Consider the following 50,850-nt stretch of genomic DNA (forward strand, 5'->3'; position numbering starts at 1 on the left):
TAGCTGTGATATGTGCAGCCCCTTTTCTCATCCGTCCCTGTTGCTCATTACCTTCTACTTTGCCTTGACAAAGAATGCCCAAAGGTCCTGACCTTATGCTTTCACCCCTGGTTTGAACAAAGCTCAGCTTTGTGCCAGCTCTGCAGGCCCACTACAACCCTGCTGTCCAGTCCCATGCACTGCCAAAGCCCCTCCAGTCACTGCCCCAGCCCCCAGTTTACCCTTTATGGCCCGTATCCACTCAGCTGTGACTAACTGACTCTCCCCCCTATGTGCCGTGTTTCATAATGAAATCATTCAGTCATGTGCAGGAAGTTCCCTGCACTTTGTAACCGTGAAAGAATGCCAGTTATGTCTCACACATGGCAGGCCCACAGGGAAAGGGGCATTTTATGATAGTCACCTGGTTTCGGACAACACCCAATTTTACTTTTTTGTCCAAAGCTTTCATACTTTATTTCCTGCAAATCAGTCTGGGGTAAAAAAAGCAACAGTTTCATAATGATGACTTTCTGTTATTCTAGTGAGAGTAAAAGCATTAAGTGTTAGAGGAATAGTTCAACATTTTGGGAAATATGCTTATTTGCTCTCTTGACAAGTTAGATAAGATGATCAATACCAATCTTGAGTCTTTCTGATCAATACAAGGCTACAGGCAGCTGCCAAAATGTTGCATTGTGCCTTTAAAATGCTGCAATGTGAATAACTTTCTTTTAATATGACCTACTGATAATCCTGACTGGAAGTGGGAACTCAGCCAATTTTGACAACGTTATATGTACACAGCTGGGACTCCTGCCTGAGAAGTGTCTTTGTGTGTTTGTGTGTCCATGGAGATGATCCTCCCTCGGCTCCTCTGGAATGTTTGCAATGTGCACAAAAGAAAAAGATCAGCTTGAGTACCTGGGGTCTGTACTCGGGCCTGCTATGAGCCCCTGGCTTAGTATGGCTATCTGAGCCTGTGATGCCACAGAAAACAAGCACATCTGGGAGGAACCACACAACAACTGGCCTGATTAAGGGCATAACTAACTGCCATATCCTGCATAATCACCTCCTGCACTGGTGCCACATGATAGAACAAGCCACACTCATTAGACCATGTCACAGAGTTATGTGCATGAAGATGGTGTGGCCTCTGGGTGAAAAAAAGGGGGACTTGAAGGAATCTGTGTGGTGATCTGAAATAAGCCAGGCGGAGAGAGTGAGGGAGGAACATATGTGAACAGTTAAAAGAGTGATTCAACATCCTCTTTGATATCCAGCATTAGTGTGATTACAGCTGGCATGGTCCCTGGTTAAAAATGGCTTAGTTGTGCAAAGGAATGCCCCCCTCCCCCCAAAAAATGATTAAGGAAAATTAAACTTTCATCTTTCATTTAGCTAACAAATGAAGTTGACAGTGATGTTAACATTGAAGACAGATGTGTGGTAGCGAGGGCGGGATGTGGGTGAGATACAGAGGGGGGTGGTAAAGGAGGACAGATTGTGAGTTCGGTTCCAACCTGACGACCTCCATTCAGCATTGGGTTTAATCCCCTTGGTGTCCGCAGCTTTCCATAAATCTCTTTGCGGCGTTCGGCATTAACAGACATGCTTAGAGTGCGGTGCCCAGCTGCAACCCCCGCCCCCCTCTGAAACACACATGTTCACATACTAACCCAACACCAGGCACATTAACATGACCTGCTTTCCCCAATACAGCAGTCAGTGCACATATTGATCCCCGAGTCCCTATTAGAGCTGCAGCTGGCACTTGGAAAAAGCCTCCAGTTACACCTGCTTAAACCTCTGCTTCTTCTCTGCCACTTATGCAGTGACCTAGCAGGGAGAAACATAAATCACTGATACTGACACACGTGCTGTAAGCCATGAAATGAAGTGCGAGTATAAATCGAGCCGCTATTTGAACAAGATGCACTCACCCCACTCTGTGGAAATGTGCTAACAGTGGCGTGCCCTGGAGTTGGCCATACATAAAAAAAAAAGAGTTGTAAAAGAAACCAGATGAGGTGCAGAACAGTGAGAGGCTGGAAAGAATTAGGCCTTCAAAAGTTTGATCATTGACTTTCCCTCTGATGTGCTCGTAAGTCTAGAACAAGAAATGAGACAGAGCTGCGCCCAGAGTGGAACTAACAAGGAGAGGATGCTTCCAACGGGGTCAAATTAAAGAAAGATGTGGTCATGCTAAGTGAAAGCATACAGCATAATAATGCAGCTGACCTTCAGGCATTATATATACCGTACTTTTTCTCTTGAATACCTTTCACAGTAACAAATTCAACCTTTCAAAAACTGTAAACAAGGCTCTACTTTGAGAGCGGAGCCCTCATTAATTGTGAACTTGGCCTCTTAGCAGCACATACGCCCACAAAAGGGACTTTTTAGCTCAACATATTGAACTAATAAACCATCCAGCCATAGCCGCAGGTTGACCATTTAACATTACGAGAGTCACAAATATTCTGTCATCTGTCTTTTGTGAAAGGCAGGAAGTTTTGATATAGTTGGGGAACAGTAAAACCCTTTTTCAGAGGATGTCAAATGATGTCAGTTGTCTCCTTCACTTTATCATTTCATTCTGGGCGAGATTATAAAGGGGATTAGAGATTCCTGTTGTAGCGTGCCAGTGGCTGACAGAATGGCTCATGGGAAACAGTGTGCCAGTACAAGATATTTCCACGGCACAATGAGAGCACTGTAATGGGCAAGTACTTACACAGAGGCAGAAGGTATCGAGGCAGACTAGATAAATATTTGATGCGCTCTAATAAGGCAGTTAAGCACAGACCGCATACAAGACAAATTCACACACAGTCTGACAAACAGTTAAATTAAATTACAGTGTATTTATCAAAAAGGACAAGAGATTGTTTGGAATGTTACAATGCACATTAAATTAGTGGAGCATCAAATTTTCCAAAACAGGTTGGCAGACAATATTTACAATGTACTTACAACATGTACAATGAGTATGACAACACCTGTGACTTTAAGGCTGAATATGCAATCCAAACACAATTACAGGAGTGCAGGTGCTGCTGTGACAATGTACTGTGCAAACGATTTTCTATTAAAAAAAATAACAATAAAGCGAGCCAGATGTCAACAGAAATACAGTATTCAAGAATCAATTTACGTTAAGGCTTAGGAGTTTATCATTAGGATTGTAAAACACAAGGCAAAAATCCAAATGCACATGAAGGGCTGTGTTATGATACTCTTTAAACACAAATGTAGCCTACTCTTTACATTGAATGCTATTTGGGTGCGCAAGAGTGAAGTAAGACGGGATAGGGTGGCCTTAATCATCCCTCTCTGTGAGGCATACAGTGGGAATCTCAGCAGGGAGCTTATAAACATGTGTCAAATGTACTTATTTATAAAGTAGGCAACACATTCTATTCACAAGAGGTAGTTCAGCTGGATATTCAAGACAGTTTTGTGTTATGCGCATCAGTTTAGCACTGGTGGACCAAGCGCCTTCACAGAGCTCATTACACCGTGCAGACAACAAATCCATCACCTGTGCGTGCTGAATGTTCACAGCTGGCTGTACCTCCCTTTGCAATGCAAAATGTGTTTGTATAATCTGTCTATCCTGTCCTGGAGAACCCCAGCGTGCTCGTCTGAGAGAAATCCTAATTCCAGAGACAAAGGCTCGCTGTCTCTGTAGAGCTCCAGCAGCCTTTTCCTAGCGTCTCTGCGCCTGTGCAGTTCAGCCACGCGCTGCATGGTCCTTTTTCTGAACACGCACACGGAGCTCAGCACTGTCTTGTGATATTTCTCCCACATGTTTAACACCCGAAACCCGTGCACGAGTCCGGCCTCGTTGTCTATGAACACAAGGTCACCGCGGGGGGTTTTCAAGAGGTTGTTGGTGTCCCTCTCCATTACGCGCGGATCCCACTGCAGGCTGAACAGATTGCTGACGAGTCTGTCGAAGTTTGCGGTCAGGTAGTCGAATATGATCAGGTCGGTCCACTGCATTAGCTCCAGCAGCTCCGCCGTCGTCTTGTTCCGGAGCTCCCCAAGCACAGGATGCAGCCCGCCGCTCTCCTGTCTGAGCGGCGCAGGTGTGATCACCCCGGTCAGGTTAGAGACCCACTCCGTGAGAGACACCACGGCACGATCGCTCCACTGTAAACCACCTATCCGTGTCCTCACAGCCGCCCATTGTTCACTGTCACTGTTCAGCTGGGACAGTATTAGAGGAGGCAGGTTCGTGATGCCTAGCAAGCTGGCAAGGTAATATGTCAAAGTTTCCCCTTGCACCTGATCCGCGTTTATCCCGTAACGCACACAGGCTTTGGTCCCATCTGCAAAAGTGGCGAGCTGATTAGATATCCTGCCGCATCCGGACTCCAGCTTCACTATCCGGTATGTTCTGGCCCTCTCTTGCCAAGCCCGAGCATATTCCTCCGTGAAGCTCTGGGGGAGGAGATCCTCCAGCCATTCACTCCAAAATACCCCATCCTCCACCGGGGAGCCTAACTTGACCGGGCCCTCCCGCAGCGCTGACCTCTTGTTATCCCCATTCACATGGTAATCTCGGTTTCCTGCGGGAGCAGTTTGATCAGTGAGGTTGCGAGCCTCAAGTCTGCCCCCCAAGTGCGGTCTTTGTGGCGGTGGTACAGCGAGCAGTGCCCGGAAAGTTTTGGCGGAGAGGTCCACTGGGAGACCTTGGTGAAAAGACCCCCCGAGCGGCAACGAGAACCCCCGTTTGTGTCGCTCCAAACGGCTCTCCAGTGCGCTCCAGACGTAGAAAACACTTGCGAGGGCGCACAGGAAAAGAAGAGCGAACAAGTTTGCTGAAACAGCCCTCATGGTGAAGACAACGCGTTCCCCCTTCCGGAGACCCACGGAGCTCCGGCAGGTTTTAAAATATGACAGTAAGGATGAATTTTCTTCAACCCACGGCCGAGCTGGAGCGGCTGTGAGCCGTGCGCCCCCCGTGTCCCGTACACTCGCCAAGCCTCCTCAGCTCACAGGCGGACTGTTTGAGATCACAGGAAGAACAGGGTCTCCGAAACAGTGTGAATCTCATCTCCCGTCCTGTTCAGAATGCCTTGTAACATCCCTCCTCTGCGGGAAACAGAGCATTTCGGATCAACACAGCGGAAATCCTCTACTGAACGTCCTCCATTATAACCCACTGGCGTCAAAGGTGCTTTCTTTTCTGCCCGTGTGCACCTCTCCGTTTCTCATCCTCCCGTCTCTCTCCACCGGGCGCTGGGTGAGTTTGATTTGTGGCGGTGTCGGCTCGCTGAAAGACACATAGGCAGTGAAACACGTGACTCCAGTCCCGAGGTGGTGGGCGGTTCGTGGGAAGGAGGGTTCAGAGAGGAGCAAGTGCACCGCACCGCGTTTTCGTGTGTGTATGTGTGATGTGAGAGGATTGTGTGGTATTGGCAAAGGCAGCCATTGTGAATATTGACACCTCGGGCTGAAATACTTTGGAAATAATGCCACAGTTTCAAACAAATTATATTTCGTGCATGTGTAAGCCGAAAATGGCCCGTTCGTGCCAGTGAGGCAAAGTCAGGCAAGGATTAATGCCTGAATCCAGTTTGCCCAAATTTGTGCAAAAACATTCACCCACCTTTTTATTCTGTTTCTAATTAACGATCACTGTGAGGTCATTGTGGTTCACAGAAATCACTTTGAAGCATCAGCACCTTTCCTTTTTATTATTTTTGGCTCTGTGCTCCATGACATTGGATTTGAAATTAAAGTATAACTGATGGATTAAAGTGCTGACTTTCAGCTTTCAGGTCGTTTGAGGGTGTTCACATCCATACTGGGCGAACACTGAAGGGCTCATTGTTCTTTTCACACCCTCAGTTTTAGGACAATGATGCAAAACATACAGAGAAGGCAACCATTTATGCCCTAATAATGGAATGTTCTAGGCTAGCCAAGTTAGTCACCTGACATCTATCCAACTGATCATATGATTCCCATCTGATAACCAGCCCCAAGGCAAAAAGCATCTGAAATAAGCAAGAAGTAAAGACAGCTGCAGTAATGGGCTGGGGAAGGGTGTCTGTGCATGGTAGACCTCTCACTGAATGGAAATAAATGGAACCAAATATTAAATATCAAATTGGATGACTTGAGGTTTATTTTAGAATAGCAGCACTACCATTTCATGGTCATTGTTTCTTTTAAAAGCTAATGTGCTAATGTACATTAGCCAAAAAAAACAAAACGTGTGACTGTTAAGACTTACAGACAGCACAGTAACATGTTCAGAATTTCAGAATCAGAATCAGAATCAGAATCAGAATACTTTATTGATCCCCGGGGGGAAATTCTTTCGTTCCAATGCTCCGTGCACAGTAGAAACAAGCCATAAAGATGAATAAAGTAGAAATAAAATAAAGTAAAGACTCAAATAAAATACAATTAAAATAAATCTAAGTAGCTAATAAATAGCCAACAAAATACAGTACAAATAAATAATAAACAATCAAGTAAACAATCTGAAGTGGGTGTGAAAATACAATCTGAGATATATACACTGTACAATTAGGTTGTTATGGCAAATGAAATGAAATGAGAACAGATATTTATCTTTTGTTTTGTTTTGTTTTGAAGTAGTCAAGAGTCCGATAATTAAAGAGATGAGTTGTACAGTTTAATGGCCACAGGTAAGAATGACCTCCTGTGGCGCTCAGTGGTGCATTTAGGAGCAATCAGTCTCTGGCTGAAGGTGCTCCTCTGTTCAGCCAGAGTGTTGTGGAGAGGGTGAGAGCCATGCTGCAGTATCGCCCGCACCTTCGACAGCATCCTCCTGTCTGACACTGCAGCCAAGGTGTCCAGCTCCACCCCCACAATGTCACTGGCCTTTCTGATCAGTTTATTGAGTCTGTTGGCATCTGCAACCTTCAGTCTGCTGCCCCAGCACACTACAGCAAACATAAAAGCACTAGCCACCACAGACTCATAAAACATCCTCAGCATGGTCCGACAGATGTTGAAGGAGCGGAGCCTCCTCAGAAAATAGAGGCGGCTCTGTCCCTTCTTGTAAAGGACTTCAGTGTTCTTAGTCCAGTCCAGTTTATTGTCAATGAACACCCCCAGATATTTGTAGTGTTCTACAATGTCCACGTTATGCCCCCGGATGGAAACTGGGGTCACTGGTGTCTTTGTCCTCCTCAGATCCACCACCAGCTCTTTGGTTTTTGCTGTGTTGAGCTGCAGGTGGTTCAGCTCACACCATGTGACAAAGTTGTCAACCACAGCCCTGTATTCAGCCTCCTCACCCTTACTGATACATCCCACTACAGCAGAGTTTGCAGCAAACCCCACAGTCAACAAAATATATTTTTAAGCCTCAACGAATAGTTTTAGACATTTCAAATAATCTACAACATATGACATGATTTATCCATGCAGAACAATCAATTGAGCATGTTGTCATATTGTCCAAAGACTTTTTCTTCCATGTTTTGTATATATCTCCAAATATATTCAAAATTAGCCTTAAAAAACTTAACCCAAGGTCCAACTATTTTTTTTTTTACAGAGTTTTCCACATTTCACTGTCTTCAGCAGCAAATGGAGTTTATCCACACATAAAATTCCTTGTGTTGAATAGTTCACACTCCTGTTTTGTATTCTTAAAAACATCATTATTGTTTCAACAATTTTCAAGTATTTGAACATTTTCCCACAAACACCCGGGGCACAATAATGTCATCTCCTGCTTGTTTTGTACTCGTCCAAGTCGTTTTGTTAAACCAATTGTAACATGCACACAAACTCCTTTATACACATCTCCCTCATTATTCCTCATTAGCACAACACCTCCCCCCTCGCTCTTTACCATTCGTCTCATGTTTTCACACTCTGCATCTTGAACCTTAGTTTGCTAATCAAATTAATTGGGTCATTTTTATAGCAACATGCTGGCATGCTAAATTGCCTGCGTCGAAAAGACATTTGCAGACAAGAATACTCAATTACACCCAGTGAACTAAAGGTCTCCTAATGTATGCTTTAAACGCCTGGAGCACTGAAGTTGTTATCTTCATGCTGATAATTATGTTTTTTTTTATAGCCTAAAGGGAGACGTACTGAACTACACAAACCCCTCCCACACTATCTTTTAATGTCTAATAACATTCAGGAATAGACAGGAAACGCCTTGTCGTAGACTGGCAGGTGAAGTTATTCTCATTTGGTCGTATGTTTCATGTAGCCCTCACTTCTGCTTTGCCATGTTGGATTTTCTTTTTTTTGACATCAGTGGAATGATTTGTTCAATTTCCAGCCTGTGTTTGATTCTGCAATGCAGATTGACAGCAGTTGTGCTGCAGAGGGAACAAAAAATCCCTGGGTTGCGCACGAGTAGAGAAGCACTTACAAGTCCTAGAATCTCAAGAATTGGCTTGTGTAGCGGTGCATGGCTGAACATGTTTCTCGAACATGGTAGACAAAAGAGTGGGTCCTTGTGGAGGTGGTTGTTTTTCCATCTGGTTTTAAAAGCTGCTAAAAACAAATTAGCCACTTTGTCTTTGTCCCAGAAATGCAGAATGTTAGGGATACTAAACAGACTTACTGTACAAACAAATATAGATTGATTTAGAAAGGATACTTTAGAGTATTCTAAGTTTGTATTCATGTGTCCAGTACATCAGTGCGGCATGTTATCTCTCTACTTGCTTCCCTTCACTTTCACTTTAAAGCTGAGTAACGACAAGGCTTCCAAGGTCTAGACATAGGAAATGAAGAAGGCTTAAGTGCATTGCTGGAATTCTGTCTGATGTGTGTTGCTTTTTAGGAGTGTGGAGTGACTGTATTTACTGCCTCAGTCTGCTGCAGCAGCACACGGCTCTCAGTGTCGCCTTCCCCGAGCAGAAGTGCGGGCATGTTCACATATCAAACCTATCTGTTTCTTGCCATGTGTTATCTGCAGGTCAGTGAACCTCTGAGCCCCCTCCCTACTCCTGCCGCATTCCTCCCATCCGCTTTCCTCGTAAATCCCACAGCAGTCCCAGGAGGGCCGTAGCGCAGGGAAAGCCTTTCCCCAGCAGTCATGGCTGTCCGTGGTCAAGCGCTGCAGTGACATAAGAGAGCCCAGACCGTCCGTCATTCTGTCTGCAGCGTCACACTACACCCATCACCGGCCTGTCTGACCATGCCGCAGCTGTGATACGCTCTCGGGCTCTCTGTGTGGTGCCTGTCTCCCTGTGCAGATGGACAGAGGGACTCAAAGGAGACTTAAAGGGATGGGAGACCGAGGAGGAGAAAGTGCAGTGGGCTTCTGTCACTTCACTTGTAGTCTAAGGGTTAGTTCACGCTAAGCAATAACTCATAGGTCCCTTGACACTTTGCAGCACTCTGTTTCCTGGACTGAATAATGAATGTGCAGGGCTTCCATTAGCGTTGAAAGCTCCGATTATTTCACAGGGCCTGACAATTACTCACGCTCAGGGATTCAGGGCCGGGGGGATGGGGTTGGGAGTGATCCATGGGGATGAATTCATCATCTCATGATGAAGATATCTTTTGTGTTCTTTGGACATGTGTGTGCTTGTATGTCTAGTGTGGAGCAGATAATAAGAAGGAGGTATTCTATTTGGTATTCTAGTGAAGAATATGTAGGCACACTGAACTGTCAATAACTGCTTTGAATCCAGAAGCTGGGATAAAGCCACCTGTTCAAGAAGGGCAACATGTGATTCTCTCTAGTCAGAAAGCTACAATTTGTCCGCTGTAAACTTGCAGTCGGGGTTGTACCACTACAATAAATACTCCAGAGACAGATGAGACATTTCTTTTAACTAACCGTGACAGACACAATCTCGTCAGCACTTATCTCAGTACTTATCTGAAGTAACCCTTTGGAGTAGTGCACAAATTGCACACGGTGGACTTTACTGTCAACACACTATACTTTATTGGTTTCTTTTAGCCGGCAGGTGTTGCTGGTGTTGAGTGTGAGGGTTTTTTCGTGGTTTAATTCTCTACCATAGTGTTTCTAGGATGATGCCGTTATTAAAAAGCAACTGCAGTGGCCCTCATCATCTAGACAGAAACCGGGGTTTCAGAGGCAGAAACAAGCAGCCTCTGCAGAATCAAACCGAAGCTGTTGCTACAATGAGAGATCCACTGCACTGCTGGGACCTGAGCATGGCACACAGCCACCAAACTGCTTCCCCTTTTCCACTAGTCACTGTGGTTTCATTAGCCTGCCTTTGCCAATTTCCTGATACGCAGGCTCAATGTTTTTTTAGCAATGACTAGGCTGGTTTCTATTTGCTAATGAATGAGATATTGTTAATGAATGCTGCATTATTTTCTCAGCCTTGTAGGAAAAAGCTGGATGCTCCGTTTATCGATGCACTGTACTCACCATCTCCATCTGGTTTAAATTCAGCAGAAGTTGAAGAGGAGGGGGAGTTGAACCAGCAGAGGAGTGGGCGATTGATATTCAGTGCTACACAAGGGAGACCCTCTAAGCGAAATCAGGGAGGGGAGGAAGGAGATGTACTGTCGAGCCACTCGATTAAAGAATCAGTGTCCAATCTCCTGGATTACACCCTCTGACCTGCCATGCCAAATCCCCTATTAAATAAGTCAAGAATTGAATTCTTTTTACTTTCCTTTCTGCTAACTGGGTTATTGACTCAAGTGTGCTCAGTGCTTTGTGGCGAGGCTCGCCTTTAAATTGGCTAAAGGGAGAGCTTAAGAACATCTGATCATTATTAGGAAAGTCATGACATTCAAATCCTTGGTGTATTTCTTTTTTTTTCTTCAGATGCAGCGCGCTGTGTGATATGGTTTCACCCCGGCTCCCGCGCGGTTCGCACGGTCAGTTAAGATTAGATATGGTGGTTGAATGTCCTCCTAATGTTTCAGCAAAACATTTAGCAGCTTCAAGTTTAATGGGCGAACAACGTGAAGTGTTTGCTCTCATCATATCACATTGGAATGAATCTCCCGTATGTGTGAGGGAGGGGTGTTGCGGTTTACAAGAGTCTTCATTTTTAACTCCTCCCCGACCACTCAAACCAAACCAGTTATGAAAAACCTTCTGCTTTTTTGGCATATGGCAGGAGCTTACACTGAGAGTAGAGGGAATTCAGTCTCATTCTTTTGAATAAATGTATGGAGATGTGCATAAGAGTGCAATTTATATGGACAAAACCATTATGCTAAACTGCCTTGGGGGCATTTTTACTCTGTAGATCAAAAAACTAGTGATCAGAATAAAGTCCATATTTCATTTCGCTAATTTTATAGTCTGAGTTTACTTTAATTGGCCTGTGCAGTTCTGTATAAATACTGATATGCCATATGGGGCATAGCCTACTGTAAACATATGCCAGTCGACTAGAAACTGTAGTGCCAGTGTTCTTCTTTGGGCTTTTATTTGGATCTGACACTTCAAAGCTTGAAATGCAAGCTGGACAGTAGTTGAAAAATAAATGCAGGCAGAAAGGAGCTCACAGTTTGACAAATGAGGCAGTGGTGATTACAAAAAGGTACAGATACGTTGATACTAAAGTATCCTATAATAGGTAGACATATCCATATATAGTACACCAGTTTAAAAACACTTGATTACTTCTTAGCATTAGCCCCTTTCCCACTGTGTGTTTGTTACAGGGCTGTTGCACCTTTATTATGCCCCGCCATCTGTGTGAAAGGTGCGCAGACAAAATGGGCAGACATATCTGTTATGCCTCTGAGCCAGGAGCAGAGGTAGTCACAGCACCAAACCGACATCTGTGTAACTGGCGGTTACATCAAAAAGTGACAAAGCAGCATTCAGAGTATCCTAAGTTATTGATAACATTGAGTGTAATAGTCCACCTTCCCTTCCACTCTCTCTTTTCTCTGCCTGTGTGTGGGTGCTGCAGTCCATCTCTGTCGTTCTCTCTTCTGTCACTTGTGCTACTATAATATATACATATATATATATACATATATAAAGTTGGTAGTTTGGGGGCCCAGTCAGACAGGCTAGAGGCCAAAGCCTCTTTTGCCTCTGGAATGCCGTCATTCTGGGTGTAATCACAACTGGGGCGTCATTAAGGCACTTGTTTCTGTGTTAAGTAACAAAAAGCCGCCACTGCGATGTTCTTGCAGTGCAGCACTGTTGTGGAATCTCCAGGTGAAAGGGGCTATAGAAAACATTTTTGCACCTGACAACATCTTATTAACAGATTTCTTTCTCCCTGTCGCCCTCTCTTTTTCCAGCTCCTCAACAGTAGCAATAATGGTGTTTGGAGGATTAACAGAGAGAAAAAGCCAGAATCCTGGACACAAGAATGACCCTTTGGCATTTTGACCTCTACCTACCCACGAGGCCGGTAGTGTTGACAGGACTCTGGTGGGGGATGGATAAACAAACAAGCCACATGGAAAAGAACTCCAGGCAACTGCTGCAAGTAAGACAAAAAAAACCCGGAAAACCTTACCCAGAACTCCCTCAGTCTCTCACTCCAAATTAGCATGCAATATACAGTTTGAGTTCAACAAATCTTGTTAAATATAAAGATAGTGCAACTTGATTTGTAGAACTTTGTGGTCTCTGCGCAGTGTGTCTAAATCAGGAATAATCCCTTTACTCTTATCTTTTAATCTTTGTTCATTTCTCTGAACTGTGCTGCATAAATAACAACATCCTGCTTGTCTTTCTGAGCCTACAATCAGCACAGTAAGATAGGCTTTACCACCATTTCAAATCCCAGAGAGGAGGCTCAACACTGGCCATTCCATATTGGCTTTATTTCACTAGAAATCAGAGCGAAAGCTTGATCATTTATGTCTGTGGCCTTTTGGAACAAGCCTTTTCCACAGGCCTTGATGTTGAATGTATTTTACTTGTCTATGCTTCACTGGTGCCTGGAATCTCTAATGTGGCAGATAGACTCTCGCCACTGATAGATTTGTGTCCCTCGGGACAGGTTTGTATCACTGTTGGCTGTCAGTGCATACATTATGCCGTTTAAGCAAGAATGATCACTGTTATTAACAACAAAGCAGGTCCAATTGAATAATTTAATGTAGTGGGTAGAGGCAGTGGCTCATTCTGTGGAGTGGAGAATTGATCAGACAGCCAGCCCTCACCCAGCTGTGGGAATATAAATAATAATTTCAGATCTGAGCGATAAGCTATGGTGCCCTGTTCCGGTCCGCTTACTACTCACATTCCTCTCACACTGAGATTCTCGCTGTGGGCATCTTTATTCCACTTTGCTGCTTGCAATGGCAAATCAATATGTTGCGAACAATTGGATGTACTTCATGTGAAATCCTAGAAAGTGATGTGCTGTAGTACAGGGCTCTTTTTTTTTTCTTTTCACCTCGGCTTGTGCAGGTTTTTGTGACTCGCTTGCAGAAGATAAAAGACATATCGTCTCTTCCACATCAGGCCTGCTTATAAGTCCTCAAGGTCTACTTTAGATTCATCTCATGCCTCCCTAGAAAGATATAACATGGATTTGTAGGCTCTTACTCCCTCTAGAGGGAGTGAGGATAGAGAACAGAGGATCAACAACATGCCTCCTTCCATAAACACTCCCACTCATTTAAATTATATACCTTTGAATTCTTGGCACTAACCGCATTTCACATTGGTTTTCAAGCTTGCATTGAAGGATATGTGGCAGTTTTTCACATTTACTATCACAAGAACAATTGGACTCACTGCTAGGAGGGTGATCTATATATCTAAAAGAACATTTCTCCACATTCGATGCTACATACTGTGGCATGTTCTGTGTTCTGCCCACGTTGTCGGACGTTAGATATCAGTATGAGCAACGCATGATGTAACAGCTCTGTAAGAGCACATTTATTGTAGAGAGAAGCACATCCTCAACTATCAGGAGGATTTATCAGTTACTTGAGATCATGGTGAATGTCTTATGTATCTTGCAATAACATGTTTTGAATCAAGTTTTTTCAGGTTTATGGTTATGTTACTAAGGATGAATGCCAGACAAGTGATCCTCTCTTTGACATTCTATATATTAATTCCAGGCCTTTCAACATCATGGCTTGGAATGAGAGTCATGAATCTGTGAAGATCAAAGGGTTTTTGAAATTAACTTTATCTTTCACGAACTTGAAAAAATTGAATAGTGCAGAGCCGATAATACTGTTAAGAGCGTCCACTCTCTCTGTTCTCTACACACACACACACACACACACACACACACACACACACACACACACACACACACACACACACACACACACACAGAGTGGTCTTGGGCAGTGTCAATATCCGCTTTTCCACTATACCGAGGTGAGATTGTGTGCGCCAAGACTAGTCTCGTTTCCATTGTCACTTCCGGTCTAAAATTGCACCTCAGTGAGGCCATGTAGGGGCCTGTTTCCAGGTGAATATGGCCCACCATATACCATTGGGCCAAGCAGGACCACCTTGACCTGAGACAGAGTCGAGAGTCTCTGGGTGGGGAGACGTGGTCAGCTGCTCATTTCTCATTATCGCCTAAGAACCTGGAAAATCGGAAAATAGACATAGCCAACAGTGCTGGTGAAATGAGGACATCAGGGTTGCTCACTATCTGAGCTGAAGAATAATGAACCAACATTTTTAAACATGTGTAAATGCCATTGCAATTGCCATTTATTTATTCAGCTATAGCTAAACAGTGAAAGACATTCATCTGAACACATTGATCCTAATATTAGTTTAGTTGTAGTTTGGCTTTTTTTTAAGTTACAGGAGTCTGAGACTGTTTGTTCTCTGCAGTGTGGGATGAATGGATGACATTTACATCGAGGCGACATTTTATTGGCGGGTTTTAGAGAAATACTTTGGGGCTATTGGCTCGATAGTAGAAACGTTAATGGGTTCTGATCTCCTGGTTTACCACCAAGGGCCATTAAGTCCGCAGTTCGCAGTGGCGTGGTAATGGTCAGGGGGACTCCTTTAGTTATATGGTGTGTGGATGATTGAAGCGTAGTTTAATCATTCAAAAAAATATGTATTTTGCAATTTCATTTAAAAAACGCATTACTTACTTATATTGATATATATATATATTGTCAGCTGCAACACCTTAACTCAACATGTTGCAATGGAGACTGTGAAAATTAGATAGCAAGAGAGAAGATGAGTCCAAACAGTTTGCTAAAGGTATTGGATAAATGGTTGCAATAGAAAGCTGAAAGTAATCAATACAATTCGGAAATTGTATCTAAAGTTTAGCAATTTAAATAGTTAGCTAAAAGTAATGGATAAATTGTTTAAATGTCCATCTTCTGTCATTCTAAGGTAGTAGTTTGAATGCAAACTTGACTAAACGGACATGGATATAAACAAATAGATTGATGATAAAATAACAATATTACAATAATATCCACTTTTATATGATCAGTGGCATTGATTTAATAACATCCACTTCACTTAATTTCAAATGAAGAAATTTAGAACCTAATGTGTGGTGTCTATGAAGAGTACTTGAGCTCATCTGACAGGGTGGTGGGGATACATCAGACGAATAAGGTTAGGGTTAGGAACCACTGTGACAGTGTTATTATGTTATGTTACTATAATATCTAAAGGGTCACTTGGAATGATACAGCTCTAAAAGAAAAGTACTTGTTACTAGTACTTAGACTTTCCTTCTCCACCGCAAGCGAATTGTCTCAATATACCCAAGAGGTCTTGGGTGCCTTAAACCTCCTATTTACTGAGACTGCCATGACATATGCATTGCTGTGTGGTTTGCTGTGCGGTCAGGACCTTTGCCCAATTTCCCAGACATGTTTTGCATTTTCATGTGTGGCCACAAGAGGCTGCTCTGCACATATCATCTCTCTTGTACACCTTTGGCTTCAATAACACTCTACTTGAGCTGTTGTATGTAGCCTGCTGCTCAAATTCTAGTCTGAGCAGACATACAGGGCAGTAGTGACACAGTGCTAGTAAAAAAAGACAGAGAGGAAGCAAGAGGAGGAAAAATAAGGACTAGGCTTCAACAGAAGAAACTGACAGTGAATGTTTCTATTTGCAGACATTGTACTGTAAATTCTATTGTACATCGTCATTATATGCTGGTCAACTTAATTTATTAAGCCCTTAAACCAGTATTCCGAAACTGTGCCTTTAAACGAGCCATCGAGACTAGACTGTGATGTAATCCGACAACTATACTTTTTACAGTATAGGTAGAAAGTGCTGCTACAGGGCCGTTACAGTCATTCGCCAGCTGCAATGATGTTGCAGGGATGGTTTAAAGCGCAGATGCTAAAGACCCGGAAATGGTGACCAATCAGTGCATACCGCGCTCTTTCCGACAGGAAACAGTCTCTAAAACGTTGCGTTTCAGACCGTTTCAATACACGTATATTCAAAAAGGCATTATGAGAAATTGTGATATTTTGGAGAATTAAAGTATGTTCTTGTAGAACGTATAAACCTGAAATGAGCATACTATGCGACATTTAAATTGAGGGATTTACATAATCTAATATGCACTTTTGTATCACATTCTAAATATCTTTTTACGTGTGTGAATTAATGTAATTATCTAAACATGAGCACATGAACCCAGCTAGTGAAACCAACATGTAACTTCAAAATAGTTTATCATAGCCATTATTCAGGACTTGAGCATATCTCAGAACATTTTACAGTTTTTTATTTACTTGTACTAGCACTGTTTAAACACATTTTCCATGCAATAGTAGATAGCAGGGGTTGAGTTCTAGTGACCATTTGCCATTTAAATTCACTAATTATAATAAAGTTCCATTCAATAATACACATTTCCTGTTATTATATATACAGTACACATGAGCTCAATGTTTGACCTATTTTATTTTTTCCTCTGTATCATATCCCATTTAATTGCACTAAGGCATGCTACGTGGTCAGGCTTGATATTTGGCACGGCAGAAAAGGATGCCACCCTGGATGGATCCACTGTTATTGTGAGGATGGCTGCCGGGCAACAACGCTCCCATAAACCTAAATCCAAAATGAATGTTACTATAAATATGCACAACAGATCAAATATCCAGAGGGCAGAGCTCCAGGTCCACACCCTGCATCCTGTGCAATGAACATGACCTCCTGTTTGTTTTCCACTGTAAGCCTCATTAAAGGGCTCTGTTGTGTAAAACTGTGGAGTCCTCCTGAGTGTTCCGTTCCTTGCACAAAATGCCACATCTGTCACTGAGGACATGTTGAGATCACTGGCTCCTGTCTGGAGACTCCTCAAGAGTAATAACCAGTAGAAACAAATAACAAAATGGGAGCTAAGAGTAGGGGAAAATGCTCTCAAAGCAGAAAAGTTGGAGAGTAGTAGGAGAATTGGAGTGCTGAGGTGAAAGTGCTGTAAAGTGTTGGGTTTCTGTTAATGGGCTTTTGGTGGCTGTTTTCCGCTTTAAAATACCTTAGTCCTTCCAATTCTGGTCTCTCACACTGACCTCACTCAGCGCAACTCTTTTTCTCTTTTGCCCACTTACCCCTATATCTCTCTGACCAAATTATTTTGACCACAATGGCACGGCCTTTGTGCTCCACTGCAAACGGTGACAGGAAGGGGATGAAAAAAACGATGTCCAAAACAGAAACCTAGTTGCCATGACACACCAAAACAAACTCTCCCATGTGAGACATTTGTTGCTTCATTGCCTGCGTGGCTATTTCTTTTTAGCAACAATGACATGACATAGGTCACTTTATGATAAACACAGATCAAGGGAAGGAAATGCAATTTCCCAGTAAACACAAGCAGAGACAGGTCTGCAGGACACTGTCTAATGTCAGAGACCTCACAACTTACTGTTGGAACCCAAAGCAGATGGAAAGTATCCTCCTGCACACATACTCTCTTTGTGTGTCTTCTTCCATGTCCTTCTGAGGTGTCCATTATAAGAGTGACTTTTTAATTTTTTTTGTTTTTTGTTATTACAAATAGGCTTGGTCAGCAATTACTCGAAGGGGCTTCCAGCACTACTGCTACCAGCTTAAGTTTTCCCCCTTCAACAATTTAATTTGAGTTTTGCAGCAATGCTCGTATGACTCAGTTTTAGACCCCACAGCTGCAGTCTACGCTCTGCCTATAAACTTGGATGGGCTAGACAACAGTTAAGATCTTTAGAGCCGTTCGGATGGTGGCATGAGACTATTCTGAGATGAATCCCACTCACATTATAGAAACAGGTCACCTTGATGGAACATATGTAGTCTCCAATTTATTTCCAGGGGGAAACCCCTTATGTTATCAGATGATATTGTTAATTGTTAAGTTCTCTGGGTTCAAGCCTTTAAATCTCAAAAAAAACATTTTACATTAAAGGAATATGCGTGTAATAATATTTGCTGAGGTTTAGAAATACTGGCTTATTGTGCATGGAAAGATAGGGTCAGCAGATATTTTGCACATGCTCTAATTTGGATGAAGTTGTTTCCAATTCTTTTAGGATCAGGTATGGTCTGATTTAGAGGGAAAAGTCCACATTTCATCAGTAATTCCTGAGTTTTGACTTTCAGCAGGTTTACATTGTACTTAAACTGTTACTTCATGCAATAGAGAGTGACTCGACTGTATAGTGTGTTCCTGGAGGTACATATGGAAGAGATATGACTATATCATATGGTTGTGGAGCTCACCCAATCGCACATGCTCAGTTGCACATCATATTTTTACCATCCTACCTATAAACACCCTTGCAGGTGCTAAAATAACCTTTATTTTAATGTTGCTTCCTGCTGTCGCAATATCCTGCAGATGGACCTTTGTTGTGGGATTAACTTGGTGTAATGGGATGTGGATTCCGAGTCTTCATCATTTCAAGCCAGGGCAGCTATAGCTACATAGCTTTACTGGGTGGAGACCATGGAGGACAGATTTAGAGCTTCATACAAAGAAATGTTTAAATGTGTTTGACCTGATTTTAAAGATTGAGGTAAATCAAAGCCAGGAGTGTGACTTAAATCAAAGAGTCGGTGCATGTGAGCCAAAGCTATGTTAGATTTTTCTGGCAAGATAACCTGAAGTGAAGAGTGTACGTTTCAAGCACTGAGAATGCTTTGAAGTATCTGGAATTGGATGGGCAGCAGGTGTGATGTGAAATATGATTCATCAAAATTATTCTTGCGTGCCCATGAGCATATATGAAATATCAAAATGAGGATTATATTCATGCAGGGGAAGTGGTTTTGAGTAAACAGGGTCAGTAAGTTCAGGCACATACCCTAAAGCACATTCTAATGTGCACTGTATATATTCTTCCAGTATATTCTGGTTACCGTAATTTCCGGACTATAAAGCGCACCTGACTATAAGCCTCACCAGCTAAATTTAGGGTAAAATACAGATTGCTCCATATAAAAGCCGCACCCGACTATAAACCGCAGGCGTTTTGATGTGTAATTACCGTAGTATATAGGGGTTCCTGCTACCACGGAGGGGATTGTCGGGACAGAGATGACTGTTTGGGAACGCAAAGCGTCCCATTTATTAACAATAAATCTTTCAATCATTCAATCAAACTTTCACATCTTTGACATGGCGAACAGCATTCGTGCAGAGTACAAATAATACAACGGTGCAAAGTAATACAAAGTGCTCGCCTGTAACACGGCAGTAAAAGTGCAGTCCCGCGGCCGTTTACGTTATCAAAATAACCAGCCAGGTACGTGCAGCAGCTCTATTTCCTTCTTTGACAGCCAGATCGATTGCCTTTAACTTAAAAGCAGCATCATATGCACTTTTTCCATGTTTTCCATGTTGAGGGTGTTTGCATGAACACTTCCTTCGCGCAAACTGTCGCTGAAGCTCTCCTACTCTTTGTTTTGCTCTAGTTACCTGGCGCCAGATGTCTGCCTCGGTCTCGCGCATCCTCGGTAGTGCGCGCCCCTGGTTACCGTAAGCCGTAAAAAAGACGCACCGTTGTATAAGCCTCAGGGACCAGAACGAGGGAAAAAAGTAGCGGCTTATAGTCCGGAAATTACGGTATTTGGTTTATAATGTGTCGCCTAATATCATGTCCTTACCACCATATAGCTTACCTTGTTTTGTACCTTCCTCCGCTTTATCCGCACATGCGTAATAAATGATAAACACTGGTGAGGTAAAGGGCAGACAGAGCCCTGCTTCTCTTCAGTAACAGATAATTATGCATAAACACAGTGGCTGTGCAGAGTAGTTAACCTTAAGAGCTCATAAAAAACAAACCGTCTTCATAAGTGGAGTGTTCTCTTTATGGTGCAGCACATAAATGAGAGCATATTTGGCGTCCAGTTTGGCGCAGTACTGCACCATTAAGTTACTAACCTGCACCTCATCACAACGCAATGGCAACAGTTGTCGCTGGCTTTGCTACAAACCTGCCGCAGACATCTGTCTTACCTGTGAAACACACTGCCTAGTTTTCATCCACTGCATCAAATGGAGATTGCAGGTCGTGCCATAATAGAGCAAGAACGTTAAATGTTGGGGGTGGGGTGGGGGGGGGGGTGTTCGTGTTTACTGTGTCCACTGTGTAACCATAGAAACGGGATGAATGTGATGCCATTAGATTCCTTTATAATAAAACCACATGGCTCCGTGAGGCACCTTCATTTTTTTCTGCTCCTGTGTGAACTCTGGGACCTCAAACACAAACAAGTTAAAGCTATTAATAATGAAACGATCAGGCAACATTTCGGAACTGTACTTACTTAATATCCTCTGAAAAACTTTCTGTAACAAATGTGTAGTCAACAGTGGATGCCATTAGGTTTAATGGCTCCTAGGTCATTTGTTGTGCCCCCACTGGACCACAGATTTTACTGTGCGCTGTGGGAAGGGGGCCCATTCTCTTTGACCAACCACGGTCATTGTGGTGCCAACTGAGAAGCGTCTATTATGCAGCCCAGGATGAGCATGATCTGTGGGTCATGAGAAAAAGTTTCCCTCCAAGAAAATATCTTGATTACAGTAATAATGGATGAAGGTATCAGCAGGGCTCTGTTTTTCCAACAAGGTTGATAAATTTTTCTTGGTGGCGGTATCTCATTCCGTGGATACTTGGCTTGGGAATCGGAGGGTTGGCGGCATATCCAACATAGGTGATACAGTGTGTTGGCGGCATATCCAACATAGGTGAAACAGTGTGTTGTGTTTGATAAGCATGTTGAACCCATCTTCTCACTTGGGTCTTCTAAAAGTGTTTCCACATTGTGCTCTTCAGCTTTGTTTGGAGTTAAAAAAAAATAGCTTGATTTAGGTGTGCGGCAAGACTGAAAGAAGAAGATACAGTTTCTGAGAAGTGAGCAAGAGAAAGGTAAAGTAGCCAATAACAGAAAGCATGGACCGGTAGTGTGAGAGGTACCTGTTCACTTTCGGGTTACTGCAGAGGTGCCTTTGAGCAAAAACTCAACTTCCGGTCCACGTGCAGCCTCCTTTCTCTGATATCCCTCCATTTAATGCATGTGTTCTGGTCCTGAAAAGTGAGTAAAAAAAACTGAACATCTCCTCAGTGCATTATTGTGTTTTGTGATCTGAGGATCCCTTGTCAGACATGATTTTGTCCATGCCAAAACCATGTCTCCAATTTGAATTTGTTCCAACGTTTAAAGGGGAATTCAGACCAATTGTGTAAAAAGATATAATCTGTGTGAGGTAGAGTGCAAAATAAATGCATCTCTCAATCTTACAAAACAGCAAATTTGGATCCTATGAACATGAAGAATATGAATTTCAGAACTCAGTATCTTGACCCCTTTTTTGAATTTTTCTACAATGCTTGAGATTTATTTACTTGTTCCTCTACAGAGTGTAGAATAACAGAACTGTGAGACCTCAGGAATGCACAAAAAACATTCCCATTATCTTCTCTACTGTAACATAATCGCTGCCATTACTTCCGTCTCAACAATAGATTCACATTGGATGCTCTTTGTACGTGTTTAATGTGAAAGCCCTGTATCCCGTTGTGGGTTCAGAAAAGTCTCTTGCTTCCATAATGTAAATAAAACATTTAAAAGCCCATTAGCAACAATCATAATAACAAAGCTGTTTTTCTTAGCTCCTGAGAAGTTGACATTCTGGAGATACATAGTACAAGGACAGTGACGTTTCCTGGAAGTAAAATTCCTCCTCCAGTACTCAGTTATTGTAAACTGTAAATGTAGGAAAACTAATAGTCCAATAAAAATATATATACTATGAAATTGTATATTCTATATATTTAAACCAAATAGTGCAACAGTGTGTAAGTGTACAGTCTCCTTTTTTTGTATGTACGTCATACAAATAAATATGTATCCAGTGTATTCTGCTGACACAGTCGACTGCAGATGTAGCCTCTCTGAAAATACAGTGTCCACATTAGCCTGGATGCATTGGGTTTCACATAATAAACCATTAGGCATCTGGACAAACAGTAGAGAGGTGGTGAAAGGTGGACGAAGAGCACAGAAAGGCAGCCCCTCCACCCCTTCTCTTCCTTGATTTTCCCCATGCCTTCGTTCCTCTATTTTCTTCATGAACCTTCTTGATTTCAGTCTGTTTTTTAAGTTCCCTACCATACACATACATAGACAGGAGAACCGCTCATGTCTTTGTTCTACGGTCTAAAAATTGCAAGGGATATTTGATTCTCTCTCTGAGTTGTTTGATCTGTATTCCCTGTTTGCTCTTGCATGCAGCTTGGAGTCCCAGTGGAACAAATGAATTAATTCCAGCTCTGTCTCCAACTAAAGACACACCCAGGAGATCGTGCAAAATAACAACTGTTGTAAAAATAAAAAAAATATACCTTAAACAACTAGGTTTACACTGGTTACCTTGTTGTTAAAGTCTTCAATATTGAAAGCAGGATTGCAATCTACATTTTTTTTTTTTTTTACAATATTTGATTTGAAGGATAACATTATAACTCTCATAATCAAACTGAGAGTTAGTGGCTCATCAGGAAATTTATTGTTTATTGTTTATTTATTGTTTTTTCTGTTATTCATTCTCTTGACGAGACACATAACCATTGGGGGGGGTGTGTGTGTGTGTGTGTGTGTGTGTGTGTGTGTGTGTGTGTGTGTGTGTGTGTGTGTGTGTGTGTGTGTGTGTGTGTGTGTGTGTGTGTGTGTGTGTGTGTGTGTGTGTGTGTGTGTGTGTGTGTGTGTGTGTGTGTGTGTGTGTGTGTGTGTGTGTGTGTGTGTGTGTGTGTGTGTGTGTGTGTGTGTGTGTGTGTGTGTGTGTGTGTGTGTGTGTGTGTGTGTGTGTGTGTGTGTGTGTGTGTGTGTGTGTGTGTGTGTGTGTGTGTGTGTGTGTGTGTGTGTGTGTGTGTGTGTGTGTGTGTGTGTGTGTGTGTGTGTGTGTGTGTGTGTGCGTGCGTGCGTGCGTGCGTGCGTGTGTGTGTGACACCATAATGAGTTAAGCATAAAACGGTGGAGCCTGCATTCATTCAAGAGCAGTGACGTCGTCCTCTTAAGCGGAGCTAGGGGAGTTTTTAAGAGACAACTGCAAGTGGAACTCCTTGTGAGGCTGGGCTGAAACCTGAAGCCAAAAGAGAGAGAGGGAGAGACAGAGAGAGAGAGAGAGACAGAGAGAGAAACTAAGAGAGAACGAAAGAAGGAGAAAGAGAGAGAGCGGCAGAGAGAGAGAGAGAGAAATGGAGGGAGGGGGAGGGAAGGACTGAAGGGCCAAGAGAAGGTGATGTCAGCTGAGTTCAGAAAGTAAACAGAGCTCCAGACTGCAGCATGCTGTCTGTGGGACGGGGAGTGCAGCTGGGGCAAACCCACGGGGGCACCCACAAAACCCCATGGACCAGCACCTTTATCTCTTGGAAAGAGGGCTGGTTCCTCTTCATCTCCCTCTTCGTCTCCTTACCTCAAGGGACAGCCTGGCCCTATGGTAAGAGACTGGCAAAAACTTTACCTTCACTGCTCTTTTTTTTCCTCCCTCTCCCTGTCTTTAAATATTTGGCACAGCCTCTTGGTTTATGTTCTTTGTTCTCAGAAAGCCGGCATCAGCAGCTCTCTCCATCCCCTCTTCCTTTCTATCCTTTAAGAGCACAACGACACTCAGCACAGCTTGTAAAAGAAGACCAGAGAAACAGTGATTTAAAATCCAGATTTTTACAGAGGCTGCAAAGAAAAACAGCACTGACAAGTTTGTGCAATCTTTGACTTTACAACTCTTGTTCTGAAATAGAGTGAGGGATTGGGTTTGTTTATTGTCCCATTAAAGAAGGCTCTGTGATCTTCACACTCATTCTGCTCATTGCAGTTTATGCAAAATGAAAGTGAGATTGTTTCTCTGCTCCTAAATAAAAGAAACAAACAGTTTAATGTGGGCACACATTTCTTGAAGTAAAGTGAGGCGGTTTGAGTCCTAATAGGGGTGTTGAATCTTGGCACGTGTTCCCTTTTGTATGAGAGCTTCTCTGCTAAAGTGTGTTGTTTTCTCTGAGATTGAGATCATCCCTGTGTGTTTACCCTCTGTGACCAATTGAACTGCTGCAGGAAGACATGAGTCACGTTTGAGTCAATCGCGCTGCAGTGGTAATGTGTATGCCGAACACCGTCTCCAAGACTCCTAACCAAACCTCTGCCCTCTGTCTGATTCCTCATTGCACAGTTACCAGGCAGTGAAACAATACCTTCAATTTGTAATGTCGGTGAATGTGGCAAAGGGCTGGGCAGACCACAGCTGTGCTGCAGATTTGCCTACTTATGTTGTTGTCAGCTGAGTCACTCTCAGCACAGCTTATTTCGCAAGTGTTTATTATAAGCTGATGATAATAGATTTTTTTTCTGTTGAGTATCCTTTCTGTATCCTAGAAAAGGTGTTTACATGCAAATCCTGACTGTGTGTGCCTGTGTTTGTGAGGCATTATTGATCTACATTAGGCTTCCTGTTAAGGATCCTCCACCCACCTGAATCCAGAGATGTCCTGTTCTTCTGACACACTCTTCTTATAATGTGTTAAGCTGAAGACCATAGGGACGTTTTCAGGGCTACTGGGTAATGTGCTGTAGGATACAAAGACCAAGCTATCAAACCTAGCACATGTAGAAATTCCATTACAGTGGCGAAAGTGAAAACTTGGCACAGAATATAGTTACAAGAAGAAAAACATCCTCTGATTGAACATTTGGGAAATATACTGTGTCATATCAGACTCAAGAGTTCATTCCAAGTTTAGGAGCTAAATGTGGAAAACAAATTTGCAGACAACTGTTTGACCTACATTAACAATGTGTGTTTATACAATTTCACCAAAGTGAGTAACAAGAGAGAAAGGATATTTCATTGGGTTTGTGGTTTTCCAAGCGGGAGGGAAATGTATTTAAAGCAAATCTACAGGATGACCACTGGGATCAGGCTACATTCAGATACGCAATGCCCACACAGCTCTCCTGGGAGTTTCCCTGTTCCATGATAGCAAAATCACACCAACCTCAAAATACCAGACAGCTGCTGTGGGCAGCAGGAAAAAGGAATTATACACTTGCACATACATGCACATCATGTTCACTCACAGCTGCCCTAAAAACAAATATTTTTCCATGAGACATCAGCGTAAAATAAGCACCTTTTTGTCAGGAGGACACAATTTATTAAGTAGAAGTTTTTCTTTGGTGATTTGGCTGAAACATAAACCAGTTTGCCAACCTAGTTTGGCATTATGGAAAATATGGCTATTCGCTGTGACTGATACCACTCTCATGACTGTTTGTTAAACATGAAAATACCAGCTAACTTTTAGTTAAAGGTTGAATATGTAGAATCTTTATTAAAAGCTATATATTTTTTTAAATAATACACCCATGGGGCATTTTGAGGGGAACAGAATGAAGTATTCCTTCCATAAAAAACTGGATTTATATTTAAAAACAACTTTGGCGGGTTTGACAATGACTTTCTGTCACGTTTTGTTTACAGTATACCAGCTAATAGTGGCTGGCATTGCGGGTTGCCAGGGTTGTCGGGTGCAGACACTGTAGGCTGGCACAGGGTGAAATGGAGTTTGCCAATCCTGCAGCTGCTTATTTGTCCCAGCAGCTGAGTGACCAGAGACAGGCAAAAACAAGAGTCAATATAAGCCAAGCATTCACTTGATAGACTGAGTTCAACGACATTAAAACGCATGCCGAAATGGCTACGTTTCTCCTTGATCGGTAAACTAACTTTCATGTTTACTTAGCTGTCACGGCTAAGGGTAATGGTAATGGCCAACGGTAACTGTCAGTAAAACTCCTCTGCAATACTGTCGCAACTACGATCTTGAGCAGGAGATGGCGGTGTTCTGCTCATTCTCCATATTCAACCTTTAACTTAGCTTAGCAGAATGTCTCTGCAACAGTAACGACATTATCTATCAGCATCTCTAAAGCTTACTAAATAATATGTTATACCCGGCCTTTACACACAGTAAAATGTTAGCCTGTGAACATTCACAGTGGCATGAAAACAGTTACAGTCTAGGGCTTTTATTTTTAAAAGTAAGAACATAAGGAGTTGATCTGGTATGAATTGCCTTTGTCAAGGTTGAAAGGAGAAAAGTTTATTTTCTTTGTTCGGAATACAGAGTCTCTGTGTTGTTTTATGGTTGAAGCCTTATTCACGGCTGAAAGCTCAGAGATAGACAAACCTCTCCGGGGGAAAAAATGTTGCTTTATCGTCGCATAATATTCACGCTCTGCCATTTTTGCACATCGCCCATTTTGCACATCACCCATTTATGCCATAAATTGCATAAAAAAGTTCCCTGGTGTTTTAGATATGAGATATCTAAAATATGTGTGGTTTTACAGAGTGTTAAGCCAAACTATTTCTTGGTTGGTCGCAGTTCAACTCCATGAAGTCTCCAGAGGAAGTTGGAAAAAGAAGGAAATGACTGCGCCTGGGCAAGAAATAGCCTATGGCTGGCAAGTAACCCCAGAAAACCACAACGTATCGATTTTTACTTCAGTTAAAGACTTCAGAGCTAGGCTAGCTGTTTTTCCCTGCCTCCAGTCTATGTGCTAAGTTAAGCTAGGTTAATCAACTGCAGATTCACCATAAAGACAAGAGAGTGGTATCAATAGATATCATAGGTGACTGTGTGCTGTGTTTGATAAGCATGTTGAACCCATCTTCTCACTTTGGCTTTACTTCAGCTTTGTTTGGAGTCTTGCCACACACTGCTTTATAGCAGTGTGTGGCAAGACTGATGATATTTCAGTTTCTGAGAAGTGAGCAAGAAAAAGGTAAAGTAGAAGATAACTGGTTAGGGCTACACAAAATAAAAAGGCAGTTGCCGACCTTGGATTTTATCCTGAGTTGAGTTCAGAGGAACTCTTCCAAAAAATTATGGCACAGTTTCAGAGCTGATGCAGCCTTATGACTTGTAAGGTCAAAGTCAGCACCTGCAGCACATTTTATAGCTCATCGATTTATCGATCCAGTTTTTCAGGGCTTATGGAACAGTTATATGTGTATCTGTGAGCTTAATATTTGGACAGATTATATTTTTAAGATTAAAAAAGATGCCAAACTTAACAATAATGTGGAAATGGCATAGCTTTTTTCTTGGCAATTGTGGTTGATGTCGTTTTGCTGTGTCTCCACAGGTTAGTGGGCCAGCAGGGCAGTAAAGTCACATGCGTGGTCAAAGGACTTGCATGAATTTCCGTGACCACATCTCCCCCCCCTCAGCAATAATGATGTCAGTCTCTGGATTTACATCAAAGGTGTGCAGCTGAGAACAGCTTAAAACCTGGGCCTGTTGTGCTCCTGATTAGGTGGGAGCGCTTTGACACCAGGTGACGGGGCGTCTGTTATGATGCCTGTGTCACTGCTATTTTTATTTCAATGGCTTCTGGACATGCATGCTGAGCAGTGTGCAGGACCTCGACATCTGGAATGGAAAAAAGCAGATAATACTTACATAAGACCAGAAAAGCTAAATAATCCACACAAAAATCTGCACTCTTAGCTGCAGGACTGAGTGGGGAAAAAAACCTTGTGATCTAATCCTGTTTCTATGGATTTGTGCCAGTGTCTCTCTCTCTCTCTCTCTCTCTCTCTCTCTCTCTCACACACACACACACACACACAAAACAGTAGTTATGTATGCACTGGGGAAATATTTAGATGCTTTACATATACCAAAACACATAAAAGTAAGCCATGAGGCACAATAAGGAAACAAATTTTACAGATTGAATTTATTCCTTGTGATCTGACTGTCAGCACTCCCAGTTTGTGATTAAATACAAATTAGCCAGGGGCGCACAGCACAATCACAGCCTGGGGTTAAATTACAGGTCTGGGGGACATGCCAAATGGACTGACATTTACATGTTTGCCATTTTTTCCCTACTTATTTGCAAAAAGTAAGTAAGTAAAGTTTATTTATAAAGCGCTTTTCACAGGCAAAAGTCTCAAAGTGCTTTACAAGGGCGACATACAGGGATAACACAGAAAAACACAATACATCAGGAAAAACACAATTAAGACCTAGACGTCTAGTTGACACTGCAGACCATAGGGGCGCAGACGGAGTGTTCCTAGTTAAGGTGCTTTGGATTCAAGTCTTAAGGTGAGTGCTTGTGACAGACAGTAAATTGAACATACAGGTATTTGATCTTAGAGAGCGAGCTGAGGAATATGGTTGAAGTAGCTCAGCCACAAATGCAGGAGCCTGATCATGCAATGCTCTGTAAGTGAAATGGATCTTGTATGCAACAGGGAGCCAGTGAAGAGTTTTGAGTACGGGTGTAATGTGAAAAAACATCCATTGTGTCCAAAAAAAAGTGGGCTGGGATTGCCTCCGCACAGCTCTCATCCCAGTTCTGACGTTATTTTTCACAGCCACATGCACTAACATGCTCATGCAGCTGACCGTCTATTACAAAACAACAACAGAGAAACTCAGAATACAACACACACAATGGGAGAGTGATGTCATTCTCTTCTCAGCATTCCATTACTCCACTATTTCTGTACATGCCAATTAGTTGTTTGCTGCCATTCATGTTTTGAATGTCGACTAGAGTCCATTTAAAGCCCAAACACTTCATGCATGAACTAATGCTTGCACAAATGCCCACGTGCTGGTAGGCTACTCCTGTACACATGCACGTCCACACCTGTCCCAAAGTGTTGTAAAAACTCACATGAAATTGTCAGTCCACTCTGTAGTTACCTGCAGGTGTTGACCTGGAAGCCTAGCAGATGTGTATTTACAAGGCAGTAAGCTTATCCCTGAAATTAATACATTAAAATTGCCAGGGCGCAAGCCAAAGCACAGTTTTGTTAAAATGATCTTTTGTATTGTAAATCAGTAAAAATCTATTAAGGAGAGGGGATAGCCTTCCATAAAAATAGATGCATTCCAGCATTCATCCAGCCACGGGGGAGAACCCTCGCAGTCATGCTTCAGAGAAAAACATAACAGCCTTATCAACAGAGCTGGAGGTCAGCAAACTGAATCCGTTCACAGTGAATAAACACTGAAAAAGCTGCTGCCTCGGTTTATTTACCTCAAGGAGGAGCATGATGAAACAGCTTGTGGAAATCTGTAAACTAATCCTATCATAGGTAAATGCTTTTTTGTGTCACTGTCTGAGGTGAGAGAAGACTGATATCTAACCCACGGTAGACACATACAAATCTATTCTACTGTATATCAGAGTCTCTATAATGTATGTGCGCTAAGGGCAGTTACAACCAGAGCATGCCATTTCTCTAAGGACAAGACACACAGCTGTGATCCATGTAATGGCATTACCAGGCCAGCTCATAAAGTCGTTTGACCCTTTCAAGTTTATGCCCTATAAATCAGCTTTCACAGTCTCTCCAGCCATCATCCTTTGCAAACCTCAGCAAGGAAGCAGAGAAGCTGTCCCATAAGACAGGAGATAGTGGGAGAACCCCTCAGTCGCCATGTGGCAGACATCACACCTTTTAAACACTTGCTTTCATTCAGCACTTTTATTCATCACCATGATGACAATAATGATAATAATGACAGCAGTTTAAAGACTAGGCAGTAATATTGACCAGTTGATAATAGCTTAAAGCAATTCTTACCTCTCTGGCATGTTGCACAGCCTCCCTCAAAAGTCCTACCCTCTTACCCCTGCCTGACCTCTGACGCTCCCTCATCCGCCGACGCATGCGGTGATAAAGGGAGTAGCGCCAAGGTTAGCGCTGATGCTAATGCTAATGCTAATCTTATAGGAACTGATAATTGATAGTATCTTGATGCTGCTTTCTAGGATTAGGCAAACTAAAAGTACCTGTCCAGCAGAAACTCTGCGACCATCTCGCCTTTTTCTCTTCGGATGAAACTGCTTTTACCTCCGCCATCGCTGGAAATCAGAGCCGATGATAACTCGCGTCTTGCCTCTTGACACATCAGTTCTTCGCCATTCCTTGCTATCTCTCACAGACCACTTTACTGCTCTGTCACTCTGCAGAGAGGTGCACGACCTGCAAGCGGTGACAGCGGTAGGCAATTGGAAGGGACGCTGCGACAATCACAGGCAAATCATTGTATTCGGACAGAATACAATAATTGGTCAGACTTTTATCAGAAATATATGAGAATTGAATATTAATGAGTTTCAACACCTGGTGCATTTATTTCAGTGTGCCAAATGCTTATTAGGAGGATTTTAAGATTACAAAAGAAAAGTGTAAAATTGCCAGAGAGGTAAGAATTGCTTTAAGTCCATCTTCTTGTGTCCCATCCTCCAACTTATGTAATTTATAGGAAAAGCTCCACTCATTTGTAAGCAGGTGCGGGGAGAACTCCGTATGTCCAAAAAGTTGTTATACAACTATACTTGTGTGGCTCCAGAGGGAACTGCACAATGTCTGATAAATTGCCTCAAGTGACATCCCTTGAGGCAATTTGAGACTACATGTTTGTAAATCTGGAAGAACAATCTGGTAGTGTGGAGTAAAGCAGAGAGTTAACCAGACCCCTGTAGCTTGCTCCATCTCTGCTTGAGGCTATAGTGGCTTGAGCCACTACTAGCATAACACACCTGAATCTTTGACAGAACCACTGGTGGTTGGAGTTGCATTGCGGGTCATGTGGGTGCCAGGTTTTGACAAGGAAGAAGAATGTGAAATTAAAAAAAATATTAAATCGGTGGTTCTGCTGTTTTGATTTTGAACGGTCACTATTTTACTGCCCATCGTGAGTCTGACAATCTTCACCAACCAAAACACGGGTTTTGTTTTCACCTTGGGAGTGTGTGTGTGTGTGTGTGTGTGTGTGTGTGTGTGTGTGTGTGTGTGTGTGTGTGTGTGTGTGTGTGTGTGTGTGTGTGTGTGTGTGTGTGTGTGTGTGTGTGTGTGTGTGTGTGTGTGTGTGTGTGTGTGTGTGTGTGTGTGTGTGTGTGTGTGTGTGTGTGTGTGTGTGTGTGTGTGTGTGTGTGTGTGTGTGTGTGTGTGTGTGTGTGTGTGTGCGCGCGCGCGCGCGGGCGCGCGTCATGGCTAAACAGGGTCTTGGAGACAATAGTAGGATGTGATAATGCATGTTTGTACTTGACTCATGGTACAGTGCATAATCCCACTCCTTGCACTCTGTGTCCTCTTCTTGTCTCAGCAGACAGCTTTCTAAACACACAGGCACATGCCCATGCCATGCATGTTTGTGGTTCTCACATTTGAGTCAAAAGAAATCCACAAAAATGACAATCTCAGCAGAAACTATGAGCTTCTCCTTTTTTGTTTCAGGGAGGCTAACCGAGCTAAACAAAAAGACAATGTAAGAACGTCAGCTTTGATTTAAAGACAGAGCTGAGATGGTTGTACGTTTACTGTCATTTTTACCACAACAAAACTGGCAGTTATTGTGACAGCATGGACATTGTGTAATGGCGTGCCTGGGCGCCATTACAAAAACTCTTGAGTGACAATTAAATCAAAGATCTATCTACACAATCTAAGATCACACGCCATGACACGATGAGAGCGGACTGACCCCATGTTGTCACTGGCTTGCTAACCACACTTTAATGTTAATACACATATCGAGCTGAGCCCACATTTTCAAAAAACAATAAATGACCAGTGGAACTGGCAGAAATCATAAAACAGCTGCGCCTGCAACAGCTTTATGAAGCACAAAACTCACATTAAAGTTCAACTAGTGGCATTACACAAGCTACTTTCTGTTTGATTGATGTCAGTTTGTCTGTCATAGCTCAGTGTCTGGGAGGAGAAACAGCTGAGGAGTAGGCCAGATTGTTGTTGGACTAAGATACAATTTATGCTGCTATTAATGTTTGAGGGCAGCAGGGACGACTCACAGCATTCCAAGACATCTGTGCTTTTCTTCTCGTCTGTGACTTAGATTCTTGTTTTCACAAACATAAACTAGGCCTATTATGCAGCTACAGCATTACAAATAAAAATGTGGGGGAGTGTCAGGAAGAATAAATGGTTGGAGGGTTGAGTGCGGAGAAGTTATTATGATTGCAGGACTGGGAGGAGGGTACACACAAAACCCTGCACCAACATTGTGCCAAGTTTAAAGTGCAGCTTATGTTAGTTCTCTGTCCACATCTGCCACAAGAGAATTTCCACTTGTCTGTTTCAGTTTTACATACCCACTGTTACATAAATATAACCACTCGGGCTCAAAGGTGCTTGAATCACTGGTTTCCAGTCCAGTCAAACATTGCATTTATTGGGTAAAAATTCCCCAAAAAGACGCACTTTCTGATTAATAATATGATTCTGTTTTCCGTGACGGTGACTCTACCATTGGGGCACATTGTCTGATGTATTGGAGCATGAGAACAAACAAAGGAAGTAAACTACTGAGAGACTTGCGGTCCCCTACAAAGGAGCTTGCAACCATATGGCAGTGGAAATAACCAGAGAGTCAGTGCAGAGCAGCAGCTGACATAAACACTGAACTAACCAGAATCCTTCCACCTGTGCTCAGGCTTCTGCTGGCCCTAACCCATGTCTGCTCACAAGGCCAATCATCTGTCTTATTTTATCCATTTTTTGACTCATCTATGTCTGTGCATATGAAATGATCCTTCAATAGACATAGGTTTCCTGCTTACCTGGTTGAGTGATTTGAGTTTGCTGACCTCAACATATTGTCTTCTTTAGATTACAGGTATTTATACAACAATTGCCCGGGCCCAGAGTGGAACGTTATGTGCAGAGGCTGCTGCGAGTATGATGTGATCCGCTGTAAATGCCCTCTACAGGGGACTCCGGTGGGCTACGCGGTGCCCTGCTGCCGCAACGCCATCAATGAGTGTGACCCATGTATCATCCATCCAGGTAGAATTTCTGAAAACTTCTCTAATATCTGTGGTGTAATTTTATTAAAAACCAAGTGATGTCTGTCAACTGCACAGTTGTATGCACTGAAGCATAACAAACAGTATGACAGAAAGTCTGAAAATATGCATATCTGATCTCATTTGCTTCCAGGGGCTGGTTTTACAGAGATAGATATTTTGCACTGGTCAAAGTCTATGTGAAACTACACAATGGCTTCTTATCTTGACTCCCTGGCAGAATCCTCTTGAATGAGTGAATGATCACACTTTAATTTGATCTGCAAATTAAATGGGTGTAAAATTGTGTGTGGTTTTACTCATACTACCTGTCCGTGTATGAAATACTGGTGTGTAACTAAAATCACTTGGGGTAGTCTGCACACATGTGTTCTAGCTCACACATCCAAATTCTTGCATGCATCATGTTTTTTTCCTACATGCCACCCGCCTGTAGAAGTATCTCATGTTGTCTTCTTCACAGCTTGAATGTACTTATTTTTTTCCTTTGTGGGGTAACAAAAAACAGCTGTTCAGAACTTAAGGGATAACTGTACATCACAAAACATGTGTGAAGCCCTGTGTGTACATATACGTATTTGTTGTTAAAAATCATTCCTGTGCTCAGGTCAGATATTGCTCCCCACACCCACACACCCATGACTGAAGCATCCTCTAAAGTGAAAATCCATCCTCCCAGAAAGCCATTTCAGGGGGGTTGTCTCTACATTTCTATTTCAGGAAGCACTAATATGTTTGTGTATTCAGCTGTAGTGAAATATTAGCTTAATGAGTTTAGCAGTGTTGATTTAAAGGTAATATGGCCGGAGTTTTATGGTGAAGGCAAGTGCCACGGCTTAAGCCGAGTTGGGAAAGTGTTCCCAGTTCTGACAAACAAGAACCTTTTTAATGTAAATTGTTTGTATCTTTTTTGTGTTCTGGCCTGTCAGCCTGACTCGATAATTACCTTACAGTCATTTTGTTTCTGGCTTTCTTTCTTTCAGGTTGCAGTGTATTTGAGAACTGTAAGCGCTGTAACAATGGGACATGGGCCCCCAGGGATGACTTCTTCATTACTGGCAAATACTGTGCTGAGTGTCGGCCTGGCTGGTCCGGTGGAGATTGCATGAGTAAGACTCTTCATTCTCCCATTTAGCAGATCCGACATGGCTTTACTATAAACTACTTTTTATTTCTATAATTGAAATGAATACCATGTAGATGTGCTCCTTCATTCCATGCTAATTTATCCTCATGTGGGACAACTATGCCAACTTGAAAAGCTGCCATATGCCCACGAGGCTTTCCGTTAGGAGCTGAATGACAAGGTAGAGTCAACAATTGGGAATCCTATAAAACAAATTAATGCATAACATTTGGACACTGACTGTAGCTTTCTCAATATGCAAATATTCTGCCAAGGGGCACAACAAACATACATTTAATTAAAAGCAGAACCTGGAAAGTCTACTGAATGTCTTGTTGCCCCTGTGTGCATTGTGTTTATGTTTCTTTTTGTTGTTGAGCACAACACTGGGCTTCTACAGTGGCTTTGGAAACCAAAATGTAATTGCTTTTGGTTTGAATGGTTACCATGGCAGCTGAATGTAGCCCTCAAAATAATAATTAAGCTGTAATTAACAACCACTGAAATTTAAAGAGCACCTACTTTCCAAAATGGAATTATTTCCCATGTGTTTTTCAGAGTGTGGGGGAGTGATCCATAAACGGCAGGGCCACTTGGTGCTTGAGAGCTACCCCAACAATGCTCGGTGTGAGTGGACCATCCAGGTGGACCGTCCCTTTACTATAGAACTCAGGTGAGACCATAAACCTTCGGCTTCTATAGTTGTTTACTGGTCCTCAGTTACTTTGCTGCCATTAGAGCCAATTTTGGAGGTACCATCAGTTATGCTACATCAAGAAAGTTAGTAATAATATTCACTGCCTATCACAAAGCATGATGGGTAAAACCACAGGTTATATTGCTTGTCTTCTCCATCAGCAGCAATTTCAAACAAGACTAAGACCCTGTCCAGCGCTAAATATGAGCAGATTTGTGTAAACTACCACCAAGATGTATTGTGGTCACTCAAGACGCTGACGTGTTCTGAGACGCATTTGACCACATGTTTTTTGTTGTGTAAATGGGTATTTCAAAGGGGTATTCCATCATAAACCAGACACGACTTGGAAAAATCACAATTGTCTGTACAAACTTTCATAGCAATCCAATACCTGCTGAGATATTCCAGTCAGGAACAAATGTGTGCTCTGTGGCTATAAACGACATTAAAAGATTCAACAGCAAAGATACATTGTGGTCACTCAGAACGCTGAGGTGTTCTGGGACGCATTTGAACACATGTTTTTTGTTCCTGATGCGTCCTCCACAAGGACATAACAGGAAAATACCTCATCAGTGCAAGATGTGGCGATTGTTTTGGTGACAGCGCACCAATACTAAACTTGCCCATATTATTTTGCTGACAGTGATATCTCCACCTGTACCGACATAATCCGTTAACATGAATGACGAGAGTGTGCATGTAAGAACTGCTTTCGGGGCCCTTCGACCTTCTAGCAGTGGTAGTGACATAAGCAGTTAACAAAATCCAAACACGGTGGTCGGCTGGAGAAGCATGATAGACACAGGTGGGAATAGCGATGTATCTCGGCTGTCCACTTGTGTTCCGATCAGCAGAACACATTTTGAAAACCAAGTACAAACAGGGTTTACAGCGGTGCCAACATCACTGCGCCTTATGCTAACATTAGCATGCTAGTGTACTTACCATGACAGGCACAGTGCTTACTATGTTCACGACCATAGTGTTAGCATGCTAACATTGGCACTAAACAGTACAGTTAAGGCTGATGGGAATGTCATTAGATTGTGGGTATTTCATCATTATCCAGACACGGCTTGGAAAAATCATAATTGGGGATCACAGATGTCTGTACAAACTTTCATAGCAACCCAATACCAGCTGAGATATTTCTGTCTGGACCAAATTTGTGGTCCGTGGCTATAAATGACATTAAAAGATTCAACAGCTAAGTGTTCCTCACAACAGTTTTCATTTGCACTACTTTTAAATGAAGAAACCCAGTCCTCGAGGTTACATAGACAACAAGTGAACTAATAAGAGTTGATGTAGATGTAACAAATAAATAATGCCTGTTGGAACGTTGCAAACTTTTGTTCCAATAAAGTTTAGTAAAGTTTTATTCCCCCAGTTTTATCTGGCATCAAAGCACTACTTTTGAGATCGTCATTGTCCATCTGTGATAGCTATTAATGGCTGACCTGCTTAAGCTGAATTTCCACTCAGTTCAGATATTTCAGCAAGATGTATGTCATGGACGGTTGGCAAGTCTACAGCAAAGTTTGGAAACCACAACACCCCCTTTTTTTCAGGAAATGTATTACTTTTCAGTCCTGTGATAACTTTCTATTTCTGTCATTTTCTCCATTACACACAGCACTTTACAGGCGAGCATTTGTGCAGGGCTTTAGCAGAACAAAAGTGTGCAGTGCATACGGTAACGGTTTGTTGTTTACATAAAAGATATTTCATTATTCTAGTATTATTTACGTTATATCTTTACATTTAACTTAACAGCATAGAATTCTTGGCTGAGTTAATTCTGGGATGACAAATATCAATATAGAGATGACTAATATCTTTATCATATCTTTATATCCTTTGTGACATAACCAAAACCCCTAAATAAAACAGAGCTGCTGTGCTCAGAGCTAGAATACTGGGAAGTTGTGTGCTTGTGCCTGCGGATCTGGCAGTGGGGTTTTCCTGTATTTCTTTAACTACCGTTGCTCGCAGTACACTCACATCACAGGAAACATATTTACTGAATTACAACCGCCATTATTGTTGGGAGCTGCTGCAGGCTAACATTTAGCATTACTGTATATCTTCTAAGTCTAAGTTCACCTGACCCAAGGAACTGTAATAAAGGATAGATTTAGAAGACTTGGCAGTGTGCCAGTGCATTGTATAAAGTCCATCAGTCATTCATATCCGTTACAATGTTAGGCAAAGGAGGTTACATCTAGAATTGCGAAGAAGGGAAAAGGAGACTCCTTTGTGTTTTTTCTAATCCAGCTGGCAGTCCTCTCAATGTCACACACGCAACTGAATCAAAAAGCATGTGAATTGAAAGTGTATGTAAATTAGTTCTAATAGTTATTATACTCACTAAAATTCCCATTTAATCAGGCCTTATAATCCCTCCTTCAGGATGTGTTAAAGCACACAAAAATGTTTTTGGAAAAAAATGTACCTTAAACTTTTATACCAATCATGACCGGTTGTACGACTTGTTCTAGAAATAATGTTGTGAAATCAACATGTTTGTTCAGCATTTGTGGATATATTTTATCGACATCTAACAGCTGCAGATCTGAAATAACGAGATGCGAAATTAGACTGCAAGGGGTATTGCTGTTTATCAGCAGTACTTTTTTGCCATCTACATAAATTAAGTGGCATTTATACTGTATGTACACTTAGCAAAAAATTATTGTAAAAAAGACTATTCATTAAATCTAAAGGTAAACTCATTAAAATACCTCCAAAGCCTGCCACAACCAAAAGAAAAGCATCTGCTTTCGGTTTCTCGATGTGCTAACTGTTTAATTGTTGCTGCCAAGTGCCAATAATTGTTGTGCTTTCTCTTAAATGTTTCATCTAAGCTCATACTGTAAATGTGGTACAAATACACTGCATATAGTAATAATGGGGTCCTACTTGCCTATACCTGTTTTAGTTATGATCTCAGGTTACTTCTGTCCTTCAGTCTTTACTGCTACAAACAACTCAATTCTCACCAATCTTTGTTACATTTAAACAAACAAAGAAAAATAAATCTATATCTTAACTGCTAGGCTACCTCATTAAAATGAGACTCATTTCACACACCATTAACAGCAGTAAGCACATCACCTTCCGCCATTCAGTAACAATGATTACTGTTCATTAGTTGTTTGCTGGCTGAAGATCTTAAAAGCATCAGTTCCACAATGCCAGCTGGTGTGGCACTGCCAGTCAAATACAGGTGCTCTCATAATCCAGGGTGACAATCTGTATGCACATTACAGTGTTACATTACCATCATATCCATAAAATGTCTCAAGGTAAGAGATTTAAAGATGTAAATTTCATTTGTCACACTTACTGCTACGTGTTTTCTATTTTTCTATTCATCCTCCTAATAACAGGTTCATGATGCTGAGTCTGGAGTTTCACCAATCTTGTCGTTTCGACTACGTGGAGGTTCGAGATGGTGACAGCATCAACTCACGTGTTATCGCTCGTTTCTGTGGTAACAACAGACCTGCCCCGGTTCACAGCTCTGGCAACAGTTTGCACATACTGTTTGTGTCTGATGGGTACAAGAATTTTGATGGATTCTTTGCCACTTTCCAGGAGAGCTCAGGTAGATCAAATACCACTATTATTGACAACAAAAATGCTACAACTTCTATTTTTATTTATGTACTACTAATTATCTACTTCTATGCTTTTGAGGACCATACACCAAATCTTAACCCCTTACACTAACCATAGCCTAAGGATCATTTAAACCTTACAACAGCACCTTGCTTTATAGATTAAAGAATAAAAATATAATTTGTTTCACTCACAGTCCAGTGTATAATAAAAAGCCTTTAATAGTGCGTGACTGACACCTACACATTTTGCCAAATGCCTCAGTCTGGGTGTTTAGCTTGCTAATAGCCCATTGCGTAAGTGAGGACCGACCAAAATGTCTTCATTTTCCAGAAATGTCATCCTCAAGGTCTCAAACTCAGATACAAACACACACACAAACACTAAGTTACCAGCAGTGAAGCCAGATCTAGTGAAAGCACTGTAAACAGAAGCTTTCTTTGTAGAAATGCCCACACACATAAAGAAATGGTAAGTAAATATGACATCTGGTATTTGAATTTTTGGGAAATGGTACCAGCTTTGAATTTGAATTCCCTGATTTGTAGCTTGTTATATACAGCCATTACTTTGGGCATACACATTGAATCATTATAATGCAAATAATTACAACATTTCTTCTCATATCCTAATGTCACACACTTGTATGTGTACAGCTTGCAGCTCTTCTCCTTGCCTGCATGATGGGACTTGTATCCTGGACAGTTCTTATACTTACCACTGTGCCTGTCTGGCTGGCTACACAGGCAAGAGATGTGAACATGGTGAGTCTGTAAGATAACTGAGGCCTATTGTGATAGCACTTTTAAAATACTAATATTTCATGTTTTGGGGAAAAATAGAGAATGCAAATATGCAGAGAATCAAAGGGAAGAGTAAAGAAGTCTCATACTGTAGGCATGGGTTAAGCTGTTGAGACGTTTACAAAATCTCTCAATTATTTTAGAAATTTTCACCAGAATTCAGAAACGCCTATGACAAACTTATTGAGAATTGACTAAGCTGTTGTTGCTGTGATGATTCACTGTAACAAGGGAGAGTTCTGTGGTTTGGACTAGGCTCCATGGTCCGTGCAATCCTAGCTGTGGTTTTGGTCGGTCAGAAGTTCAACAGTTGGGCTGCAAATCAAAATGACCATCTAACAAACATGGAATTCAGAAAGAAACGGAAGAAAAATGCTCCAATATAACATATGAAGAATTAAGAATGAGGGGAAGAGCAAAATACTGTGATTTAAAGTTTGGTAATGACTGCAAACCATTTTGGTTTCTGCACTATATGCCACCTAAAATCTGGACGGACATTTGCTGATATTTACTAAATACTGACAGAGCCACTTCACTCCGGTGGGGTGCTGCTTAATCAGGGTGTGGTTAACCTACAAGGTCTTTTATTTATGAGTGCCTACCTTGTGTTTTTATAACCAGTAAAACTCCCTTAAGATTTTGCAAAAACAAACTTCCTGAACCCCACTCCATTTTTTCTTGTGTTGTCATTTTGAGGGCTAAACACGGGTCTATAAAACAAATGGTGAAACAATTCCACTTCTTTAACATGAGCCAGCTTTTCCATTGGAGGAGACACCCATTAAAAACAGGCAGGAGTTTCATTGCACACAGTGCGCATTCATCTGTATTCCCATGAGGTATCCACAGCTGTTAATTTTAATGGATGGGAGCTGGAATAATGGTAATGTCTGACATTTTGTAGAGGAAATGCAGTCAACATTTTAGCCCGGAGTCACATGGTTAATTCTAAGTATGAACCTGACAGCCACTGTACTTTATGTCTCCAATAATCAACCTGTCATCTGTTGTAAGCCGGAGCTAAAACTCATTCTGTATGGGAGAATCTTGACACATTATCACAGAAACTCAAGATAGGAAATGATTTATTTTCCTTTCCTTCTCTTGCACAGTTAAATTCTTGAGACCTTTCATTTTTGGAGTGCAGTGTTCAACATAGTTTCCAAAGGCATTTACGAAAGGAATGATGATTTACTTACAGTGTGTGTCAATATGCATAGTATGTTACCATTCCACCCTAAAAACTCATCTCATGTCTGTGGACAAAACCTGAAGTGGAAGATGAATCATTTAAGAGCAATTTAACAATGCCCACGGCACCTCAGGGTGCTTCAATTAAAAAAAAAAAAACATGTTCAAAGGAGTCAATTACAGTTTCCTTTTCCACTTTTGGTTTACTAACAGCATTCTACATCCCCTAAGAGATTTGAGATTGAAAATGCCATAAGGCATAACCGCCCAGATTATAGGGAGGGTTTGTTGGTTTGGAGCTATAAAACCATAGACAGTGCATTTCATGCATCAGGTCCAACTTAGATTCAAAAACACGGAGAACTTCCTGAGGAACCGTCTCACGCTGAGTGCTGTAATGGTATGATAACCTCAGTGTAAACATGTGTGTTTGGGTTTTTGTGAACTCAGTTGTGGGTTGTGCAGTCCTGTACGACAACATTTGTAGTTTGCCTTTAAGATAGAAATACTGTACATATTATATTCATGAAATAAACAGCATATCACAAAGTGCTAGAAGAATAATACTCTAATTTCCCCATTTCTGACTTCGAAAAGTTTATTTTGCAGTAAGTTACACAACAGTTACACACAGTATTCCACCACCGCATTACCAATCTCTACCAACCCACTATATAAAATCCACGTTTACAACACTTGAACATTAAACAGTTTGACCAAAGCTCTTTTATTGCATCTATTTCTTCTTCATTTACAAGCCCTCTGTTAAAGTCTTGCTGTGAACTTTACCACAATGGGTAAAATTACTCATTAATGAGCCTCTAAGATAGCAGCCTAGGCTTTTAAATCTCTGGACATTTGTAAATTAAGAGTAATGAGTCTGAGAACTGAGATTTTGGTTCATGGGCTACCTATCTGACTACCTGTAAACTCAAGAAGACACAAATAGAGCACTGAAGCTCTATTTGTGTGGTATTTTGCAACAGGGAGATGCAATAAACTGATGTTTGAGGGAATGCCACATAAATCTCCTATAAGTCTTCAGTTTAATGATCCAGCATTCAGTTAAAGGTCCAGAAAAAACTGCTGCTACAGAGTTGTAACTGTCATTCTCTGGCTGTAATGATGGTGCAGAGATGTTTAGGGGCACAGGTTTGGAAGACCCAGAAACACTGACCAATCAGAGCAGACTGGGCTTAAAGAGACAGCTGCTAATATGTAGCGGTATTGTAGAGCATTTCAGACAGATGGTAAACACAAGACTATTTAGACAGAAAGTATGAGAAAACATGTGTATTAAACATGTAATCTTGTTCTAGTAGAAACACAAAATACAGGTATGAACCTGAAAAATTGCATAATATGGGATATTGAAGAAACAGGAAGATCAATCAACATGTGACATGATATGAATAACATGTGCATGTACACTGTTCCACTCAGTGGTGGGATGCCGCAGGCCTCCAGTGCCCACCCATGGATCCACAGAGGGTTTGTTTCATCACTCGGGGGCACGCATAACTTTTCGTTGTGACCCTGGCTTTGAGCTGCGGGGGTTTCGTTCTGCCATCTGCCTGAGTGATGGCACCTGGAGTGCGCCTGCACCTGAGTGTGGTAAGATAATGATGTGTCTTTTGAGATCTGTGAAAGTCATATATTTGTCTTTGCTTGGGTCTGGCCATAAACTGCCCCAGAGATGGTGCACGTTGTGGAAAAAGGACGATTTGCAGCTTCTGAAAGTCTTATTTTCCTTCCTGTCTCCAGTGCCAGTGGAAAGAGTCTGTACTTTACCATCCAAGCCAACACATGGAGACCACTTTTTGGTTTATGGACCCAATGATGTCCTCATTGCTCTCCAGTATCTGTGCTACTGGCCCTATGAACTCAGTGGGAGCTCCCAGAGAGCCTGCCTCCCTAACAACACCTGGAGTGGGACTCCTCCTGTTTGCACCCAAGGTCAGAAAAAGTGTCTTTAATATCAGGGATTAGAGTTAAGATGCATTATTCAGTGCAAATACCGCAAAGTACATGCAGTTCATTTTTGTTTATTGTAATATGGTCAATAATTAAGTTATTCATTAATTTAGTTCAGAAAATGAGTCAGTGCCTAGAGCCATTCAGCATGATGAGCCAACCTTGAACAAAAATATTTGAAATCAGCAGTTAACTGACAATTCAGTAATGACTTTTCATTATGTTCTGGATCCACAGTGAATAACACTCTCACTGAAGCAGAAAAGGACAAAGACAAGACAAAAGACACAGATAAAGGCCAAAAAACAGATAGTGACAAAGATATCGGCAAAACTAAAGAGAAAGGTCAAGAAAACACAACTGGAGGGAGAGATATAAACACTGGGCACGAGAATACAACAGCAGTCGACAGAGAAGATAAATATTCTGGTAACATTCCAGAGAAAACTGTGTCTGAGGGCCGGACTGAAGGAGAGCTACAGGAAACAAATACTAGGTTAGTGAAACCCACTGGAGGCAGCAAAGATAAAGTGGATAGTGAAGACCCAGACAACAGCCTGAATACAGTTGAAAACAAAGAACCTGAGGCAGAGAAGCCACGTGAGAAAAAAGAAGGCAGCCCAGACACAAACTTGGAGAGAGAAAAAACAGATCGCACAGAAATAGTTGTGATAAAAGACAAAGGGCAAGAAGAGAAGGAAAGAAAAGAGGAGCAGGTGAATGGAAAAAGAGATCGAGACAAAGTCGGCCCTAATGACACAAAGATGAGGACTGTCATAGCTGAGGGTGAAAACACAGTGGACATATTTGAACTGGAAATGACAAAGAACAACACAGTTATACGTGATGCAAAGGGCACAAAGAAAGAAAATAATACCATAGGCTCTCCAGAGGTGGGGAAGAAAATCCTTCCCACCAGAGTCAACATAACACAGTACACTATGTACAGGGCAGGAGGTGAGGAAATTGGGAAGCCAAAGGAGCAACCAACGATTAAGGAAGACAAGACAGAGAAGGATTCTGCTAAGAAAACAAAGGAGGAGTTGGAGAAGGAGAGGGAGGAGAAAGAAAAAGAAAAGGAGAGAGAAGTCAACCAAAGCTTTACAGGTAAGAGACTCACTGAAAGAAAAAAAAAATAAACATCATCCTCTTCATGTTGGTATTCACCCTCACCCATTGTCTGTTACCCCTCTGCAGAGAACAGCTGCCCACCTCTAGCTCGACTCTACCATGGCTACTACCAGCTGCTGCCTGGGGTGGAGTCTCAAACAGTGGAGTTCTTCTGTAACCACTCCTATGCTCTCAGTGGTAATGCCCGACGTACCTGCCATCCAAACGGCACCTGGAGTGGCAAACAACCCCTCTGTGTCAGAGGTACTGTCACTATATATGTTTATTTCCTTTTTACTGTGTTTAATTACTGATGGCTTTTCTGAAGGCATGTACATACAGCATTTTTTCTCTAGGTTACTGCATTGATAAATAGGTACCATCTGGAAATAGGCTACCATCTGTAGGGTTTTTAAGTACAAACATTCCTACTGCAGACCCAGGTGTGAAAGGTAAACATGCACTCCTTACTGCGTTGCCAAAAAAATAGCATCTTGGCGCTCCTGTGCTATTTGCACATATTTAAATGATGTGATATGCATACATTTTGTACAAAACTGGCCCTTTTCTATGAGCATTGTTGCAAAAACAGTCCAATTCACAAAGATCAGCTGCCATACAGGTGTACATTTATAATTCCTTCTCTTCAAATAATGCCATCTTCTTCGACAGTCTGGTTTGTGTTCTAAAAAACACCAACAGCTCTGACAAACTGGGATATTAAAAATGAGAAAGCTGCATTCTGAGTAAGTTAGGCTATTAATAACCTACAGAAACATTGCTTGCAATAGTCCATCTTCTCTGTGTCTGTTTTTTATGCCTCTGCACTGGTGACCCTAGCAAACGTCTAAAGAGATAAAATGATGAAGTGAAGACATTTTATATCCAAAAGGTCAAAGGTCAACTTCACTGTGACATCTAATGTTTCTGGTCATTATTCAGTACCATAACTCAGGAACAGAATTTGGTCGGATACTGAATCGGTGACACTGATCTTGATGATTGTTTAGATCTTCTTTGATGCTGTGTGTGAAACATTCAAGTTTCGCCAAAAATACACTTAATACCTTTTTATTAAATTTCTTCAAAGTCTTACAACATATAATGTAATCCGGACAGACATAGATGTAAACACACACACACACCTTGGACAGCATCGCACCATCCGTCCTCAGTCCTGACAATATTGTGCTACTACAGTGTACTGTATAATTTATATCAAAGTTGGCAGTTTGCAGGTCGGATCTGGTTCGGGTGGTTGATCATGCAGGTATTAAAAAGGCCCTCAGTGCTTTATTAGAAAATCTGTAAATGAAGGGTTCTACAATGCTAAACAAATGCTAATGTAAAATTCTAACGGGTGAATGATACTTGCAGTACAATAATCCATCATGTCTGCAGTTTTAAATGTTAATTAGTTCTTAATGTACTTTGGTCCGGATGCTCGTCAGCTCTTTGCCAAAAAGTAAGTAGAAAAATTGTCTCTGGCTTGACTTTCCTCATGAATTAAAGAGCTAAGAATAAATGTTGGAGCAATATACAGGAGCCAAAAAAAATATTCTTCTCTTTCTTGCCAGCCATGATCTAACTCTTGCCAAGAAAGTAAAGTAGTGTATTTCCCAGAATATGGATTTTTCTTTTAACCATTATTATGGACATTATTTAGTCTACAACTTCTAAAGTCTTCCATATAAGACAGTGGTATGGATGAAGACATGGCACTTCTGTCAGTTTTCAAATCTCCACTGTCCAGTAGGACTGGGGCAGTAGCTCCATTCATATCACAATTGATGTTAATGGGACTTTATAAAATGTGTTTGTTTGCAGCATGTCGGGAGCCTAAAGTGTCAGAGCTGGTTAGACAAAGACCTCTGCCACCGCAGGCTTTATCCAGGTATGTTCACCAATGCATTACATTATGTTACGTACATAAGTAAGTGCTGTATGCTATCTAGTGACTGAAGGATTAAAAGCAACAAATGTCATGTCATACAGTACATTTTTTTCGCACTTACCCAAAACAGTTACTCAACTTAAAGGGTGTGTCTACATACCCTTGGCCTCTTCTTCTCCCCTCAGAAAGACACCTGTGCACAAGCTCTATTCTTCCGGGCTGGGCCAACTGCTCCAGTCTGATGGACCCACTAAAGGACCTCCAGTGCTCTCCCAGTTGCCCCAGGGCTTTCACCACCTTTACTCACATATAGAGTATGAGTGTGCCTCTGCATTCTACCACCACTCTGGCAGTTCTCGACGCACTTGCTTGAAGACTGGCAAGTGGAGTGGGCGTCATGTGTCCTGTTCGCCAGGTGAGGGCAGCAGAGGACTACTAGCTGCTGGACCACCACACACTCATCGATCAAACAAATATTTGAATACAGTGATTTACACCCACATATTAACAATGAAATATGACTACAAAATGATGATGTCACTCAGACAGATGTTCGTCTAATGAAGCAATATTAACAAAGTCCATTATGGGCACAAGCAGTAGCACTTCTTGAAATATTAGTGCTGCCTCTAAATGCTGACATTGACCAATAAATTGTCAGCATCTTCACCCACCTTTTAGGCATTCCTGCCAGCTGTAGTCCTCTCCGTACTACTCAGTGTAACTTCCTGAAGCTACTAAGAGAAAAAAGCCAATAGCTGACATTTACAGCTGAGCTGTCAGATAGATGCAACAAGAATTTAAAAGATCAGCATCTCTGATTAAACAAGATGTCTTCAAAGGCTGTAATTAAATGGACCACCTATATACAAAACAGTCTCAACTTTCTTCTTCATTATCAGCAGCAACAAACATCTAATGTAAAAGTATGCGTACACAGAAAAAGGGACAGCATTGTTGCATTGTAGATCCAATCACACTGTACTTTCCCATCAATATGATGACGTTGCTAAGGAGAATTCTCATACCAAAATACCCCCGATTTCTTCCACACAGTTGTGTCCACTTGGAACCTTATCGCCTCCAGACTTACTTCAAAATAGTTCTTAATTTTCTTCAGAGTGGAAGGAAAACACACTGGGCTCACTTTAATCACTATTTGTTGCAAACACAGCCAAACCATACATACCAACCTGTAAAGGTTTGGGGTTTTTGAGCTGTCTTTACCTTTAATAAAATTGGTCTTTGCACATCGACGACAATGTCAAAAAAAACTCTGGAGGTAGATTTATTTTTTGTAGAGTGCTTATCACGGTTCTGTGGAACAAATAGCAATAGAAACTCGGAAGTCTAAAAACATAGCCTACATTCTGAGTCTGTTTATTTATTACTTGGGAATAATATTTTTTAATTTCCAGTAATTCATTAATGACAATTTTGTAGTTGGTATGTAAAACAGATCCATATATGTTAAAGGACTATGTAGAGGTTGTCTTAAAACTCTTCTTTCATGAGTAAGGGGCTCTCACATTTCACAAGAGTGTGTGGCTTTTGAGTATTTTGTATGTTGCTCCATCTATATCACTGCTTTGCATTTTGGCACACAAGCTTATGTGCAGGTTTAACACAAAAGCTCTCAGAGGGAGAGACAAATCAAATACAGTCCCACAGCACTAAGTGTTGACACAGTCTCAATGTAAGTCTATTTTTTTTTTTCCTGTATTCCTTTTCCCTCCCCTCCTGTTGATTTTGGTCTTTCCCTCATCTGTCCTCTCATCCTGCCACTTCCTCTTTGGCAGTGTGTGGGAAGCATCCAACCTTTGACCCAGAGAGGCCGGCAGAGGCTCGCTGGCCTTGGCTGGCAGCCATCTACCGCCGCTCCACCAACGGAGCTGAGACCAAGGTGACCAAGGCAGACAGCCAGGCAGGGTCACTGAAGGGGGACATTGGAGCAGGAACTGGCAGCCTCAATCAGGCTTCTGACTGGCAGTTGGTGTGCAGTGGGGCTTTGGTGAATCAAAAGAGGGTGGTGGTTGCAGCCCACTGTGTGACAGAGCTGGGGAAGATGTATCCTCTGGATGCGGCCAAGATCAAGGTGGTGGTAGGGAAGCAGTACCGTGACGACCTCAGGGAAAGTAAAGGTCTTCAACACCTGAGGGTAAGCTATTAGAGATCTAGTCTTTTAATGGTCCTTTTTTAACAAAGCAGTAACTTCCTCTCTTTCTACTTTAGGTGTCCTCCATTGCTGTTCATCCAAACTACGACCCCCATATTCTCGACTCTGACATAGCTGTGGTCAAGTTACTGGACAAAGCAAGGATCGGGGAGAATGTCCTGCCCCTCTGCTTCTCAGACGACCAGGGAGAAGAGGTGACTTCTGGGCAAGGGCTCGTGACAGGCTGGTCACCGCTGCCTGATTCAAATTTAGGATCTAATGAGAAGGCAAGGGTTGGGCTCGTTCACCTTGCCGATGTAGTCCCCTGTGAGCAGCAGTATGCTCGCAATGGCGTGCCAGTCAGCGTGACAGACAATATGCTCTGTGCAAGCCATAAGCCTAACTATGAGCCCTCTAACATATGTCCCTCTGACACGGGGGGAATCCTTGTCCTCCCTGCCCTCTCTGAAAACCAAGCCAGCAACAACCAGAAGCCCTCTCTCAGCTTTTCACAGGTGCAGGGGGAAGGCAAAGGTCTGTGGAGACTCCTGGGACTGGTGAGCTTTGGCTATGACCAAGGGGATTGTGATCCTGATCTCTACACAGTCTACACTCGTGTAGCCAACTTCAAAGACTGGTTGGAGAGCAATATGAAATAAGGCTTTTGCTGTCTGATGCTCCTTGTTCCTCTTTATGCTTCTATGATATTTAAATGGCTTCATATCGTAAAGTCCTTTCCCTTATCTCTTTTTCACTCTACTCATCCTCTAATCTTGTTTTTCTTGAACAAGGGCACATTCTTAGTCAATGCAGAAGCACTGGAAACACTGGACATCACAGTTTTCTAACTGAAGGGGGTGCTAACACATTAGATGTGCTCGGCATCAACCTTTCATGGGAAAACTTCAGTGTTCAGGTCCCTCAGCCTGAGGTTACAGACTTGAAAATGACCAGAAAGCCATTTCACGCCTCTGGCTGATGATGGTTTGTATTGTACTCGTTGGTATGTATATATGTTGTAACGTATTGAATTATTCTATCAATTCATATGACGCAAGAGATGTACATATTGTAGCAAAAGACGTTTGTAATTAAAGAAAATGTGGATGTGGTAAAGCTTGCCTGAGTGTGATTATTTTTCATCATAGTGTAAAACTACGAATGGGTGAACAAATAGATCCTGATTACTATTATTATAGTGAGATGGAGTGAAAAGAAACACCTTATATTTGCCCCATGAAGCACATAGTGGGCTTGCGCTGTGAAGCAAATGAATCCAGGTCAGAGCAGCACCATTTTAACAACCATAAACGGAACATGTTATTCACAGATCAATTTCCTTTTCTGTGATCAAATTAAATCAATTACTTCCATTATGACCTTCCTCCATTATTCAGAAGTGAGCCCACATACATGAGATAGACAAGCTGCAACTTACAGTATATTGACTTCCAAAGGGGGGCAATAAAGAATACATTATTACTTTATTTCCAGGAGCATCAATAGAGGAGCTGGGCTCTGGTTGTTGGTTCATTTGTTCTTAATTTGCTGATTTCAAAATAACAATAATACAAATTGCAAGCTGCTTTACATGAGTAAATTACCAGTTAGGTTATAACATTTGAGTACTACAAACTATACCAATCAAAATTTGACATTTAGAGGTAAAAACAAAAAATAAATCCATAAAAAATGGTATTCAAATTATTAATACAAGGCTTTACTTTTTTTTTAGATTTCCTTTTTAGAAGATGTTACTGGGTCTTCAAGTCTCAGACTGGAAGCTCCAACAGTAAAAGACCTTGACTGTGAGATGCATCTGGGGTTAGGGGCCATCATGTGAAGTGCTTAAATTTGATGAGTGATTAGCGCTGCATCATTGAGGTTTTATTCCCTTGAAGGCAGCGTAACAATCTAAAAACACCAGACTTATCATCTCATCAAATTCTTTAAGTGATCACCTATCTATTCAGAAATGTCTAATTAAAAATTCTCTAAATGAAAACTTTTTTTTCAAAGTCAACAGAAAAGACGCAATCTTGAAACGATTGTCCGGTAGACTACAGATAAGAGTTTGGATGACAAAAAAAAGGACAAACAAAATGCAGTAAGTTAAGTACAAGGTCAAGTCACAAGGTCAAGCAGTAAAGTCTGCGTAGGGTTGATGGTGGATAGATGGGCCTGTCACTCCCAGATCCCTCTTGACAAGTTTTTTTTTTACATATGGGTGAACATGGTTGAGGATAGCCAATAACCTCAAATTGTTAGGGTTAGGGAGGGTCATCCCAATGTTACCCGGTCGCATAAGCCTACTCCTCCGCTGATTTAATTCAACATTTTGTTAGGGTTAGGGGTTACGTTTAAGGTCAAGGTTAGGGGGTAGGGTTATGGATTACATATGCCTATTTGCCAGGATATTCAGCACTGATTGTGGAATTTTTTTTTGTGAAAAGCGGGGAACATTGGACCCTTTTTTGAAAAAAGGGTCCGATGTTCCCCGTCACATACAAAGCCGAGAACATATGACCCGGGGAACATAGGTACTCTCCCGAGGGAGGTTAGTCAAAAGGAGAGGGAGGAAATGTAGTTTTTGTTAAATGAAAAACTCATTAGCAGGCTTCGTTTTGAAGCTAGAATGAAGATATTAGTATCTTCTGTAGATGACCTAAGGAATCCATTTGTACTGACCATGTCGTGCTAACTTGTTGGTAAATATTGCTACAATTAAGCTTTATTTTGGTGAGGCAAAAACTAGGATGACCTCTGACATCAGGATATCGGAATGAAAATGTCTCCTATGGGTATTCCTGAGTCTACCCTTTACAGACTAGCCCAATTTACAATAATCTCATGCAGTTTGGGGCAGGTTTGCATGCAGTTTTCTCATGCAGTACAACTGTGTTATTTTAGCATATTCTAATATTTAAGATCAAGGAGGAATTCAGAAGACTCAGCCCACTTCAATTTCCTGGAGCAGAGCTTCATGTACAGACTTGAGCAAAACGTATTTC

At 41.8% G+C, this 50,850-nt stretch overlaps 2 protein-coding genes across 3 annotated transcripts; one reads left to right on the forward strand and one right to left on the reverse strand.

The window, feature by feature from the left end:
• Positions 1-2,835: 2,835 nt before the first annotated feature.
• On the reverse strand, positions 2,836-5,215 carry fjx1 (four-jointed box kinase 1). The gene has a single exon (XM_083917075.1). It carries the CDS (start codon positions 4,825-4,827, stop codon positions 3,544-3,546), a length of 1,284 nt encoding a protein of 427 aa, XP_083773201.1. The 5' UTR covers positions 4,828-5,215; the 3' UTR covers positions 2,836-3,543.
• Positions 5,216-23,686: 18,471 nt separating this feature from the next.
• On the forward strand, positions 23,687-48,924 carry pamr1b (peptidase domain containing associated with muscle regeneration 1b; the record flags this gene model as incomplete). Of its 2 annotated transcripts, XM_083916066.1 has the most annotated exons (14): positions 23,687-23,840; positions 33,060-33,236; positions 34,240-34,365; positions 34,941-35,055; positions 38,478-38,695; positions 39,366-39,473; positions 42,150-42,320; positions 42,471-42,662; positions 42,918-43,787; positions 43,878-44,054; positions 45,618-45,684; positions 45,870-46,099; positions 47,484-47,842; positions 47,917-48,924. In XM_083916066.1, 14 exons carry the CDS (start codon positions 23,687-23,689, stop codon positions 48,496-48,498), a joined length of 3,546 nt encoding a protein of 1,181 aa, XP_083772192.1. In that variant the 3' UTR covers positions 48,499-48,924. The 2 variants fall into 2 exon arrangements, with proteins under 2 accessions (XP_083772192.1, XP_083772193.1); XM_083916067.1 differs by lacking the exon at positions 39,366-39,473 and having other exon boundaries at positions 23,705-23,840.
• Positions 48,925-50,850: the final 1,926 nt, after the last annotated feature.

Source organism: Echiichthys vipera (assembly GCF_963691815.1).
Source record: "Echiichthys vipera genome assembly, chromosome: 7".
In the NCBI taxonomy this organism is placed as follows: Eukaryota; Metazoa; Chordata; class Actinopteri; order Perciformes; family Trachinidae; genus Echiichthys; species Echiichthys vipera.

Coding starts and splice junctions, on each gene's coding strand:
- fjx1 (XM_083917075.1), bottom strand. CDS start 4,827: ATGAGGGCTGTTTCAGCAAACTTGTTCGCTCTTCTTTTCCTGTGCGCC.